Below are 72,089 nucleotides of genomic sequence, written 5' to 3' on the forward strand. Positions count from 1 at the left end.
AGTTTTTATAAATGCAGTTGCTATATAAAGCAACAGGCAAGCGACAAAAAAATATTAAAAAGCACCAAAAAAATTTTCTAAAATTTTTAGATCAAAAAAGTTTGTTTTTAGATCAATAAAAGTTGTAGACTTTTATTTGAATAGTTTTGGTTACAAATGGTACATACAATATTTTTATAAAAAGTGGCAAACAATTTTAACTGAAAAAGATTTTCAATAATTGTTAGTTAAAAAAAAAATGAGCATGTGATAATCATTTTTTTTGCCACTGTACGTAAGATTTGGTTGTTTTTCTAAAACAAGTTTCAAATATTAACTTCCGGCTCAGAGTATAAAGCAAAGGCTTGTTGAAAAGTGCTAAATTGCGATGTGGGATTTCTTTAAGAAAAGGTATAAATATTAAGATTGACCGAAAAATTGCTTAATAAAATTTAAAAAATAGAGAGAAAAGGTGTGAATTTTAAACGTTACTTTTTTCGCTCAGTCTACCGAACAATCACTTTGTACGCCAGAGTTCACTGGTTCAAATGCTAGCGACTCGATGCAGAAGTCTGACGGGGAGATGTGATGATCACTGACAGCCTGAAAGCTTATTCCTTAGGTGACACTAAGAAATATGTCACTGCTTCTTCTCTACAAAACTCCGAACCTATCGCGCTTTAAAGTTTAAACTAACGAAAGACACTATATTTTTTGAAATTGAATACTTACAGCGAATAGAAGGAAATACGCAAGCTAAGTTAATAATGTTTATTTTCTATATTTACAAATAAATTAAGTGACGCTTTGAAACCTGAAAAGAAGATACTTCAAGAAAATTACGTCAAAACAAATAATCGCAAAAACTAAATGCAAACGGCCGCGCCCACCAAAAACTATTACTGACTTCACTTTGTCCAGCGCCAAAACTCAAAAACGGCGTTTTACCGCCATACTTAGGCAAAGTCCGAACAAACATGAAGTGACGTCAGAAAACGGAGAAGTAGAAAATATCGAAACCTTAGGCACGTATGGTATGTGAATATATACATACGTACGAGTATGTATACCTGTAGTGCCCACTACTTATTGATTCTATTGAACATAGTTGAGTGATGAAGTAAAATCATTTGCAAAAAAATGTTGTCAGCTATGTGAAAAGATGCCGCCACTGTCGCTGCTCCTTCTCCTTGTCTATCAATGATGTGACAAAAGCGCTGATATTCCATTGAGATTTTTTGCTTCCGGTTGCCGGCGTTTAGCTTAGCTGAACAAAGCACTAGCAATCAGAACAATCAGCACGTAGATTCTCAATGTAGTTTGACCAAAATTGAGTAGCTCGTTTCAAACTAGAGCGTGCGGGTTTAATGTGCCTACAGTCGTACATATGTATGTATATAATCATTGATTATTTCTGAGCACATTTATAAATATTTACATAAGTGCGTAATAAAAGGTGAGATATTCTCATTGATATCAATATCAAGTCATAATTACATAATTACATATCGATGGCTGAGTGGAAGATCGACCTATCTCGGCTGCCAGTTCGAAAACGTTCTATCTCAAAAAACTTTTCAAGAACGCCCTATTTCAGGATTTTATTGAAAAACACCTTATCTCAAAATTCGGTTCAAAAACGCCCTATCGCACTTCAAAATGTATTGAAAATATGCTGATATAGGGCGTTTTTGAATCGGCAGCTGAGATAGGGCGTTTTTGAAACGAATTTTGAAATAGGACTTTCTTGAAAAGTTTTTTGAGATAGAATGTTTTCGAACTGGCTGCCGAGATAGGTCGATCTTCCACTCAGCCATCGATATGTAGTGCTCCCCGGTCGAAAAATTATTTGAATGGACGTGCATTTGATTTCTATAAAGTAATTAGGGAACGTACCCATACTACGTGACCCGTTCAGGGGGGGGAGGGGGATCTTCCAAATACCACACTTGGTCACAGTGGGGGGCGGGGGGGGCTTAGGTTTTTATCACGTAGTCAATATCCACTAAGAAAATCTAGCGTTTTTTTCGAGCTACATTCAAATATGGCGCGCAGTGTTTGTCGCTTTTTAAACCCACAGATGGCAACACTGACGAACAGACGTCAGCTGATTGAACAACCATCGAAAAAACGTGCATGGTGGTGCGGTGGATGACGTGTCTCGCGTGCGACCTCTGCGGGTTCTCTCTAGGAGACCACAGGAGGCCTTGTGTGTCATAAAGGAATGCGTGGAGTGGATAGATGTCGAGGCTGTCAATGAAGAGATAATAATTACGTCTGAGGAAACTCCCGATGTTACCGCCCCCGTGATCTACGATGTATCCGAGTGGATTGATGCTGGGAAGGTGTTTGTTGAAGATGATTGAGATGGAAAATAAAGGTTAATAAAAATAACGGGACATTTGTTTCTATAATTTAAGTACTGCTTAAGATATATTTTGACATTTTATCTTGATAATATTTTTTCCACTTGTAATTATAGGTATGAAAGCACTCCTGCCGTCACGCAGCAAGCGCCGTGTTAATAAAGACAATTATAAGCCAAATATATTTTTTTTTCAACTTTTTGTTAGCAAGAAATGATTCAAAACCATATTTATGAATTACTACGTGAAAACTGTAGGGGGAGGGGGGGGTCTTGGAATATACTACCCGCGGCCACCGAGGGGGGAGGGGGGGGTTAAAAATTGCAAAAAGTGGGTCACGTAGTATGGGTACGTTCCCTTACTTTAGCCCTTTAATAGCAGTCGCGTGTCTTTGAGTTTTCCAGTCCGAATCTGGATTTTCTTCAAATATACTTTCATATATTTTTTATATTTCAATAAACCCATTGACGCACATTGAGGGCTTAATAATAATAATAATAATAATAAAATCTTTTATTTTCTTTTGTTTTTGATGTTAGTCGGAAACTGGACTAGAGCCCACGTGCGCAATTCTAACCATAGCGGCTGCCGGCAGTAAGTGCTACTATAAAAAAATATGTAAAATAGAAGTGGTTTATTCCCAATTAGAATATGGGGAACCGATTTTTTACAAATTGCCATTTTTTTAATAACTCGCAAAACTATACGCCAAATCTTCGAAAAGACCCTAGCGACAAATAATTTTTACACAAAACAAACAACAGCCGCAGAACTGAACCGCTCACCGTGCAATTGTTGTTGTGCACAGCACGAAGTGAGAGCATTTTCGAACTCGAACAGCCAGCACGATTTGCTGCGTGAATCGAACAGCAAGCACGCCAATCTTTCAGGATCGCAGATCCTTAATTTCCCTTTTAATTTTTTAAAACTCGAAAGAACGGTGAAAATCTGATAACCTTCATAAAAAAATCTTCAAAATGCGAAAATGTTAGTAGAAAAGTACGCAAAGTAGACACGTAGCACTGAAATTATTTTTGTGAATTTTAATGAATTTGCAGGAAATGCGGCATAAAAACAGCAAAAGAGCTCAAAATTTATATAAAACTACTATGAGTTTTATGTAAACGGCGAATTTAAAAACATTTTTTGTTTTCATCAGTTAAATGTGCTCCATATATATGCATATACAAATATACATATTGTACAAAAAGTCTATAATTTTATTCATATGAAATCTATGCTTTTTCAAGTAAATTTGCAAAGAAGCAACACGGTGCCACTGCTAAAGGGGCGGTGCGAGAGAGACAACTATCAGTTTATCTAACCTTTAATTATTCAATCATGGTCACGGCCTTAGCATACAATTGCTGGTGTATTCCGATAACATTAACATCATCATTAAAAACAAGGTCTACATCGCGTCGTTCTGGTAGTAGACGACAGTGTTGCCACAGACACATTTTTTCCCCTACTAAAGCTAACCAAAACTTACCAAATTTTTTTTTTTAGTTTTTTATTTTTTTTTATTTCCATGTCAAGTTTATTAAAAATGTAGATAACATAACACTTAGTAAAAATAAAAGCTAGTACAGTGAAAACAAGTTAACTGCGCATAAGAACACATAAAACTGCAAAATACAAATGTTTGTATGCCTCTTCACAGATCAAGTCATATTATTATTATTATTTAATCTTATTATTATTACTCGCCCTGCCTTCTATGAAGATCTCTTTTGCTAAACCCTAATAACTCCAACCTAAGGCTATTGAAGAAATTAAGCGTTTTGCCATGTTCCAAATTTTGGATGGAGAAGACAATCGTTACCCAAGGTGCATCAGTCTGCTATTCATTATAAGTGAGCAGTCATAGAATATGCTTTGGGGGTTCCTCCACCTACAGTCCGTCTCTAGAGAAATCCCCATTTTATTTAAATGGTACCTTAACTTGCAGCGTTCTGTGAGGAGGCCAGTAAGAGTTCTAAGACTCTCCCGGCTAGGTTCAAGAAGTTTTTCGGAGTTGCTCCTGTAGGAACTTATGAATCTCTTTGATTGTCTCAAGCAATCTGAAATTCTTCCAAGCTTCTAAGTAGTTATGCAGTGTATCGTTTAGATGTACCACTGAAAGGCTCAGGACTATGCAAGCGCATCTGGGCCCCACGCTATGCGAGACATTCAAAGACTCTAAGGCCTTTAACGCTGCTTGACTTTGCGGCATAATCCAATTTGTCCTTCTATGAAAACATTCGCGAACACAGACTTCGATTTAGAAGACTTCCGCCTGGAATATGGTCCAAGTACGCCTGCCCTAGTACTCCCGTCGTCCATCTTCGATCCGTCGGTATGTCATACTTGGGACCTTTGTCAATCATAGTTATTACTGCTTCACAACAGTCCCTTTCAGAAATTCTGACTTTGTAGGGTTTGTAGAAGGATAACTCAAGATCATCCACGAATGACTTGAGATCCTTAAAATTACCCCGAAAATCTCTTATTTTCATGCTGATCGTATTGGATAGCTGCAGGGCGCTCCATCAGGACTTTTTCTCAATCGAACGGACAAATGAGGAATCCTGTAATGACACCAAGGGCATCCGTCGAACAGGTGCGCATAGCTCCTGTTATGGCCACGAGAAGCGGTCTGCACCCGCAGCGCCGCATATGTAACATTCGTTTTTACTACTTGACCAGTAAAGCCTTCTCTCGACGAGCGAAATTTACACTTGATCATGCTCGCCCTTATGTACAGCGCAGAATTGTGGAGGATGACATCAATTGATTAAGTGGTCCTTGAAGTGCCCGAGCAAAAAAATCTAGGTGGGAGAGACATATGACCCATTACTTACGCAGTAGATGGAACGATGAGTAAAATAAAGCTTTATCAAAGTACATACTATGGTTCCGCTGGCTAGTCCACGTCAAACGAATAAACACAAACCCTCCACCAGCTCGAAAAATATTCGTTGCGTTACATAGGAAGAGGCAGGCCGCCTCTACGCTAGAGAGCACTAGGGTGCTATGCCGCACTTAGCCCAAAATCGCTAAATATGTTATTGTGTCTATCAAGAAGAAGAAGAAAAACTTTAACACCCTCACAACACTAACAAATCTATATAATTATTTTCGCAGTTGATCTTTCAGTAATGGCGACGAGTAGCAACACTTTGCATAATGCAACGAATAAATATTATTTGTCAAATTATTATAATTATTACTTTCATTTTCATCTACACTGTTTTCCTTTGCATAGTTACTTTTTGCCACTGTGTTCGTTTTTTTTTTGTTTTAGTAGAATAAACAACCAGCGAACTTCATAAAGGAAATAATTTATGACATAAACCGGAAATGTTAGAAAACTTCCTTAACTTAAAAGAAATACGAGTATTTGTGTGAGATTATAAGTTTTCATAGCAAAAATCTGCATTTAAAAAAGAGAATTATATATATACACATATAAACTATAATGGGTATATATAAGTTTTAACTTGAACGAACCAGTTAATTCGTATGAGAATTATTAAACTGTACTATGGGTTTATATTTATTTTAGAAGCTTTTTATTGATATAAATTGCAACAGATTAAATACTTAATATTTAATTACGTTTCGTTTCCTGCGGAAGAAATTAAAGATATATGTTTACGCATATAAAAATTATATGGAAATAATTACATATTTTTAATATCCAGCATTTCAGCGTTCATATCAGCTATGTATAAATGAAATAAAAATTTCCAATTTTATTATATTCAAAGCCTCAGCTGTTCACTCTCATTAGATAAGCACCACTTAAGATAATGGCGAAAGGTTTTTTCCGATAAGTGATCGCCGCGACACTTTAGCATTTACCAATGAATAAATGCATGTGACTACCTTTTACCATTTTTTTGTTCTTGTCTTATTTGTTTATACTTATCAGCCTAATTTTTTGTTAGCTAAACTTCCCAGTAGGAAAAGTAGTGATGCATTCCATGCGTGATAAATAATCGAATGTATTTCTTATGAGTTTTACATCCAGTTACTGTTTAATATGTAATCAGCATTCTAATGTATTCAAAAAGTCCCAAAAATTGCATACTAAATCCCATTCATTTCTCGATACTAGGTAATGCAAAATTGAATGCTCCACTTTTCTGAGGACATCGTTCTGGAGAAAAAATGCATTTTCGAATTTGAAAAGGGTTGTTTTACTAATTATTTTTTCGATTACTGTAAATTACATTTTCCCACTGGGGGGTTTTATTTGTGGTCTGCCATTTTATTTGTGGATTTTTTTAATCTAAAACGTGATTGTATAATCTAGCGTTTGTCAAAAAATAATGAAAACACATATTAAATCTTATTACCTTAAACGAGCGATTCTTGTATATATATATACATATATATTAAATGTCTGCAAGAATCTATTCAAAACGAAAAATGAATCATTCATATTCTAATTGAATGAATGTGATTGGCTGTGAATTTTATTGATATTTACGAGTACATATCCTTGTCAGAGTGTTTTTCGTGTTTCATCGGAAGATGGTACTTACGTTCCGGATTAAATTTGGAACTTTCATTGCTGTTGCTAATTCCACTCACAGCTTTAATATTTGTTGTTCTGTATTCCCTTGTAAAACCTTGTGCGGTGTTTACATGCGGCGATTTCGCAGAGGCAAAATTTAGTTGAAATCAACAAGCGCCTGGTATGAACGGTCTTTCAACAAATCCTTTTTTCGACTGTTTTGGTTTTCGACAAGAATTTATGGTATGCACTTTAAATGTCTGCTTAGCAATCTAGAATTTTAACAAGTGCATGTGCATCATCATAAATAATATTTTTTTGTTTTTTGTTAAAAAGTCATGTAGTTATAAAGTTTTAGCCAATTTTAAAAATAAGTAATCAAGAAATTGATTTTTTAGCTAATAAATATAAAGATCTATGTATGTATGTTATTTATAATTAAAGCCACCCAGTAAATCCATGTCAAGACATATCACAAATACGTCCGATTAAACTGAGTTATTAGAATATACACACCGCTGATTATATATCGCCTGCGTCATAATCTTAATCCCGATCTCGACGCGTGAATACTTCTGGCTTGTCTCTGTTAACGAAAAAAGAAAAATTTTATACTGAAAATTTCTAACTTAACGATTAGCGTTCACATTAATGAGAAAAGTTTTTTTTTTTTAACAGTGGTCGCCCCTCTGTAGGCAATGGCAAACCTCCGAGTGTATTTCTGTCATGAAAAACTGCTCTCCTAGGTCCCTCCCGTTTGTGTGACAAGATCAAGGCGCACGCAAAAATCGGTGGAGAAGCTCGGCCAAACACTAACATATGTGTAAGCGCCAATCTATTAAAATTATTAGGTTCTATTTGAATGTATCACACTATACTCAGTATTCTTTAGTTCAGCATATATGTATGTATGGGTATGTATATATGTGATTTTCAATTCATAAAGTAAACTTATGTTTATTTGTTACTATAGAACTAGTTGCATGCTAAATACTACATAGTTATGTAATTACATTGCGTTTGCCAAGCATAAACATTAGTTTGTCTTATGAGGTATTTGAACTGCAACAAGGTCGTTCACGTGCTTCATATTCATCTCAATTGACCGACAAGTTTTTCTACTCCTCTAAAAATATAGTAGAATACTAGTAGTTATTTTAGAAGTGTGAAACCGGGTACATTTGAAACTAAACATTGCGCATAAATAAATAATGTATGTCCATATGTGTGTATTAGGGTGTTTTCGCCAGCAGTTATCTTAACCTAATCTGCTAATACTGAAACAAAAATTTGTGAATTTAAAACTCTTATATTTGCAGTTTTGACAAATTATTATATGCCACTTTTTCAGTCGGTTTGACTTTGTGGGCAGGTGCTTGGATTACAAAAACAAAACATGTTTGATTATTGAATGGAACTCGAATATATTCGGCATCTTCAATCATCGTACTGAGCTCAGCGCTAAATGTACACACATGCGCACAATGAGAGATACCGGTTAATAGATGATAAAGTATGCGATATATAAATACCAAAAAAAAATTCAAAATTTATTATGCTAAGAAACTTCCGTTTATGGCTATGTCAGTTGTAGAAGTGATTGGCTAATTAAAGGTCAAATAACTGCGCAGGTTAAGCGATTGTCGGAAGTTATATTCTTTATAGAATAAATTATTTTTAAAATGAATATTCTTCGCAAAGAAACAAAGTGTGGGCATATATGTAATGCACATGTGTACATTAGGATGCCTCACCAAAAAGAGTTACGGGTTTTCCACCAGATTTATACAATTTATTAAATGAGTATTTATTTAAACATTTTTATGCAGACCTTTTCAGCTTAAACTCTTCTATAATCTGAGGTAGTTTTTTGAAAAATTATTTTCAACAATAATTTTATTAATAAAAACCCGATTTTTGTAGGTATTTTCAAATCGCTCCAGCTCACGTAAATCTTAATATTTTGCATAAATGTTTTGGCGAAATTCGTCAAATATAATAAATTTTATAACTCCGTTGGAAAACAAGTACCGATTTTTATTTTGTATGGAGAGTGGTGCAGCCTAATAATACTTTAATAGATAATTATAATCAACGAACGGGCGAAGGCTGGTCAAAGCATTTTGATGGTGCAAAATTGATGATCAACTGAAAGTGCTTGAATGGACCGGATTGCGGAATTCCCCAAGAAGAATAATAAGTTTTCAAAAAATACATTATATTTAGAATTAATTTTCTGCCATTAACAAAAACGATGCTCATCCAACTAATTCGCAATTTATGCTTTTCAGCGAAACTACCGATAAAAAGAGACAAAACCAAAAAAAAAAAACAAGACAATGGGGATGAAGGTAAATGCTGACGTTCCAAAAATTAAATCTACAAATATTTTTATATATGCGGTTTTGTACTTTAAACGACGATATGTATATGCCTTCTTCTTCGTTTCCTTTGCCATTCCCTCATTCATGGGCCGTCTTTTCTTTACAAGCGGTAACTTATCGCAGAATGTTTGACTTTCACTTCGAATTGAGTGGACTTTGAGACCTTAATTAATAAGTTTTAAGGCAGCTGTTTATCTCTTTTCACTGCATTACGCGGCACTTTTGCCTTATTTGTTTTGATAAAACCATTATCTTGCACCTAAATGGAATGTGGACTTAAGTCCAACAAATTTTGTGAAAAGTGATAAAATGCTTGCAAGTTTAATGGAAAAAATTTTATAATTAACCAAAGTTATTAATTAAGTTAAAGCACGCCAATCGTTTCTCGTCTGTGCCAAGTCACGCCAATTTGAAATACCGAGGGAAGCCAAGTCCTTCTCCACTTGATCTTTCCTCCCTCTTCCTATGCTACAACCAGTGGGATCCGAGCTGAATATTTTCAGAGCTGGAGCGTCTGGGCTGCACAATGCCCATTTCATTTGCTGCTGCCTTCGGTAAAAAACTGACTGCATCAAATTGATAACGATAGATTGAAATCGATTTAAAATGTTACTTGTTTGCTAATAGTGGCAGGTTTAATTGCTATGCAGTTTTTAAAAACATGAAGGGACCCGTTTCAATTAAATTCTGTAGAGCGTGTAAAATAATGACGGTCGCACCTAGTTTTTTGAATTACTATGTGGTTAGCTCTATTTCGATTAATTCATGATTCATTCATAAAAATATAAGCTATTTACAACATATTTTAAGCATTAATTTCAATCCTCGTGCTCTTGATTTGCAGGACTTGCTTTAGACATTTGAGAAAAGTTTCGCAGGAGGTCGAGTTCGTTTGATTTTTCGTCCCATCCCATATAGCCCCAAACTCTCTAATCCGATGGGTTTAACTCTAGAGAAGATTGAAGCCATTTTTCCGCTGAGATAAAACCTTTGGAAAAAATTTATTTTCACCAACTTTTCGAATTTCTCGCTACCCTATAAATATTCAGACTCATTTTAGAGTCAGAAAAGTCACTGAATTCGGAGTTGTGACCTTCATTATGAGCTCAAGAAAGAGTCAGAAAAGAACATATTTTCCTTCTTAGAAGGGCACGCCAATATGAGTCCAAGTTAGGAGCCATATTAGAGTCTGAAACACACACATGACGCTTTCTAAGTCTTAAAAACAAAAACCTATTCTTTATAATTCTGATTATTAATAAACCTTTACTTCTATGTGAACGTTTTACTTTTGCTCAACTTGGAATTTATGAAACCAAAATAGTCCGGAATGAGTAAATAAGTCTTAATAACTGCGCTTGGAATCATATTTATGACGAAAGAAAGACACATTTTAGACTCATAAATTCTATGCACACAGAAAATTGTTTAAAGGATAGTAGCACTTTGCTTATTTCCTTTCTCTTTTTAAATTGCAACTTGTCAATACCACGAATTATTTTTTCTTATAAGCCTTTGGCTAAAGGTTTGACCGGAATATTTACTCCACGGACTGTTAACCAGTTTAAGGCTCTTACACAGTTTTTTTTTTTTATTGGAAGAAAGCAAATGTTTCTGAATATATTTACACACAGCATTTTTCGTCCTTTTTGTTGTGACTTGTTAAAGCCTTCCACCACGTTTTTCCTTATTTTCAGTCTTGCTACAGTACGCTGAATCAGCATTTTGTCTATGCTATCTTTTCTTAAGAAATTAAGGCGATCACAAGTTTTCTTGACTTACAAAAAGTAGTTCTTAAATAAATTGCTTTTCACGTCCATGGACATGGACGAAGTAACCCAAAAAATTAAATTATGCGGATATATGTTCCTTAAGAAATAGTTAAGGTTGTTTAGGTGCGACAGATATTATTGTACACACTGTATAATGGATAGAGAGGTTTACCTTTTTTGCATATTTGTCTGGCTTACAGTGGATGGCCGTTTTTACGAAAGCCAAACCCATAAGCCGAGTCAGTCTGTGCAGACTCTAACCCACTATACACTTTACCCTCATGCGCCGTCCTCCTGCAGATACTCCCGCCAAAAATTGCGTTGTGAAGGAGCATTTGACCACGAAGCTATATCGAGTTGCCGAGGTGCAGTCCGCTAGTAGGCTTGTGTCTAGCTCCGTATGTTGCCAACTGCCAACTGTTGTAGGGCATAGCCGTTCGTGATATATCGATGCTACTATCCTTTTATATATTTATACTGCAGCGATAACAGACAAAAGTCACGTAATTTTCGTCTTCATCAACTTGGCATTCTGGACAGAGTTGATAGTCTTCATGACTGAAGCAGTGCAGGTACTTTCTCCAGCAGCCATGCTCTCTTAGGAGCTGGGTTAAATTGAAATTGAGCACTCCCTGCGTTCTATTCAACCATATTTTTTATATTTGGAACTAAGGCTTATGTCCATCTCGGAAGAAGTGCGGCGTTTTTCTGGTTTATTATTACTTGCGTATCTTCTTCCAGTTTTTCTTTCCTCAGCCAATATGGCAGTCGGGGTCAATGTTGCCGCATCATCAGATATCGAACGGTGAGTACAGATCACTCCAATGCTTAGAATATTTATAATGCATACCTTGTTCTTTCGCAGTTGAAAATACTATGGGCCGTATGCATAAAAACCAAGCAATATATATATTTTTTTAATTTCATACCTTTCACTTAAATTTGTTTGAAGAAATCAAGTAAAAGGTTTAAAGTTTTAAGAAAAAGCATTTGCTTAGTTAGGATTTATGCATACGTCCCAATTTGTTGTATCATCTTTCGCTGGGTCATACTCTTTTCATCTCAAACCCAACTTTGTAGAGATGCGGTCTCCAATACCATTTTTTTAATTTTATAAGCTTTTATTTAACTTTCTTTGCATGTATGTATGTAAGTGTGTTTGTTTGGGATATATTTTGCAATTAATTCTTAACCAACTTCCCGATTAACTAGAAACTTGAAATTTTAAACCTAATGACTTCTGCGCCGGGGTCAAGATATTTATAAAGCCTGTATTTTGTACATAGAAAGGAATAACTCCAAACAATTTTAGCCGGCAAGTGACCCTGGGGTCGATATATTTGGAAAACGTGCATCTATTGTCGGATTCATGGCGCAATAAACAGGTTAAATAATAAGACAGCTTTCTCGCTCAATGTTCTGTCATTCGGTTGTTTTATAAAAAATTCTAAATTAATATTTTCAAAAAAGATAACATCAAATCAATAAAAAATCTTTTTCCTACCACTTATTACTTCACCCGGTTTACTTCTATCATCGGTCGGATTTAGTTTATAATATATTATTTGGATTATATATTACTTGCGTGAAAATGAATAGCTCCACCAAAAATTTTGCCGTTAGGTGGCACAGAAAACCCCGTGTTTGTGGCCCGATTTGGTTCATATTTAGAAAGCTTGTTTTAAAAATATTTCTTAATTTAAAATTTTTATATATTTCAAAGAACCATTTAAAAAGAAGTTATACGGTGTTTATTGAGTTTTTGAAAAGAATTTTTAATATTTTCAACAATAGAAAAATTTTCTTTACTGCTTTTCAATGCTGACCTAACCTTTTTTTTGCTATTTTGAGCCAATTGGATAGGATTTTTACTCCGCCGCTACTTCCTTTTCCCAACCGATATTTTTATAATGCAAAATAGGGTAATTTGGCAACTGCTCTGAGGAATACAGGCTTTCCCTCAACAAGTTCATATGCCTCACATAAATTCGAATTTTGGAATAAAATCTACAGTCTGATGGAAAAGGTGTTTAGGTGATGGAATGCAAAAAAAATCGACACTAAGTAACTTACGAATTGGCGGCGTGAGGCACAAAAACTCACTTCCAAAGAAGCAGCATATATGTATGTATCATCCAGCATTAGGACAACTTTTGCCATTCAAAATATAAAGCCAAATGCATTTTATATGGTTTCCATTGAAAATTTTATATATTTTCGTTTATTTAAATATGTATTTGTTTGTTTTAAATTTAGTTTTACATTATGTCATATGTCGTTTACATTTCATAGTTTTACCTCAGCACTTTTGTTTGTTTTATATACATAAATTTTTCTTTGAAAAATACAAAACATATATTTATTTGTATATAATGTATTCAGCCACATATGTATGTGTGTGTATTTAATATATATTTATATTATAAATGTAGTTAAAGCATACATACAGGTATAAACCAAGCAAGGTAAAAATATTCATATTTAGGTAAATATGTAAAAACATTATAACAAAACCATTCGATTTGAATATTTGTTTGGCCCACACAAAAATTACAATTTATATTACATTTTTAGTTTTTTTAAGTTTTACAATTTTTATATGCATTTTAAATTTACTTCAACGTTGCTTGAGAAAGTGAACAAGCAAAAAATAAAAACGAAATAGCAAAAAAAGCAACAACAAAAAGTGGCTGTTTAAATACTTAATATATATATTTTTTTAATATCTTCGACTGCTTCTGTCTTTTAACTAGAATTTCACACAATTCTTATTTTTTAACTTTATTCATTTTTTTAGCTTGTTACTTGCAAAAGTGTTTTTGTTGCTTCGGCTCACATTTTTATTTTATATATGTATTGCTAATTTTTTTTTTGTTGTTTAACCGTGCTAACAACACAAACAAAATAGTTGATTGCGAACAAAGTCTAACGGCACTTTTGAGTGACTTTCGTTACGTTACATATTTTTATTGCTATTTTAAGTTTTCTTATTCTTCTTTACATGTTTGTTGCAAGGGAGTAGGAAATAAAATTTCGTTGCTCCTTAACTAATTTGTGCAAATTATAGCAAATGCGACCACGTTTTATTTTAACTACTTTTTTATTGTATTTTATTTTCTGACTTTTTTCAATTTGAATACTTTACTAACAGCTGGGCTCCCGTTTTCGTTTGGTTTTGCCTTTTATTATTTCAAAAAGGTTTTACGCTTTCTTTCCACCAGCTCCACAGCAACTTATATGTTTAAACATTTTTTATTTTACGAATTCAGGTGCATAAAAAATTTTGCTTTAAAAATTAAATGACTACATTTTTACTATAAAGAAAACGGGAGCCCGCCTGTATGTATAACTACTATTTTTTATTTGTTATTTTCATAAAAATGGTGGTATAGACAGATTCTGCTTGCACTTATTACAAGCTTCCTTTACTCATTCAGCTTTTTGAATTTTTACTATCACTCCCAAACCACTTCTGCAATTATTTTCGCACATTTTCTACCAACCTTCAATGCTTTTTTACATTCCCATTTATTTTTTAATATTTCTCAACCGCAGTTGCGCATTCAAAACATTATTGCATATTGCCTTTTCACTTGAGCTCAGGTTCGTGACTTAAGTCTTTCGTATGGCAGCTTGCTCTCATTAAACAAAATACGCTCACAAGCTTAGTTTGAATTGCTTTCTATGTACATCGGCAGACCGAATGTGCATTTCGTAAGTCGCGAAGCTCTTTCATTAGATGGTGATTTTATCGGTTGTTGTTGTTGTAGCGTAGTTGCTACTGAAGAGGTAAAAGGTATGAATTTTATGCTAAAAAGGACTACTAAAAAATGAAATTGCAGAATGTTTTCAATAGTTTTGCGCTCAGTTTGTGTTGCGGTTTAAAATTTTTCAGTTTTTGGTTTTTATCACTCGACTCTCTTTTTGAAAATACACTACGTACATACATATGTACATACATATTGGCACATTCTATCCCAATTCGGACACCCACACCGTTTTGCATAAATTTTCATGTTGTAGTGCCAATTGAAAGGCCTCCCTGATATTTTTGTAACTTTTTTGTCCAGCCGTTTTCAGATATCAATTTAAAAAAAAAAAAATCCTTTTTATAAATAGTCTGATTGGTATTATTTTTTTCGTTAAAATTTTTCATCTTTAAAATACTTTCGGAACATGAATTCGAACAAATTTCCAAAAAAAAAAAATTCTATAAAATTCATAAAAAATGTTCAAATTTTGATTTTCTTAAATTTTTTTAGCTTTCATCCATTTTGAAACGTTAAAGCTTAGTCCGATAACGAGATAAAAGTGGAATAAATTTTTCGACTTTTGAAAGCTATTAAAAACTATCAAATTTTGTCTCCAACTCAATAATAACAACTTTTTTTGCATTGATCAAAAAGCTAAAAACAATGCATTGCAGAGGGAGGAATGCTCAACATAATTCGCTGTAAACACTTTAACATAAAAAAATAAAAAAAAAAATTCAAGATGTAAAAGTCAAATGGTGTCCGAATTTAGCTGGAGTTCCCCATGTACTTGTATTTGGTAGGTACTGAAATTTTTCAATTTCGGAGAGGATTTTTTAACATTTATTTTTCCAGTCTGTTTTGCTGAGAAATGAAGTGAATCAAAATAGGCTGTCCGAGCGGTCAATATTTCTAAGAGAAATTCTGAAAAGTTTTGAGTTTTTTTTTGAGTTGAAGTGATTCACTCAGGTGACTATTTGTTATAAGATTGTTTTCTTTTTGATACAAAAAATATGTTTGGTTTACAAATAATCAAGCGCCTTTTCATATTTGCGTGAGAAAGGCAAAGTAGTTGCACAGTGAGTAAACTTTTATTTTACAATTTTCGCCTTGAGGATAGAATTTTGCAATCGTAAGGACCGTGGCTTCTAATGCATCGTTTGTTTGGCTTTCAATGCATTGTTTATTGGCATCGCATGCTTTTTAGTGGAGCCTTACTTATCACATGGTTTTTGAATATTCGATTGGTAGTCGATTTTCTACCGAACCAGCGGAGGCAGCCGCACGGAGATTAATCTGACTTAGATTCACACATTCGCGTAGAAATTTCTACGATTGCCATCCATATCCCAGAACTTTTTGCAGCTTCCTATACCCATTGCTCTTCGTCGATAAATAAAATAATGCTCACGACAGCGGTTTAATAATTTTGGCTTCCTAGTTGTGCTTTTAATTGCTTCATAGCTAACCAAGTGCATGTAATTAATATACATACATACATACATCTTATATTTGTGTGCGTCTTAGAGATAAACATAGAAATTTATATACGCAGAACCTTTTCATTTCGTTAATTTAACCATTTTTACGCGCACATTTCCGGCTTCATCGTAAAGCCTTTGATTGAATTGACCTCGCAACAAAAAAAAAACCGGTCAGACGTATGTGGGATGGTTAGGAACGCACAGCGCCTGAAGGTACACATCCATTGTATTAACAAGGAAAATATTTATTTTTGTTTTGTAGACAAAATTCAAAAGTTTTGCCGGCAATTATGTTTTAACTGCTATTTTTCGCACATTATTTTGCTTCAACTTTGCCTTTCTTTCGCGCTGCCTTCATTGCTTGATTGTTCATTTGCTCTACTTTGCAGTTATGGCTCTTGAAATATCTATAGTTTACATACATACATATATGACTTTACTTTTGCTTGCAACCATTTTTTTTGGACTCCCCGGGCATCATGCATAAAAATTAGGCTTAAGCTCCGACTCGATTTTCAATACAATTTCTTGAGTTTGCGCTCCTTAATCAGTGCAAAAACTATTTCATGCATGAAGCCCCTCGAATTACAATATTGATTTGCTTTTGAGTTTCCGTAGTATTTTTTGCATTTATTTTTCAAATATTCTTTCCTTTACACTAAATATTTATAGACTACCTACTTCGCTTATACCCTACACACACAAACTGTGAAAATATTTTGCATACAAACATTTTGACAGGAAAGCTTTACGTCATAAACTCACGCAAGGGCGCATACATAATCAGCCGCACAGCATTGACTTTAATTATCACATCACATTTGCCATTAAGAATTGCTGATATTTAGAAAAAATATTGTTTTTCGAAATTGTACATACATATATAACTACACGCAAACAATAGGCACCATTTCGTGCGTAACCTCCTGCGAGAAGTTATTAAAAAAGTATTTGAATCAAAATTGCTTTTGTTAATATCACACAAATATGTATGCTTATACATAGGTATTTGTTTTCAAAATCAGCAATCCTCTTTCAGCACGCTTTTGTGTGAGCGTTGACGCAAACGCTTTTAGCCTGTCATCCCAATGTCCTAACCCTAAAACCGTAAAAAGTTACAGAAAATTATTAAATTATTACATAAAACCCACTTATGCGATGAACCCCAACCCCCCCAAAAGACTGACTATTGACTATATCTCCCCCCCAGAACACACGGCACGCCATTCATTGCACTCGCCCACACAAATCCCTCGGACTTCTGTCGCTGCCAGCTTGCTTCAGTTCGTGCCCCGCTCCATCCCAGAGCAACTCGTAATGAGCGCGCACGCGCCCCCCTCCGCAGTTCATCCCTAAACGGGACCAATATCACTTTGGTATCTGACGGTCAAATAGTGTGCCGCCTCTGTCATTTGTTCCAAACATTGGTAGAGTCCATTCAAATGTCGCCGGCAACGTTTCGCCAATTCGGTAGCTTTATCGGCATTGGCGATTGAGTTGGCGACGGCTGCGGCACGGGAGTCTGTATCATCACTACCACTAACAGATGCAGTGCTGCTGGGCTTATGACCCTCTGACTCCATACCCGAATCGTTTTCATTGGAAATTTCACTTTCCGAATCGCTTAGATTGCATACCGATGTGGCGGAGACAATCGAGGCCACCGAGGCGGTGGAGGGGCAACGATTGTGACCTTTGGCGCTGCTGTTGGTGGTTGTGGTGATTGTGGTGGCGGTAGCGGCGTTGTTGGCTGTGTTGGGCGCTGTCGATGGACTGCTACTGCTCGTCACACTGACCGCATCCGATTTGTTGGAATCGCAACGCGTATAGAGTATATTGTCTCCATCGGTATGGCGTAGTTGCTCATCGCCTGTGCTGTCCGCATCATCTTCCGAATCATCCTTGCCCGTCCAGAGCAGATCAGTCTTGAGCGCATTCAGCATGCTGTAAAGGTTGAAGAGCTCCGACGAGTTAAGGAATTCGTGTACGTTCTTGGAGTGTTTAGCACTGCGTTTACCATGTGCGCCAGCATGTTCAAGCATATGCTGATTGGATGTGGAATTCTTGCCAGGTGCTGGTATAATATCTGTGCTATCACCGACCTGAAAGAGAGGGAAAGAGACACAGTGTTAGATGCAAGGTTTGGTTATTGAATTTTTCGTATATATGTATGTACATATGTATATGTACTATATGCTTAAACATAAGGCTTTATTGACAGTATGGTAATTTTCCTGGCAAATAGTCTTTGAAGAAACCCCTTTTAATATTGAATTTGATCCAGGCACAAAAATAAGCGATTTACTCGTCGCACCCGTTTAAGTTAAGGCCATGAATATGGTTTCCAATACCAAATTATTGCCGATAGTTTAGCTGTTGTGTTTTGCGTGATTTTTCACGTTTTTTAATTGTTGCTATTATTATTATTATTATCGTCGTCTAGTGTAATTCTTTTTTCAATTTCCCTGGCCGAGGCCCCCATATACACTGCTTGAGGCACATTTAGTCCAGAGCCATACGTCAACAGCTCATCTTCTATCTCCTTTAGGTATATGCCCCTATAGTTCTCCAACATTTGCGAACTAACCAAGGAGGAAGAGAGAATCTGAATTGCCGACTGTCTATCTAAGAAAATGTTTCCTCCAAGAAAACGCTTGCCTTTTTCGTTAATCTAAAGGCTAGCTCCACGTTAAGTTGCTCTGTAAAGATATCCTCTAAGAATTGGGTCCCAGGCTTTACTTTTAAGCAAATGAGGGTCTATGTACCCAGTACGAACTGTACCTGATCGGCCTTTATTTTCAATACCATAAAGCATGAATAAAAACTGATTTAGCTGGTAGTAGCTGAAAGTTTGATACAATAAAAAAGTTGAACGGTAATAAATCGTTCATAGCCTTTGTTGCTGGCCTCTGAATTTTGGAATAGACGTGTACATTTAGTGTACAATCGCTGTTGCTTTGGCTGCATATTTGGCTACCGAGGTCTTCTTTGCTCGCTTCTTAACCTTACGAATATAATTAAGTTTGGGTTCTGAAAAACTTTAAGATTTTACACCCAATATGAGAGATTCAGTCATAACTTTGAAATTAATAAAATTGCTTAATTTTTTTTTAAGGTCAAAAGGCCAGTTTTTTCCCACATTCACACAAACAGGTCAATTCTGCACGTTACCGAAGATTTTGTAACCGGAAACTTTTATTACGAAAAAATGTTATCAGTTCTTGTCAACGCGATTCTGGGTACGTTGGTAACGCAGTTAAAGCTATGAAGAATTGTGGAAATTCTGGCATTGCATATTTCACGGGGCAATACTTTGTTACCAGCTTATGTTACCGATTACAAGAGTACACAGAATGCAAAAAGGGTTTAAAAACTTACCGGAACTTTATTTACCGGTTACAAAATGTTTAGCGCAGAATAGACCTGTAAGCGAACAATCGGTGGCCATATTACTAATCGTACTCATTATCTCATTCGCACTCATTCGCGTATGTATAAATATTCGTAAATTTATCGAAGTAGTATTCGCATTTGTATTCATATTCGAATTTGTACTCGGCTTCATATTCATGTTCCAATTAAAATTTGTACTCGTATTTATATTCATATCCGTATCCATATTCATATTCATATTCATATTCAGTTCATATTCATATTTATACTCATATTCATATTCATATTCATATTCATATTCATATTCATATTCATATTCATATCCATATCCATATTCATATTCATATTTATACTCATATTTACTTTCATATTCATATTCATGTTCATATTTGTATTTATATTCATATCTACATTCATATTCATATTAATATGCCCATTCATATTTGTACTCGCATTCATATTCATATTCGAACTCGCATTTCTGTTCGAAATCGTATTCGTTCGTAGTTGCTTTGCAAAAAGGTTAAAGTTTAAATCCAATAGCAAAGTTGTATCCTTCTAATGCCAGAAATATTTCAAATAATAATTAAAAAAAATTTTATTTGCACCAACCTGTCGATCCATAAGCAAACATGGTACGAGTATGGTATCATCCATCACTTTCACAGATTTCACAAATCTCTCCATTACATTAACGATGCTGTCCTTCGAGAATTGTGGTTCATCATGACGCGCAATGCGACGTAGGCAGTTTCTGGAAATAAAAGAAAGGAAAGAACAATTAGAAAAAATTTAACTAAATACATACTTAAATTATTTGGCTTAGCTATTTTTGTTAGTAACCAAGAGACATAAATGGATGCTTTACTATTTATCTAAATTAAATATTACTACATAGGTACATATTTACATACATACATTTGTAGGTAGTATTTAGTACTCTTTACTATCTTTATAATTTCAGTCTGCTGGTTACACCCCAAATTGGGCCAAATGTTGGGCAATAGCACAAAATCGAACACAGATAATAAAGGATTTACTTATCAGCAAAAGCCTACTCAACAAATAAATAAATAATTTTAGTCGCATTAATTTTTTTGATGTTGTTTAATGAAGGTTGTGCGCTGTCGCCGGCGCGTCTGGTAATGTTACATAAAAAAGGTTTTTTTCTTTTCCGCATTCGCTTGCCGTTAAATGCTGCTTATGAGACGATTATATTAATTGGCGATTTCAGATATTGTTTTATTTTTGGTTTTTTGACATAAGGAAGGCAAATCCCTTTTAACTTTTTTATAAGCGCTAAACGAAAGCCGCTAGTTTTCAGCACTGTTATATAAAATGAATAAAACCCTGTTTGTGTGGCGCGCGTTTTTTTGAAAGTTTAAATGGGAATATTTTGTTTGTGCTTTTGGTAATATCTAGCCTTGTGCGTTTATCGTCTGCTCGGGCAGGTGTTGTTCAACCGACAAACCAGTTGTGATCTATGCAAATTCGACACTTAAATAAAACCATGAATAAAATATGCGATGACTAGCAAAAAAACCGAAGACAAATAATCATATCTAACAACGCGTTACAGATTTTTTTTTTTATGTCGAAACTAAAGACAAAACAACTCATGGGTAAAACCACCACAATTAGACTACGTCCATTGTAATATATTCTGATATTCCAACAGTTTCTGACGGCTGGTTTGCAACTTCTGGTGACCGAGGTTTGCACGGCAGCTATTAGCCTATTATCCCAGCCACTGTTTCTGAGCTTTAATGCCCGTATTGTTTATTCCACAAGTTTTTTGTGCTAGGAGGTCTATGAGTTGTGTGCCACTTATCAGTAAATTCGGACTCTCTTTAATTTTGGAGGGTATTCTCCCAGGTACGGCTGTTTTGTTATTTTTCAATTCTCGAGCGGGGGATTTAAGTTCATAAACATATTTTTGTTATGGAATTTAATTTCATGTGAACTCTAAGCCATTTATTCTCATTAACTTGGCAGCATTTACTGATAGTACCCCAACAACTATACATACATACAAATCGTCAACTTGTTAATTGTTGGCTCAGAAGAAACTAGCGCATAACATTGAAAAATTGTTGTTTTTATTGAAATATGAATGTAGTCAGTTGGCACCAACAACCACCAGTGTACTGGTAGAAACTAGCCCTGAGGCTAGCACGAAAGCAGTGGAACAGCCACCAGTTGCTGTTCTGCAAATCCCATTCGTTTTGTATACTAATTCAAATCTGATTTTTTTTTTATAATTTTAATTTAATTCAATTTAACATTTCTAAATTTGGACGACAGCTTTCAAATGTTTCGGTATTCATAGGCAACGCGCGCGATGGCAGGTAGACACAGAACGCGTGTCGTTTTATTTGAAATATGTTTTGCTCATCAATTCCGTATGTATAGTATAGCTTTTTTATGCATAAATATTTATTTAATGTACATTTATATCAAGTCGCTTCCTTTCATACGGAATTAGTTGAACTAGGTGTGTATGCATGGAAAAAAGTTCATCTATTTGTATACCATAAACGCGGTTCACATCGCATGCATTCACTCATATATACATACATACATACGTACATAAATATGTAGGAGTTAGTGATGAGCAAAATTACTACATAAATGCAAAGAACTAAGTACAAAAGTATTTAGGTATTTATGTTGTAATAAATAATCAAGTACTATGTTATTCAGTATCTTGGATGTTATTAGTTTCCTCTCCTAACCAGCCGTATAAAGAAGTGTAATGCATGTATGTATGTATGTGTACTAGGGTGAATCACTTTCATCAGAAGATGGAAAAGTTTAAGCTTAAAACGCAATAAAATGATTACAAATTTTATAAATGGATTTGGAATAATAAAATGTCCATATCGCTCCAGCTCAAGTAAGTCTTAATACTTTTCCGAAATATTTTAAGGGAAGTCTATAAATTGTATAATTCCAGTGGAAGAACCACACCTTTTTTTTGTGGGGGGGGGGGGGGGGGGGGGGGGGGGCACCCTAATATATATATATGTAAAAAAATACTAACAAGTATGTACATGTGTACATACAGTTAAACTCATTGTACATACATATTCATGTACACTCAAAAAATTGCATGTAAAACTACTACTACTGAAAAGTGTTTATTTTTCAACCAAAATCTATGTAAATATGCACACAAGGTGTCAAGATTTGATTTTGAACATCCCTGCAAACCAAAGTTCTCGAAATCTTAAGGAAATCGTTAGGAGTATCTCATTTCTGTAACGATTTTTTTACGAATTTTCAAAGAAAATTATATGAAGTGGTTGACACGAACTCGTAAAGAAATTTCTGTACGAAAAATAAAGAAAATTCTGTAAAAATTCTGAAAGACATTCTTCACATAGCACCATTATTTTCGCTGCTTCACAGATTTTCTTCCGAAATTTCGTAAAAGAATGGAAGTGTGCGTAATTTATTTCATTTTAGAAAATTCGGCAAAAAATCGAGTTAAATCTTAACGAATTCTTTAAAATATCTTTACAATGCAGAATACTCTGAAAAAATGGTTTGCAGGGATGATATGTTTAAAATATACACATAAATATATACATTAAATTTTTAAAATTGCAAAAATTCTTTAAAGTAAAAATACATCTTTTACTAATAATAACCATTAAGTGCTCATATTTACTCGATTTTAAACTTTTTGTGTGTAATTTTGCTCTACGCGACAAATTTGGCATGTAAAAGTAAACAGCCAAAGCCAGGGCAAATTTAGACAAACATTTTTTAGAGTGTACGTAAGTGTATACACATACATTCGTATATGTGGGTGGTAATCGACGCGCCCCTGAACAACGGCAACGGATGGCAAATGCTCACGCCGCATTTCGAACTACAGCAGCAAGTGCAAAAATATATACACACATACAATAAAATGCGCCTTAATATACATACATACAAATAATTATAGGTATGGATAGTATATATTCAAAAACCTAAGTTGTCATGAAGCTCGAGTCGCATCAAGTATTCATTTAGAATATTGATGAACCTGTGCAACTTGTAAAAGTTGCGCTTCAGCCAAGTTGACCGATTCAACTGACCGATTCACCTGAACGTTTTAGATAGTCACCTACAAACGTATTTGCTATTCTACAAACGTACCAAGCTGCATCGTCGACCACCACTTGTTGAGGGCCTAACTGAGGGCCAAAGTGCCGTATCAGCCAAATTTATGTCGAGGAAGGCGTTTCGAAGAATAACTGCTGTCGTTCACTTTAGTGACAGTGAAGAATTTGGTGTTTATGTTTTGGGGTTTTTTTAGATTACTTTTTGATATTTAAGTACATACATACATATGTTCATATTTACAAGTACATTAAGAGCCACGTGACGTCAATTGGAAGCCATAAATAAAGCCAAATACTGATATGAAAATTGCATCGCGCTCAACTGTCTGAAAAAAGTGCTAACCTAAGCTAATATTAAAATTTAAAGCTGCAGTCTGATTAAGTTTGGCTATTATTAATCTACACTTTTCATTTTCTTGCAGCTTGCTGATTTATGACCAACAAAAATTATTTATGTTTTATAAAATTTTATTTAAAAAAAACATAATTGTTATCGCCTTGCATTCCATTTGACGTTATTGCTAAAGAGTTGATATATTTATGACGACCAATAAATGGCTAATCGGCGGATATTCAATGTGAACGCACCTAATACTTGGTAGCCATTATAAAGCTACATAGGCTTGTCTTTTTGCTGATGTCAGAACCATTGACAGCTAGTCAAGTGCAATAATTTCGATTTATTATTTTATATTAGCCCATTAAGTAGTTAAGATTGTATTAGTTAGTTGTATAGCAAGTTGCCTTCGATGATCGTTAATTTGGTGGTGAGCCAGTACTGAGCTGACTGCGTGATATTTTTATGGTTTCCTTGAGCTCATTTAATTTGCAAATTCAAGAAAGAAAAAAAAAATCAACGCATAAACTTTAATTTGTTGCCGTGGTTTGCGATTAAATATTTTGCTATGTAGAAGTATTAGCTTTGAATGAACCTTTCAATAATTTAATATGCACGTAAAAAATAAAATAGAAATTTTATTGTCGTTTGCTCTAAGCTTAACCAGCATTTCACCTGCGCGACTTTTATCTCTTTAGAAAGTCTTATTCCAGTTATTGAATTTCAACGATAGTGATAAAGCACATATCGTCACCTGAAATGCAAAAAGTCATAACTAATAAAAAAATGCAAAATTCACTTTTTGATTTATATGATGGATTTCATCGAATAACAACTCCCCACATCAATTTAGGAGCGTTCCTTATCTCCCAGAAATAGTCAGAAAAAGTCCGAAGTAGTCAGATTTAGTCCAAAAAGCGTTCCTTAACTCGGAAATGACAGCAAAAATGAGAGAGCAACACTCAGTGAGAAGTCGTCAGTCCGAAGTCGTCAGATTTAGTCAGAAGAATTTTTCCTGGCAAAATCCTGAAAAGTGTCAAACTCAACTAAATTTAAATTAACGGAAATTAAAGAATACGCAAAAAGTGAGAATAATCTAAAAAGTAAAAAAAGTGAATTGAAATTGGAAGGAGGCAAAAAATAATTGATATAGTAAGTGTTTATTGTGCTTGTGCTTGTGTGAATGTGTTTTGTACATACATTTCCATTCTTATTTGACGTTAGTTTTGTTGTTGCCATTCTTCGGACTAAAAATGTGTTTTTTTGCGTTCCTTTACTTTTCCTGTTATTCTCTTTTAGTGAGCGCATTTTGCTTACGCTCTGTCATTTTGACACTTTTCAGATTTTAGTCCAAAAAGATAAGGAATGAACCTTTTATAGAAAAAATAAACGTTATTAAGTATTTTTGCATTTCAGGTGACGATATGTATCTAAATACATACGTTTATCATTTTTTAATTTTCCACTCACAAAAAGCTTTGGGATGACACACTTAATTTATTTAAAAATATTGTGGAATTCAAGTAACACAATTTTTTTACAATCCTTTTAAATGAATTTTACGTCCGCAGATCCTTCCCTTTCATAGCTAAAAAAACTTACTGAATACATACTTAGTTAAAAGTCACAGTTAGCCAGACCTGAGTAGTGCAGGGAAAAATTTGTGGTAAGTATGGGAATTTTAGTCAAAAAGCTGCCACAATATTGAGTCGAACATTCGGGCAACAAGCACGTTGGCATAAAAGCTTCAAAATATCAATATATTTCTATGCACAGTGACATGAATTCTTCGTGGACAATGTCTTTTGAACAATACCCACACAGCAGCTTTCTGAATTCTCCGAAGGAAATTATATTGAGTTAGACTGTTTTGTCAACCAATTGATTTAAATAAACCGTTATATTTTAAAGTGGATGACAATACACTTGTATAAAGGCTCCCAAAAATAATGTATACGTACGTTCAATTGATAATAACTTTTGTGTTAAAACTTCCTGTAAAAGCAACACTTGATCTTTTTAATATCCATAAATGAATTATAAAGTATTCTTGTGCTAAGGCAAAGTCCAATCAATAGAAACTGTACACACATACATACGCGTACTGATAATAAAATACATTGAATACCAGAACTAATCCACAATTGTTGAAAGCTTTGCATAATAATGCAAAGAACAAGTTGTATTCTATTTCTGCTGTGTCATAGTTTTTTTTTTGTGCAAACATTAATATTTATTAATCAAAAAGCAATAAAAAAACAAAAACAATAAGGAAGAGCTTGTGCCGCCAACCAGTCTGGCCTGCTACTTAATTTTATCGCATAATTCTCAGACGCCACTCTGTAAAGCGTTACATGCTGCTCGCCATGCTTTTTCCGCTGCCTATTTACATACATACATACATATGTGTGTGGGAGACATCCAAAGTTCGGAGGGAACTTTCCAAAGTTTTGAGCATGTGGCAGCCGAGTGCCACCACGATAAGCAACGCTGCATAGGGTCACAAATAGGGATGTTAATTTTTCTGCTTTTTACGATACCGGGATTTTCGAGATGTGGTTACCAAAATTTAAATATTCATTACTTTTCAACAACTTAAATCTAAAAAAATTGCTTCTTCTTACCTACCATAAAATAAATAAAAAGTAGATGGGTTTGAAACCTTTTTTATACCTTTCATGAGCATGAAATGGTATTATAACTTTGGTCCGATGTTTGTAAGTACCAGAACAAAAAGACATAGACCCATTAAAATGTATACTTATATGATCAGAACGTCGAGCTGAGTTGATTTATCCATGTCCGTCTGTCCGTCTGTCTGTCTGTCCGTCTGTTTGTATGCAATCTAGTCTCTCAGTTTTCGAGATATCCGGATCAAATTTGGTAGGTGGGTGTATTTTTATAATGTATTAATCATTTGTCGGAACCGGAAGAATCGGACCACTATAACATATAGCTCCCATACAACTGATTGTTCAGATATGAGATTTTTCGTTATAATTCATCCATTTATGTAGCTAGGACCATGAAATTTCGCGCTGTTTTCACTCATTATCAACAGAAGACTTACAGCGAAAATAACAAAGATCGGGTCACTATAACCTGCAGCCCCCATACAACTGATTGTTCAGATATGAGGTCTTTTATCATAACTCCTCCATTTATGCAGCTAGGAACATGAAATTTCGCACCATTTTCACTCATTATTAACAGAATACTTACAGTGAAAATAACAAGGATCGGATGACTACAACATATATCTTCCATACATCTGATTGTTCAGATATGGGATTTTACTGTAAAACTCCTTTATTTGAACAGCTAAAACCGATAAATTTCGTAAGATATTTTATAAATAATAATACAAAGTCTACTGAGAAAATCGTCAAAATCTATGCTGTATAAGCTTTATCTCCTATAGCACTGATTGTTCAGATACCAGTTTTTGCGATATATCTCCTTTATGTAGGAAACTAAACCCAATAAATTGTGTTACCGGTTTACATACCGATCACATAGCAGTGAAAATCACTTAGATTGGTGCCATATAAAGTATATCCTCCATACCTCTGATTTTTTAGAGGCGATTTTTTATATAAGTATGTAACTCCTCTATCGATGTATGCAGATGTATTCAAAATCAGTAATCTGTCAAACTAAAATTTGCAGATGTTCATGAAGACAGTGCTGCTCTTACTTGTTTTTATTTTCTCTCTGGCGTCAGGATTTATTTTAAAGGACTTTGTAATTTCAAAGATATGATTAATCTCAAAAATTATTTCGAAAATTCAATGCAATGTAGAATAAAAATATGGGTACCAGATGAAAGACGAAATTCCAGTAGAATTTAAAAAATTACAATTTTTTGGATTCATAAGGATGAATAGGTAATTTTTTAAGCTGATAAAGTTGGAAGGACGAAATTCGAGGATATTATCGACTTTATATAAGTCCTTAATATATAATTTTTTCAAAAGCACATATTACGAAGTTTCAAGCATACAATTTTAAAAGGACATTTTCAATACTTACTAGTCCTTATGTACCGAAAAGGTGAATCTGACTACATTCTACAGAATTTCTTTTTTAGTGTGATGCCCGTACTTCCTCTCTAAGCACACTTCACTGAATTTTTTAAATTATTTTTGGATTACTGACGTCAGTGTGAAAAACTAAAAACCCAACTTTACTATATTTGGCACATGGTTTCGCGGATATATTGTTTTTTGTGTGTAAAATTTCCTATCTATGTGGCCAATACTGGTCAAGAAAAGGAGTTTTTATTATTGCCATCAGTGCAAGTTATGAATCCGAAAATCCCGGGATTATTTGCCAAGAATCCCGGGGTTTTTGGGACCTTGAAAAGGCCGGGATCCCGCGATAAACATTCCTAGTCACAACATAAAGCATCACAATTAGAAGTGCATTGGCCAATCAACAACTCTACCAACCGCGTCGCCAGAGAGCGGCGCAATCAGCTAGACATAGTAAATACATTGTACATACATACATACGCATAGTCTGCCAGTTAGTTTGTCAATCAGCTGTTGGGCGTATACTTATGGTAGTAATGATTATGCTCGTACGCATGCACGCGGTAATCATGCGTTTAAGACGTGACTTGTAAGGCAATGTACCTACTGCGTGCAGCATACCCGCATGTAATCACATACAAACATATTTGTATATGTAGTTGTATTCATTAAAAATGCTCCCACTCACTTTCTTCTGTGAGAATTATGGAATTAAAATGGAAGTGTTTTCTGAAGAGAACAGAAAAAGGCAAAACAGGCATCATAAAATCGGCGTCCATGACTACACATGCTACATCCATTCACAGATGTAGGTAAGTGTGTAAATTTAAAATTTTTGTTGTTGTCTTTTTAATGAAGAACCTAGTGCCTAGAATTAGGTATCATACAATTATTCCCAAAACATTTGTATCTGTCCAACTATCTACACGCATTTATTGTCCCTGGTCACGCAGTGAGTGCGTGCACACTCCAGACAACAGGCAGCCAGTGAAGGAAATTTACCAACCCGCCTGCTTAAGAAATGCGCATGGAATAACTATGTACATATGTATGTAGTGTGAGTGTCAAGATACCACCAAACGTTGAGCCTCTCTAATCAATTGTACACATGTGTAATCTAACAAACATACATACATATGTATGTACATATGTACATACAGTGTTTATTGAATACGCGTGTGCGCTATTTACAGAATTATGTAGTGGAATTTGAACGTCTGGGAGACCGGCAAATGATTGCTGCTCTTGGAAACAGAGGCAAAGATTTATGAAAGAACTATTTAACTTGTGTGGCTTTAGAAGTTTTGATTCGAGACGAAAATAAAATGTTTTTTCAATTTCAATGTTTCAAACTTTTATTAAAATGACATCCTAAACTATAATAGCTAGTAGTACATACTAGCTGAGTGCCCAATGCTTTTGTGCTTTGGAGCAAAAATTTACGAAATAGAGCCAAGCTGTTTTTTAAAGTTGCTCAAATATGAATGTATGCATGTATGTATAGACCAGTGCTGCCAGATTTTTTTTCAAAAAAAAGCGGTGAATTCTGAAGGAAAACTGTATTTTTAGCAAAAAAAAAAGCTGTAGCCTTTAAGAACGAAGGCATTTTTTTGAATGTTTTTTCACCGTATAATTGAAATGCAGCTGAGCCATTTTTATTCAAAAGAAGATACGCTGCACCTCCATCGCCCGTCTTTTACTTAAAAATTTACTTCCAAATCTGTAATTTTAACAAAACTGTAATGAAATATAAAAAAATTTCAGTTTGTCTAAAAATCTGCGATTTACAGTTAAAACTGTGAATATCGCAATGTTGGTATAGACCTACATATATATATAAAAGAAAGTTCGTAAAGGTCTCAAACAATTATGATTAATATTTTTTGGGTTGACTCACGTTGCACCCAGTATGCCAATATGTTCATAATATTTAGTTCAATCACTCATTTACTAAGCCTTTTACTTACTGATTTTACGATAGCGATTGTAAAAAGAAGGCACTTGTCTGGCGACGTTACTGAACACTTGTAATATCAATTAAGTAACTAAAGTAATTATTAAAACTACTCACACGACGGGTAAAGTAGGCAATAGCACTGGTAAAATGTAGCAGTTTTGCAGCTAGCAGTTAACACTTCAAATGACCCACTAAGTATGCAATGATCAAATGAGTTTAAAAGTTGCTTTTATCTCTTCATTGTTGCCATAATTTATAGCAATTTATATCAATCAACATCAAATAAACTACCACCAAATTGGTTTGACATGGAGTGGCGTGATCTCGATTCACGGTATATGTGTATAATAGCAATGAAAGCAGCGTGGCGGCAGCGCAATGACATAAAACGTTTCAACGTTTGTCGTTCGATCTCAAAATTCAAAATTAAATTCGAAGAATTAAATGTGGTACAATTTTGGCACCTTCTAAACACAGGGTTAAAATTGGCCCAAGTATACCATATTTTTTGCATAACTCATTTGATTGCAAATACTATATAATTCTAACGTTTTTAAACCAAGAAAAAGTTGTGAAAATACGTAATTTTGTTTGTTCAAAGGTACTGTTATCATCCGATATACGATTATTTCTAAATATTTCGAAATGAAGTTAAGCTAATATTTATTTTACAGAAAATAGTCGTTAGTTGTTGATGTTTTCTCTGAATTCAACAATATATTCAACAATTCTCAGATTTTTTTTTACGCCATTTTCTTAGTGCGGTTTTTCCAACTAACCTCAAGATTTATCTGCCCTTCAAACATTTTTTTTTTTTCAGTACAAAATTTGTGTTTTAAGGCAGATAAATTTTAAAATTCTTGATTTTTACTTTTTTTAATAAAAAAATAATCCTTAAATCTTGAATTTTATTTTTCGGTCAAATTTAATGGTTATTTAGTGATTTTAAATTTTTCGATCAAAAGTAACCGATATTTGGATTTATTTTTTAGATGTTATAATCGAACCTGCGGTTTAAGGACCATATTAAATCTTTTATGATTCAAAATTTAATGACAAAATAACGATTGAATTTGACAGAAAAAATAAAAATCCGAACTTAACGCTTTTCGAAGTGTATATTTTTTGATGCCACAGACTTTTATCGCAAATCCAGGAAAATGGCAGTTATAAACCCTTCGATGGTTGATTCTTCCGAGTCAATGGTTAAAAGGAATTTTTATAACATTTTTTTCGCAATTTTTTTTGATGTAGAAATGCATCTAAATACGCTAGTAATATTTCTGCACCAACAAGAAAATTTTGAAAAAAAATATTTGCTTACGTTATTTTGGCGGTTAAGGCCAGTAGAGTATTGTGGACATCGACATTTTTTGTTTGCCAAAAAGTGTGACACTACGAAAACAACATATTTACAATCGGTGGTGAAATAAAATACCAAAAATTACTATTTTTCAAGGCAGGGGAAGTTTCGATTATATCAAAACTTGTTTATGCCCGCCATTCTAAGAAAAAATGAGGTAAATATTACTAACTAACAGACAACATACACAATAGACTAAGTAAGCAAATCGAATGTATCTATTTATAAACTTAAATGTACAGACGTATCTTATCTTCAAGGAATGCAACGCCAATCAGCTCATAAGATTACAACTGAAATGATACAAATTGCATCAACATTTGCGGGCGATGGCAACTTTTGCATTGTACTTAAAACTGTGAATGTATCTGTGAGCGTGTTGCAATTTTGCCCAAACAAAGCACAATATCTGTGTCCTTCGTTCTGCACTTTTCCACCCACACCTCGCATAAGGTGCGCGCGCATCAGGTGATAATCAGGCCATCTGCGCTGTATTTTATGTCATACATAAGCACAGATCCATATAAATAAACAAATACAGATATAAGTATGTATGTTTGTAACTGCATACAAATATTTATTGGCATAAAAGTGCTGTTGTTAGCGCCAAAATAAAAATAAAATTAAAGTAGTAATTTAAAAAAAAAAAGTGATCATTACAAGCAAAAGTGAGCGTCTACTTGGCATCTGGCCAATATCAAACCAAATGCTTGTGCTGGGAACACCCTCCGACGCATTAGATCTATTTGATTGCGAGAATGATGTTGTCAAGTGAAAACAAAGTATTGACGAGAGTCATTGGGAAATGCGCAAAATACGTTTACAATACATAATTATTACGTACATACGAATATCATCTTAATTAGATGATTGAATGATGCGTTTAGAATTGTGATGAAATTGCAAGTACTAGAAATTTGCACGGCATTTATTTTCCTTTTTCCTACTTTCACATTCCATCAGATTATTTTTTACATACACAATACTTATGCTTAAAATCCATACTAAAGTTTAATTTTCTGTACTTTAGAGGCAGACACATTTAGACCGTTATTGGTTCGTTGTTATACCGTTGTAAATGTTTACTATATTCTTCATTTCCCTGAAAGTGAAACCAATTCGACACTCTGATGTAAGCCAAAGGATAAAGTCCCAGTCATTCCAGCTGTAGGTACTCAGTTCAGCCAGACAACCAATGGTACGAAAGTCGGAAGAGTTGACCCACTAATTAAGGCGAGATGTATTGTAATTATTACCCTACTTTTGGGTTCAGCAGACCATCTTCTATTCGCCTGTTCTATAAAGTTATTCTTAAGCCAGTGTTTGAAAGATGGAGATAATTCTTGTGTAGAAATAATTCCTCAGAGCAAAGGGAGGTACTGTATAGTCTGGGCATCTAAAGTCCAACGATAAAAAGATAAGCAAGGTCTCTTTGGATCTTTTTAGTGCGAAAATGATATTTTAAATAAATCCTCATTAGAATTTTCTATTCCGAGTCATAAATGAAAATTGCGCATAAAATAATAAAAATATAATAGGAAATATAATTTGTTTAATTTAATATAAAGTTTAATGGCATAATTATAATTGCAATTGAATATTAAATACATATATTTAAGATAGCATATTTGAAGCTGTGCCTGTGATGTTAGCGAGGTACAAAACATATTACTTAATTCTTTCGTCGTTTAAAGATTTTTTATCGAACTCAATTACGCGACGCATTAAATAGTTGTAAAACGTGTTTTAAACCATAAATTATGAACAATGTATGAATAGGTGTAGTGTACCTTTAAAAGTACGTACGTACGTTTTGTGCGTTTCGCTGGAAGAGTGTCGTATAAAATAAACAAGTACGAATTGAATTAAGTGTGCAACAAGTTACAGCCTTTCTTCAATATTGCGGAATGCAAGGAATTTTTCTTTCTAGTAATTCTACGCTCTGCTATGTTACCAGACATTGAAATATCGGAGGCAACGAAATAGCTGCACAAGGTTCGGAAATCGAATTAGCGAGCTGTAATAGATGGCCGAGGCTTAACGCAAGACGATCTGAAGAAATTTTTGAAGTTAAATATATTCGTGCAATAATTCTTACCAGCATCGTCACAGAACGCTGTGGTATTGCTACAGTACTAAAAAATAGCATATATCGTTACTAGGGTATTCGATTATTCGCCTTTTTACCAAAACCGGGGTTCGAGTTATTCTAAAAATTGCAATTTAAGAAAAACCGGTTACCGATTTCGAAATTAAGGAAAACCGGGTTTATTTTGAATAATTTTTATACAGTGAAAATATTTATCTTGGTATGAAGTCGTGACCAAAAAATACAATAAAACTATAAGTAAAAACATTAAAGATATTTAGTAAGAGAAAAGCAAAATAAATCAAAGTTATCAAAATTGAAATAAATAAAAACCTGTGAAAAATTCACGTTTGGATTTCTTTTAATACTTTATTGCATTTTTTCTGACTTTTTTCGGTTTTGAGTAGTGCGCTTGCCACCGTTGCCGAGTGCAGAGAGGTGCCTCAGGAGATTCCTGGTTCAATTTCTGGATCCAGCAACGTCAACAAAAGTTTTTTTCAAAATTGTTCGCCCCTCGGCAGACAATGGCAAGCCTCCGAGTGTACTTCTGCAATAAAAAAGCAGAACACGGATGCTTCGCATTCGGAAAAACAAGAAGAAAGTATTCGTTTATTCGGTTCAAATATGATGTACTGTTCATTACCAAATAATCTAGAATCTAATTATGTAATTATTTAGGGCCTTCCTTTGCACTACAAACCTTCGAAAAACCTAAGTTTTATTCAGAGGTCAAGATTTGAATTAAATGAAAATAAACCGGTTTATTCGAACAAAAAATCCGGTTTATTCAATATTCGAAAAATCAAGATTTCCAAAAAAACGGTGAAAACCGGTTTGGAAAAACCGAGTAAATCACCCTAATCGTTACCTTAATATAGAAAGGCAATAACTCAATTTCTTTTCAAATCCGGTATTGTACAAAAGTCTGCCGATAACTCACGAAACACCTACTGGATTTTAAAAATATCTACTACAACATAAAATTAGTTACATTCTTAAATAAAAACAGCCTTTAAGAGAAATTCGCAGAAAAAAAGTACTTCATTTTCTATAGAGTTTTTTCAACGCTCCGTTAAAATGTTTAAATGAAACTTTTCCCTTCCTTTTAAGAATGTTTCATTTAATTTGAATAGAGTTTCATTGAATCTGAAAAATGTTTAATTTAAATTGAAAATGCTATATATTAAGGTAACGATATGTATGTATGTACCAACCAGTTTCTTTATGTAGAAGTTGTCGAAATGAAGAAGAGCAGAAATCGGTTCACCATTTCCTATGTCAATATTCAGCTCGCCGAACAAAGTGACCCAAGCATTGCTTTTTTATTGGTCACACTTGAACTCTAGGCAATACGTAACTATGCACTTACATACTTACATACATATGTATATAGGTACATATATGTAATATCGATTAGAGGCGTACAGACGCGCTAAAGTTCACTTGACTTACTTTAAGTAACAGCTGTAATTATTCACTGGATGTTATAACACTTCACCTTAATTGTTATGATATATAAATATACATAAATATGTGTCTACGTAACTTATAAGCGGCATGTGTTAATAATTAAATACCCATTTTACTACCAGCTGACATTAAACTCGACCATTTAATCTTATTGATTTAATTGAAACAAATCAATTCTTGTATTCTTTATTTTTATTTTATATGTATGTAGTATTTTTATGTGCCCCTGTATAATCTAAAATTTGTTATTACAAATTCTGCTTAGCACTTATTTATTACGTCAAAGTTATTTATCTTATAAATAATATTTATAAAATTATTAATCGAAATTTATGTACATATTTCTGGAAAATTCTACTATAGTTATTTTCCATTCTATAGGTGATGGGTGATGGTGGCGTGTGTCGAGAAGAGCAGAGAAGCAGCGAGCTACCGCTACAGACATACGACTTCTTCCAGATAAATCACCTGATATGAAAATCAATTGGCAAAACAACGGGTGGTACGCGCTAGTCAACATACAAGTATCTCGTGAATTAGTGACGCAAGCGAATAGTTAGAAAGCTCAAAAGCCGGTAGTCGTTTAACTACTTAGTAAGGAGGCGATCAGAACCATTTGAATGAGCATACGTACTCGTATGTATTTACATATGTATGAATTAAGGTGTATGCTTACAAACGGGAATTGTATGTAATCTAGAGTGAGTTAGGGCAATAAAAAAAGTATCTAGAAAGATACATATAAATACATGTACCTATATACACATTCATCAACATTCGTGGAAACAAATTTATCATCAAAAAGACTGGTGATTTATTTCTAGAAGCTCTCGGATTTAAAGCATTACAATCAGGGACAGGGGAGAGGTAGAGAGTGAGCAAGAGGTCGCGCGATCCGCTTAATTGAATGATTTACTGCCATTTATAGCGCTTTCATGCACTTTTTTTTTACCGCAATTCAAATTCATGACATTTTTTAGTGCATTGCGATTAGGGTAAATTTATTTATTGAGTGACTTTTTCTAGAAGCACAAATCATGCCAAAAATTCTTCTCAGGCTAATTTCACACTCTGCATAAATATTTAGTTGCAAGCTTATATGTATGTATGTATGTAGTAAATGTCAAATGGCATTCTTTGTCGAAATTTAGCCTGTAAAGAGCGATGGCGCTAGAAGAAGCGAATATGTATGAATGTATGAATGTGCCCAATATGTCCCTAAATGACTTTGATGATTAGAAAGGTGTTGGTTGACCCTTAGGCACTGAACCACATGTGATTGCAATGGATTTGGCTTTAGGAGTTCGAAAATATGTACATATGTATGTATGTACATAATACTTACATATGTAGGTTTCTCCGAAAAATTTTTCTAGCTGTTTATCATTTAATCAGCAGCATTAAATATTTTTAAAAATTTAAGTCAAATAATAAAAAATATTTCTAATGAAACTAGTGTTATTGGAATTTATGTTATTTTTTATATTTTTTATGAATTTGATTCAATTTTTTTATTTAATTAAACTTTAGTTAAGCTATTATAAAATTTGATTTTATTACAACTTTATAAGTTCTAATTTTTTTATAAAATTTTATCTACATTTATTTTCTTGCATTTTGTTTTATTTTAATTTATTTCATTTTATTCTACTTTAGTTAATTTGTTTTAATATAGAGTTTACATACATAGTATGTGGATACTCATTTTTTATAAAATGTATTTCAATATTATTTTAAAAATAAAAATTTAAAATTTAAAATTATAGTTTTATATAAGTTCAGCTTTTACAAAACTTAATATCATATTTGTATGTATAAAAATTAATATAATTTTAGGTTTTTTATTTAGTTTACATATGTTTTCCTTCATATTATTTAGTTTTTTATTATTTATGTGCATATGTAAATATGTTTTTTCAAGATCGCCCTACTTAGCCATCGTTTTTTTATAAAATTTAATTCAAAGTATTTTAAAACAATTAATTATTTTTAAATTTTAAAAGTTTTTTTATTAAACCTATTTTAGTTTAGGGGTTTTCATTTCATTTTATTTTAAATTTTTACATATTGTATTTTTTCAAATATTATATAACTAACTATTTATTATACTGGAACTGAAGTGGCTATAAAACTGTATACGCAAAGCTTTTCCAAAAATTACTTAAAAAAAGTGTACAATTTTGGTGAAAATTCGCTGAATTTTTATAATTTCTGCAAAAAGTTTGAAATGTGGATTTGTATGATATTTATTATAGAATGAACTATATTTTTGTAAGAAACTAAAATTAAATTAAATACTATAAAAGTAAATAGTCAAAACTGGTTCATATGTGGCGGTATTATAATTATGCAACGCATTGTACCTTCTTATTTGCCATGCCTTACCGGCTTTTCATTTTCAATGCCAACCGAACGTCGAGTGACGCATTCCCGCACCTCGCTGCATCTCACTCCTATCTCTTGCAAAAGCTTAAGATGCATGCATACATACATATCTAGATAAGTACGTACGTCATTCACAAAACGCCCGCAACGGCTGCTTCGCCGCTACCCTTTCCCCTATCAACAACTTTCACAGTTATCTTGCAACCTGCACATATACTCATAGCATAAGAACTGCGAACCACGCCACATTTTCAGCCAATCGGAACAGACAAATTTAGTCGCTTACCCCGACCGCGGCGGGCAATGAGCTACGAAATGTCTTCGTTTCCAATGTCTGCAACGAAGTTGTTTGTAACTAGCCGACATTTAATGAACATTAAGCTCAGTTGTTGTTTTTATTTTCTTCGTGGAATGAATCGAGAAGCTTTTTGTTTTTTTTTTTTTTCTTAGCAAAAGTTGGAAAATATATACGCCATGTTACACAACAATTACGATGAATGCAAGATGTGCAGTATGAAGAAAGAGGTTAATATGTATGAGTAGTCGAGTAGCAATCAAAAAATTATGAGCGCGCACAATTTTGTTAAATAAACCGGTAACTTTACCACCAATTCACCTCAAACAGTGTAAACTAAAAGTGCGCTGACTTTCTTCCCTTCTGCGCTTTTGCAACGACTTGTCATTACAGCGAGTACTACTAAATATCATCTACCGGCATACATATCGTTACTTATACTACGTATGTTTATCTTCCCGGCTTTTTCGGCGCCTTTATCTGCCCTCATATGTCAGTCATGCGCAATACGATTTTAGAATACCACAATAAAATCGCCTGATTTTCCATATGGCCTGACACAATACCAACATTTGAGGAAGCTACTAGAACATTTTCTGGGGAAGCACTGAAATTGGAAGCGGGGTTTGACACGAATCCCTACTAAGTAATTCCAGTTGTCATTGGCACACACGTAGAAACTGTATAGCTATTTACAGTGTAGAGGGGCGAAACAGGTTTTGTGGTCTTTAGAATTGACATATTTTTTTTTTTTTTTGTTTTTCGCTCTCCCACTTAGCACTTTACTCAGCTGACTTGTTGGGTTGGGCTGCCGGTTTATCATTTGCTGCCAATTGTCATGCAAAAGTGTAAGTTTAAGAGAGTGAAAAAATTGCGAAGAAGAGCGTGTATTGAGTTAGGGAGCTTGCGTGTATTGAGTTAGGGAGCTTGCGTGTATTTGTATTATAAGAGTATTTGTCGTGGTATTTGTTTGATAAAATACTAGTACTTATAAAAAAAGTACTTGATTTGTGATAGGTTATGTGGGTTACTACATGCAGATGTACATATGTATGTACATATGTATATGCTAACATACTCTAATACCTATGTCATTTTAGTGGGTTGAGATTTTTTGTACTATAATAAAAAAAATATGCCATTAAGGCCACTAAAAATAGAAGCAAGGCATAATTTGAAGATCAATCGATTTGTGCTGGGGTGTTTCGCTTTGTGGCTTTAAGATTTCATTTATGTATGTAAACTCGAACTTTCCAATAACTTTTATTATGAATTTCGATATTTAATAATCTACTTTCTTGCGATTAGTCTCTGCCTTGTGGAAGGTTGCCTTCTGTGCTTCTAATTTGAATACAATTTCAAAGTCTTCTTTCCAAACAAAATTAAATAATTGGGAAGAGGAATGAACTTTGCTTCAGCAGGAAAGTCATATCTAGTATGCCTATGGTCCCAATACTATTTAGGGCGTCATAGGAGGGGTATCTGATTAACACATCTGAAAGTTCCTCTCTTCCCACCAGTGTAGGGAAACGCAAGTCCGTTTGGAAATTATCCAACCTTGACCCGGCCTTGAAGTTACCACGAAACTGGTGGAGAACTAGCTGAGTGCCGTCTACTAACAACCATCGCATTTGATTGTTAAATACGTTTGTCTCATTTGGGTTCATGGACAGGGTGAATAAATGAGAAATGGAATGGAAAATATTTTTTTCCAGGAAAGGGACACTTCAGGTATTTAGAAGCCTAGTACTCTTCCTAGGACTGAATCCGTGAAGTGGAACTCATAGAACTGTATGAGAATAAGGCTAAGCCATACTGAACGAACTCAAGTGGTAACAAAACATAATAATCTAAGAATTATAAGCTAGAAGATTAGCAACATTGCTTAAACTCCTTAGAATAGTCAAAAATTCTGTCACAAATCATTACTTGCTAAGCGTGGGTGAAGCCCACTTTGGTCAGTCCGAGTTATGGGCCGGAGAGAGTGGGAAAAAATTATGAAAAAGTCATGTTCGAACACTCTCTGTGTCCATATAACTTTATATATACATACATACATACATGTATGTACTTAGACCAAAAGAAAATAAGCAGCTTACAAGTCTACAGCTGCGGAGAGCGAATATTGGGTCACACAGTACACAAAGTTAAAATAAAGTTCGTCAGTGTGAATATTTGCAATGTTAAGCAATTTTCCAAAAAACCAAAAACAAAAAAAAAACAGGTATACAAACATCCCAACAACCACAACATTTGCTGTTGTAATTTTAGCGCTTTTATTATGGGCTGAGTCAGGTTTTTAAATATATGAACTTATTTTCAGATTTTATTTTGACTATTCAGTTTTTTTTTTCACGCACTAGGAAAACGGTCAAAGCAAAGGTAAGTAAGGTATTCATACTTACATATGAACATACACACATATGCATTTATTTATTTAGTATAAATATTAAACGCATATGATTGTATGTAGTATAGGCATATGCGTCTTGTAGGTATAAGTTAATATTTGACCTTCAATTTATTCAGTTAGTAAATTTAGGAATTGTAATTTTGTTAGTCACATATTTAGATAGGTTGAAAAGTATACAAATATGTAGGTACATATGTATATAGTACTCGTAGCTTTTAGATCTACATAGTGAACTAGTTTTTCAGTTGTAAATGATTCACGCACATACATATTTATGTACATAACACGAAATGCCTAAACCACTTGAAATGAGTAATGTGCCGACTAAAGATTTTTATCATGTATTAACTGATAATAATGGGTAAATCACATGTGAATATCGATTAGATACGTGAAAAATTAGCGAGTCCAAAAGCTTACTCACGGGCGTAGACATTTTATGAAAACTATTATCACTTGATGTATTGGTTAGGTTAGGTTGATGTGGCAGTCGGTTCAAGTTACCAACTCACTTAGATCTTTTGAAGGTCCATTGTGGTACCACTGTGCAGAATACGGGAACTTCGGTGATTATTCTTCAGAGAACCAATTTGAGGCTCTTATAAAGCGTAGAATCGGTTTTATTCCTACTCGTGATAATTCCGTAAGAGAGCTAAAGAAGAGCCTACCTAAAAAGCCTGCACTCCTCTTGGCCAGAGCTGGGCAACTACAGAAGAAGTGATTCCTTCATTCCTTTCATTCACCAAAATTAAAAGTCGAGATATTTTTAAAACAGGTGTGTATGCTCTGATTTGTTTCAAACTTGGTATATTTAGTTGAAACATAAGAAGACATACATACATACACACATTCATATGTAGATTTGTAAAAATAGAACCGATAGTTGGTGCTGAAGTCAAAAGAAAATTATATCGTGTATAATACGATCTTATGCAGTTTGATGAAAGAATGCTGACTCAAAATAATTTTTAAACCTCTAAAAGATGTAGCGTTTTCGGTGGAAGAGGGCGGAGATCGAGTTATAATGACGCCGTTAAACTTGTAACAGTACCATCTTTTGATGTGCGCTTTTTTTCTGGTACGGTCTAATATATCCACATGTAATCATGAGTTGCACACACATAGCTACATACACCTGAAATTAAGAAATTTTAATTGCCATACGAAATTGTTTATATTCGCTACCTCTTGCACATACATACATATAGTAGCTTAGGATTTTTCGAAATTCCAGCATTCACCCAGGCAAAATGCCTCATTAAGGGCCGTTTTCTCATCTAACCTTTAGTTTACCGGCCACTTTATCGTCTCGATATACGACTTTTCGTTTTCTCATCAGCGCATTAATTTCTCGAATCGATAAACTGTTGCTCACCCGATGCAACCTTTAAAATTTGTACCCAACTTTAAATTTTGGTTTGGTTTTGGTTCATGAGTCAGATATATTAGATATTTCAACCAAGGTTTTGGTTTTTGCTAACAGTTCCTCTTGCTCTATATTTGCTTATGTTGCATAGCCAACCTTTAAAATTTTATGACGAATGTAGTGAAGTTTCACTCCCGGAAATGTAGTGAAGTTTCACTATACGGAATAACAAATTAATTTTTACCGGCAAGGTAAGAAAACGAAAACACTTTAAAGTGAGGAACAATTTATCTGTCCTGTTAGTAAAGGCAACTTTACTGCTTACATTAGAAAACGGCCCTAACTGTTGCAAATAAAAATTAAAAGCCATCTGAAACTCTCACGCTTCAAAAAAAAATAAATAAAAAATAAGTATTTCCTCTACAGACAAACGCAACTTATCTATGCGAAAAGTGATTTCAAATCTCTGCCATACGCAATGGGCGCGTCAAAGCTTGCAGAATATCAGCTGTTGCTTCTTCTTGCTGCTAAGTGCCCATATACGTTTTATGACTCTTGGGGCATTTCCTTTTTTTATCTTTTTTCCTCCCATACTTACATACATATGTACATATTAAGCTTATGGGAGCAGTTGCTATTAAACGCAGACGAATTTTGCGCTTATAAATATACATTTGTATCTATGTATGTAAAGGCAGTTTCACATGATTGGTACTTTTGTACAGATTTGTACATTTTTATATTGAGCTATTGGTACCATATACCAGTAGTCATACGATTGGTACAATACAGCAAACTTCTATTAAAAAAATTTAACAAGTTTTTCGCTTAAGTTTCAATTAAATTTTTTCGCAATTTTTGTTCAGACGAATTTTATTGTTTAAAAGTAAAAAGCAGTTATGGAAAAATGCCAAAAAAATAAAAATGTATTAGATTGGCGAATAAATAGGAATATCTTTCAAATACATAAAAATTGCATTCAACAAAATTTCAGTGGCATCAGAAATCATTTGGTATAGTGTTTTGAACTACAGGTAGAGAAAAATTCGAGTTTTTTATGGAAGAAAATGCGCAACACCGCCAGCAAAAAAATTGCCAGAAATCAACGGTAAGTCCTAGCTACTTCAAACTTGCATATTGTTGTACTGAAATTGAATGGACTACAAAACTGCATATTCAAAATTTTTCTTGGAAATTTAATTAAAAAGCTTGAAACTTTTGCCAAAGTTTGTTTATTTGTCTTTAAAGTATTGCAAAGTGTTAAACCCTAATTGACAGTTTTTTTTTTTTAAGAATAAACTATATATTTATTAAATTTTGTCAGTTTGTGGTGAAGTTATTGTCACTAGACACAAATAAAGGCGCGGTAGTATTTTCACGGCGAAAAAAGGAGGCATAAAAAAAATTTTACGAAAAAAGACGCTTAAGAAATACTTCGTCGAACGCGTTACCTAGTTTAAGTTGCTAAGGGCATAGAACATTTTTTACAGTTCAATTACTTATTTGAAACTTTCTAGATTTTCAGACCTTTCTTAGTTCATAGAAATGCCGATGTTTAAAAATTTTTTGATAAAAATATTATCTACTGATGAGATAAACTTATCGAGTCGTGAGCTACACTGCTTCTTATCAGCAGAAAGTGTGCCACAAGCGGTAGAACTAAAAGTCCTATGTTCCGTAATTTATCTACTAAGTCTACTACAAATTTTACTAAAAAATTCTCTCAAGTCAAATTTTTTTACTTACATAAAAGTAATAAATATACACTCTGGCCAAGTATGTGTTGGGAGATTCCATTTCTGCAAACAATACATACAAACAAGCAACTACACCCATAAATACTAAATAAAATACTCTTCGCCTTTTGTCAGTTCCATTGCCGCACCACACCGTATCGTACGATAAATTTTCGCTACCAGATACGTCACTGTGTGCTGTGGTTTTTGGCATACCAACTAACTACGAGTATTTGTATGAGCGTGAGTGTATGTTTAGGCAACACTGATCGGGTCTGGTGACGGCAAGACGCACCAAAATCATATTCATTCAGCATTAATTAATTTATATTTTATTGTTTGCAGAGTTTGCCTGCTAACCATTTTTATTAAAGAGATTTTCTCGCGCAAAGAGCGTAAAATCAAACGAGCGCACACACATACACACATATTTGTACATGAAAATTATTAAAAAAGAATATTGGTGAACGCATAAAATTTGCAAAGCGAAATAAGTGCCATCCCTAAATTGGTGCGTCAAGCGCCAAGCCGCTGTCAAAAATCCTCATGCCCATACAGTTTGTATGAAGCATCCCACAATAACGCGGCGCTAACGCCGAGCAAATGGAATTTGCATTTTTGACAGGGCGTTGCGTATTGAAGCTGGATGCAAAAGACGGAAAGAAAGGGAAAGGACAAAAAAGTGAAAGAGGAAATGGGAATAAAAACGAAAGGAAATGAGAAAACGTCAAAAATTACGACGCGTTGATTTGGGGATAGCGCGCGCCGACACTCGTTGACAAGGGAAAACGCAACGCTTTGCGCTCCAATTTAGGGACGGCAGTAAATCACAAGACGGTGGATGCAGTTATGAGCATAGAACAGAAATCTGTATTACCCTTACACACACCTGCTTTTCGATGCTCCCAGCGCCGCTTTCGTTTTCATTGACCACAAGCAATGCAAGGTTTTATTAATAATTTTTTGCCATCATTTATGCAATTGCTGCTAGTAACAGAACTTTTCTTTGAAGTCGCTTGCATCACACGTCAGCGCTGCATACACAATTTTGCACCACAAGGGAAATGTTGCTGGTCGCTAAATGTGACAAGGGTCTGGTGAGTTACATATGCGGTATTTACTTGAGGCTATTCGTTGAATCAAAAGTTGGCTGCCCACCAACTTCATTGGAAGCGTTTAATTGAAAGTCCGTTCACACCAAGCGATTGTTGCTTTCAACTAAAAGTTGTCTGTAAAATCGCGTCATGTAAACACCCCGTTAGGCAGTGAGTCAGTCAGTTGGTCAGTTGGTGGGTGGGTGTTGCTATATTATAACTAATATTTTTATATATTTACATACAAATATACAAATATATGTATGTGGTATGTATGTATGTATGAACTATCCATGCATATGCCACCTATGTAAATAATTCTAACACCTACCGACTGTTCTCCAGTTTTGACATCTCTCTGTATCCGCTCATATTGCTGTTGTAATTGTTGTTGTTATGGTTTCTTAATAACATAAAAGAAGGATTACACTCGCTTTAGGTGCTCACTTCGGCTGCTACGCTCGGTTTGATTGATTTTAAATATTTATATTATTTTAATTGAGTTTCACTGCGAAAGACTTTTTTGGCTTTCGATTTTTTGCTTTTAGATTTTAGATTTGGAAAATTTGTTTTATAAAGTTTCCTTGTTTTCTAGCAAAACCTCAACAAAACCACGTCACCGATTCTTTTGCTTCGACTTGCTGCTTTTATTATACAATTTTTTGTATTTTTCTTTTGTTTCTTGTGTCAGTCTACAAAAATCCAATTCAACTCACTTGACACTTTCACTTGGCCTTCTACGCCAATTTTCAGTAAATTTAACAACAAAAAAATTAAATTATAATACTCGAACGAACAACCGATTTTTTAAGGCAACCGAATAAACGAGCGATTTGTACGAAGAGAAAAAAATGGAATCTCAAATGCAGCAATTTCAAATTTTTTGTACTTTTTTATGAGTGTCTTTTTTGAGTTTCGTAGTTTCGTAAAAAAATTCTGTGTTTGGATGTCGGTAGGTTACTGCTGTATGTATGTATTTTTTGGCTGATGTTTAAGTAAAAACAAAAATTTTCAGCTGACCACTGCCAATTTCCCGGTTTCTGACACGCTTTTTGCTCTTTTTTTCAGCGGTATATTACCAATATCAACTTTTGTGCGGATTACGAAATATTAGCGTAAAATTTTCGTATGCAATTTTTTGACCAATTGAAAATCTTGATTAAAGTCACTTTTCGTTTTTATAGTGCCTTAATGTTTACTTGTTTTGAACGACTCTTCGACGTTGCAGGAAGTTGTACGCGTTTTGTTTTCTTTCGTTTTTGAAAATCACTTGCGAAATATTTCAAAATACATATATGCTCCTTTATTTGTGAAAACCTCGAAAAATTCTCCAAGTTAAAACTTTTCTAAAAGAACACCGTATATATATAGACAATTATCTCGCAGATACACGCAACCACGACGACCGAGCGCTACTTTACAAATGACAGCCCACCAAACGTGAGTGTACTTTTTGTATACACTGCTGAGAGCGCTCTGCCGAGCCGTGAGCATTCTGTGACGGCGCTGACTTGTTCGTGGCTAAAGCGGCGGCGGCTATGCGAGTATGGCAACATGGAATTGCAAAGTGAAAGAACGTCAGAGATACATATGTACTGTATATTTAATTATTTAGTTGAATGCGCAATTTAAATGAGTTCGGAAAATTTTTGAGATTCTTAATGGAAATATCGGCAGAGCAATATATGCACGCGGTTCTTAGAGGTATACGTCAATCCAAGGTTCTCCCGTATTTGTGGGAAAGGTTCAACTGTAGGTATGCCGATTAATTTGCGATTTTACTAATTACGCCGAAGATTTTGTGGTCCAATAAAAACTTCTGATATTTCACCACATTCCAATGTTTTTACTTTTGGACTAATATTTCAAGATTAACAAAATTATTTTTTTCCGAAAATCATGATTTGTATTTATTAACTTAGAATTTAGAATAAAATAGTCAGTTGGAAGTAGTAGAAATTAAAAAGTTTCAAGAATTCGAGTTTGATAAAAAAAAACTAATAACATTGACGATATTTGCTAAGTGCTTGACCGAGCTTCTCTTCCTATTTTGGTGTGTGCTTTGACAAATGCTGAAACCCATAGCTTTACTTCACCCCAGAACGGAAGATGGTTTGCATTTCATGCATTTTAAGCATTCGAAGAACCGTTCGCCATTCAATATACTGTTTTTTGAAATTGGTCGGGTCACTGAACGATACACTCAGAGGTTTGCCATTGCCTGCCAAGAGGCAATCACTATTAAAAAAAAACTTTATTTTCTTTTTTAATGTTAGTCGGAAACTGGGCTGGATCCCAGGCCCACCGATGCTGCGGATTCTAACCACTATATCACAACAGCAGTCAACATATAAACATCACTACTAAGTACGTAAAACGTATTCACATGGCACGCTTTAATTTAGAACAGTTTTTGACACTTTCGATACCAGAATCAACAACAAAATATCTGTTTGATATTCCTTGATATACATTTTGTTTTAAAATTTCTACCTTCAAATGGAAGAATGTGAATGAATGAACGAAAAACATTCAAATCATTCAAACTCATTTCGGTAAATGTTTTTTTCTAAAAATAAGTTTGTTTGTATTGTAATCGCAACAAAATGTATTAAACAATGTGTGATTGAATTTCACATTGCTCTCAGAAGAATCATCCTATAAAGTCAAATTGAATTTTGAATCGCTTGTTTATATTTTTTGGCATAACAGTACCTTAAAAGAGAGCTTACCTGAGTTCTCAATTACCCCTGGAGGGCGGCAATACATAGTATTTTTCTTGTATTCTGTTTTATATTTAGTTTAAGAAATAAATCACTGAAAGCTCGCTAAAAAATTATGCTCAAAATATATTTTGTTATAATTTAAAAAATATTTTTTTTTTTAATATTTTTTTTAAGAAAAACACCACCCTTTTAATTTCTTCAAAGAATATGATAGCTTCAATTTAAAAGAAAATGTCAAAAGCACACTTATCGTCAAATGGGAGCGCTGCCGAATAAAAATAAGAAGTGAAACTACCTTTTAAAATTTGTATCATAGTCGACACATATGTATGTATATCGGAATAGGTATTTACTGAAATTCGAAAAAATTTGAAGCCAAAATCATTAATTCGTTTTGCATATGAATAATTCATATGCCGTTTTGAATGAATTCATGCAACCCTCTAGTATGTATGTATGTATGTATATACCTCATTCGAAAACACCCTGTTAAATATTCTCACAGTCCATTTTCCCTTATAAATATGTATGTAAAATGGCCAAGAGGTAGTTCTTACCTCCAACCACTAGACCATGGCGGTTGCGAGTTTGATAAATCCTCAATAATGATATTTTATTTGAAAAGCAGGTGGATGCGGCATTATATACCTCCCGGAGAAAGCCATTTTTTCGGCTGGCTTTGATAGTATCTATTGGACACATAACTTCTACCGCGGCGTTTCGTTTCCACTGCTATCCACGGCATAAAACATATGTATCTGCTTTGGCATCTGGCGTTGGTATCTGGAGAGCGAATCTGTTATCACATTTTTTATACCTTTCCGATATTATTACGATGAAATGGTAACCTTCCAGGCGAGGTCTCATCTTGAGGATACCCCATAAAAAGGCTAGATATTCATGTTTGTTGACAAAAATATCCCAAGCTCTGCTGGTAAACGCTACGACTTTTTCGACGCCAAGGGCTTCTCTGCAGGTGTCGGTTTTAAGAATGAACTGACAGTTCAAGTCAGGTCAGAAAAGTAAGGGGGTTGAATCGGTATTTTAGGGTTTGAAAAGCATCTGTTTGTTCGTCTCATATCCAGCTTTAGTACTTCTCTACCAATTAGTTAAGCGGCGAGGCGAGCATTGAGAGTTATGCGAAGAAAGGGTGGTACCAGGAGGCGAGACCGATAATCGCATGAAAGTACTTCTGTCGATATAAGTCTGCATATTTTCTCGGCGGTAGTATCTCCTAGTACTGCGTGAACTACGGAGCTTGGTAATTTTGACAGAAAACGTAAAATTTAGCTTCAAACTTTTTCGAAACATTGTTATTACTGCTCTCGCAAGATTAGCCCTTGATATAGAAAAAAATTTGAGCTACTAAACAACGACCGCACTGAGAGCGATTACTCAAATCAGTTATAGCGTCAGCCTCAATGCAGTTTTTCGTATATCTATTTAGTCCTGAGTTAACCTCCGTAATTGAAAATGTTAAATAATGTACATTAAATTTGGGCAAATAAGTAACGCTAATAAACATTAAACAGGATGACGTTAAGTGAGCAGAAAAAGCACACTGCTGGGCGGACATAAGGTTAAAAAACTCAGTTTAAATAGAAAATAAAATTAGTACAGCAGAGCTTTAATTACCATAAAATGTTTACAATTTTTTTTTATAAAACATAATTTTTAATTGCAAAAATACATACATTTCCACTCTAGATATTGAGTATTTTCACCTTTCACCACAACTTTCCTTTCACAAGTCAACAAAGCAATTTTTTTTTAATTATCTACTGTCGAACTCTGTAAACGCATCTCCAAAAACAACAAAATAAAACTGCAGCAATTAATGCTTCATTGCTTTTAAAGTGCCATAATTCCTGACTTATAACCTTGAAACAAATGCAAATTCCCAGCTTAAGTGAGCGAAAATCTTTTCATTGCACTTCATCGGCGCAGTAGTCCAAATTCTGGCTGTTATTTATGTACATATGTATTCGCGTGTGTCCGCCAGCCCGTCACAGACAACGTCAGCCAGTACAGTAATGCTCAATTATATCACGCTCTCTCACCTGATCTTCTTCTTCACTTGCATATATACATATGTGTGTGTGCATGTGGTTGCCTGCTTAGCAGTGATGGAAAATGAGTGTGCATTGTGCAATTTTCGGCCCTTTCGGAACCAGCCGGCACCTTAAGCACAGTCGATTGATTTTAGGCACTATTCTTGCGTAGCACAATGCAGCTAATATATACATACTTATTTCTTCGGATCCGCAATTAAAAATATTTTGTTTACTTTTTATCGCAATTAATGGCTTAATCTAATAAATGATATAAACATAGAAAATGAAAACATAAGAAGCTCGCATCCACATTCTGCATTTGAGCAAATCTCACGAGTTGTTTTTTTAGTGTCACTTCACTCTCGCCAGAAAGCTAAATCATTCTTCTTGTATATATTTCAATCAATAGAGTTCCAGGGAAAATTGCAATAATAAATAAATCAAGTATTTGAACAATTTTAGCATTAAAATGTTTGTTTACGTGAAAAAGTACCGAAATTACTAATTTTTTCATCGTCACTCGAAAAAATCATATATGTATTTTTTTTAAAATAACTTTGGGAAGTTTTCAAATATAATTTTCATATTTGCGGCAATGGACGTTGGCATCAAATACAATATATCCGCGAAGTTTCAAGAGTTTACTACGAAATTAAAAGGATAAATGACAGCATGCAGAATATCTGTCGAACCTATTTTGTGACTTTTGATATTTTCTTCTTCTTGCCAAAACGAACGATCCTAGTGTAACAAAACTAGTGTGTCACCAAATGAAAAAAAAATTACGTTTGGTAAAAGACAGTTTAACAGTTCATTTATCAAAACAATACATTTATCACTTTATCAAGTTTATCACTTTTGATGTGGACCCCTACTGTGTAAAATCTCCCACGCCAATATTTAATTACTTTTAAATAATATCATTTTTAAGTTAAGGCGTGTTAAATGACTGCGTATGGTGCTAAGGGGCGTATACGTTACATACGCAATTACGAGTATATGTGCATGAGTGGTTATTTTTACCTTCCTTTTATTAGCTCGGGATGTAACTATGTAATATTGATGCGCCTAAAAGATGCAGCGATTTCTATTCTCAAGTTACATACCTGATGACAGTACGAATGGAAATTATAATAGGGAGGTTTTAATTTTTTAAACTATAATTTTATTACTCTCTACGACAAGGGCACGACCTTCATCCATCTGTTTAATGGATGAAATCTACTTTGTATGAAATTTAAAAAAACAAATCCTGGCCAGGAGATTTTTAATTAAATATTCAAAAATGTTATTTTTTTTAACTCTGCGCTCATTTGTTTAATGAACAAATTACACATAAACAAATTGAAATCATAAGACCTATAGAATGTGTTAAACAGATGAGTTAAAATTACTAGTATTACTTACCTCTTACCTGTTCGTACTTGCCAATCCGATAGATAGGCCAGGAAAAAAACAGACAACCCAAAATTTTCACATTCTATAGGCTTAACACTTCCGATTGGTATATAATTTGTTCATTAAACAAATGAGTATAAAATTTAAAAACACAATAATTTTTGAATATTTAATTAAAAATGTTCTGGCCAGGATTTTTGCCGCAAACCCACTCGCGTAACATTTATTAACACGTTAAATTTCATACAAAATCCATTAAACAGATGGGTGAAGTTCATGCCCTTGTAGTACAAGGCCATTTAATTTCTAGACCACAGCACATGGAAGTGCCCAATATTCGCAACCACGCCTGAATTCTAGTTACAAGCATCTAAGGTTGCGCAAGCTGGAGCTCTTTAGTCTGCAAATATTTTAGGAATAAAAGTGGCTGATGCTTTCCATTTTTACATTTTCGCAATGTAAGGTTAATGATTGAGTGCGAATTTTTGTTCATATGTTAATTTTTTTAACTACAAAAGTAAGTACTATCGGGTATGCAGCTTTATAGCCCATTCTTCAATTTTAGTATAATAAAAAAATTAAAGTTGATTTTTGAGAACCTTTTTCGTAGAAGGTATTGCACTTTGTTTCACATAAAGCATATTAAATTTTTTGGCACATACATTTACAATATTTATAAAGAAAATGCAAAAGAATATTAAAAGTCAACGCGAATCCTTAGTCAGTTTAAACTGGCACATTATTTTACTATAACTGAATGAACTATAAAACTGTATACCCGAAAATTTTCTAAAAATTCTGACAATAAAGTTTTAAATTTTAATGAAACTTTTTTGCAGAAAGTTTGAAAGTTTGATTTTTATTTTTAATATTGTTATTGGGCTTTGTATCACGATTGTTTTATTGGGAAAAATGTGTAAGGGTATATAAAAAAGGATCTTTATATTCAGCGTAAACTTCATAAAAGAAAGGATGCATATAATAAAGGTTTTCCGTGAGATTTATTTTTTTCTGATATATAAAAAGGAAATGGTACCTATCAACGATTTCTAATTTATGGGCATCTGCATTTAGGCCCATTTTTTCGGGAAAATTCGGCACAAATTTAAATTTTGATTTTCCATCACTGCTGCTTAGTAGGGCACCTACCTTAAAATGCACTTAACTAGGAGTGTTACTCTTACATTTAGTCAGCTGTTTTCTCTTTAAAACGTTAATTATTGCAATCATTATGCTGTTTCCATTTTCAATGCCCTTCGTTGTACAACAATTGATGGACATACAAATATACATACATGCAACTTCAGTATAAAGGTTCATCTATACACTCTCACTAATGAGGGTGGGTTTATCCCCGTTCTATAGAGAATTCGTTAAATTTCGAACTCTTTGAGGGTTATCACGTGAAATGTTATCGTTTTCACGTGAACAAATTCGACGAAATGCAGGCATGCCTGCATATCTCAATATGTATGTTTTATCGTACGTAGATATGGATGTATTTATGTAAGTATGCACGTATGTAAGTATGTGTTTTATTGAAAGCGAAAAAATTACTTTGTATTTGTTAATTAGTTAGAGCTCAGAGACATATTTTGCTTTAATTCAAGTGGTTAACTATCAACCGTCACTCTCGCTCTCCGCTCTCTCTGTATTGATTCTGCGCTATTCATTTGGTAGCAGCTCATTGCCTGACATTTGGCAATGGTGCTTCTCTAACGGCAAAAAGGGGAAACTGAATTAAATATTAAATGTAAAAATTAGTTCTTATCTACTTATTGAAAGTATAGTATAAAATTGTCGTTTATAAAAATATTTAATATAAAAAAAAAATAAACAAAACTTTTAAAAATTCAACTTAAATAAACTATTTCAAAAAAAAGACGAAAATAAAAAAAAGAAAATTAATTAAAAGACAAGAAGTAAAGAGATGAAATAAAGAGCAAAGCGAAAAGGTAAAGTAAAAAAGAAGAGAAATAATGGATAAAAGAAAATAAAATAAATAAAAACAAGTATAATAAGAAAGGAATAATAACAAAGAGAAAAAAAAACAGAAAAGAAAAGGAAGGTGGGTAATAGAAGGAGGGGAAAAAATAAAGAAAAAATAATAAAAATTAAGGGAAAAGGGAAGTGATTTAAAAAGAGAAAAAAGGTAAAAATATAGAATAAAATAAAATAATATGAAACAAATAAAAGAAAGGACGGAAAAGAAAAAAAGATATAAAAAAGGAGTCGGATAATTCGCAAACTCATTAAAATTAAGTTCAGTAGCGGCTAGTATTGGCACCATTTATGGCGGAGTCTTGTATTTTTACGGAAATATTTAATACAAGTTCCATTTTGCTTAGGGTACGTGTGGATTTCCGAATACGAAATTTCAAGGTTGTCAGCCTATGCAATGACTTCCTCCCTCATGCCTCTAAGAAGCTGGTTTACTTCCAAAATCTATAGAAGACAAACACTTACCCACTTATTATAACGGAGACATCGTCAGCATAGGATGTAAGCTCAGCTCCATTTTCTTGAATATCTTGTTCCCCACCAGCGACTAGAGTAGTGATGACTGTACGACCTCCTACAGGGTTGCTCTGCTGAACACAGACACTGCTGCAATTCAGCATGTTGCTTATCCAGTTTGAAAGGGGGTACCCTCTATGTGTCGCCGGCTTGTCATTCTCTGCCACGTAGCTTTGGATGTAAACTTCCTGTCATTATCGCCTCTGTATCGCTTATTCGCTTGTATGTGTTCCATGCACTAGGAATCCGTGAAGCTAATCGTTCTTGTAGAACCATCGCCAGCCCGCCTGCACAACTTTCCTGGTCCAGGCCCTCTCTGCCTCCACTTGCAGTTCTTGTTCTCTATTTGCCCACATCCAGAGCCTGGTAGGGAGCAACGAGAATGATCCTGAAGCGACATCGATGGCAACTTAACGCGACAAGGTGCCTCACCTCGTGGTGACACCACCATAACTCAAGGACTTTCGAAACCGGCGATATCATCACCTAACCTGGATTTTTTTTTCTGAAAGGTGCGTAGGATGCAAAATATGATTGTCGTTGTTATTAAGGCAAAGTCAAATATCCGACCTATATTTGACATGAAAATGTTTCTCATGGAATCACGTCTATTGTTTAGAAATATATATATGTATGTACACACCTACTTATGTGTGACTACCACCAAAACATACAACCAGAAATTGGAGGGGAGGCAGTTCCACACAAAATAAAGGATTTTGACATGTTTTTAGAATGCGCTAAGACTACGTTCAAAAAGGCCAATTAGCTGAGGCAATTAAGCTTTAAATTGCGGCATTGAGTTTGGTGTTCACACACACGTCAGCTGCGCAATTAGCGATAGGAAATCAGCTGCTGGACTACCTACAGTGATGTAAAAGTTGCCACAATCGTACCTTTATTTAGTTTGATAGTACTTTCGGTACAAACACACTAGGGGTATTCTCTGAGTCTTGCAAAGCCCTTGCATGGTGCACAGATTGCACGGATTGCACGGTAAAACCCGGGTTTCGTATGGGACAGCTTTGCAAACCGTGCAATCCCTGGACCGGGCTTTGCAAGACTCAGAGAATACCCCTACTATTTTAGGTACATTTGGAACGTAGCCAAATAACTTCTCAGGAAATCAGTTCTTATTTTCATTGACATTTCAATGCATTTTCTGGTGCGGGAAACTGGTCAAAGTAACGCAACTGTAGTTAATTTCGCCAAATAGACGGAAATTATTTCTTTTTAAAACGTCAGATCGAAGAACTGGGAGGAAAGTGATTCACCTTTTCTACAACATAGTTTTGTCTCGCGCTGCTCGAAGAGATTCTTTTCATACCCAAAATTGGTCTAATGTGAATACAGAAGTTCATATGATATCGATGGGATTTTCTTTATAAAGAAATACGTATTTACTTTTTAGGTACATCCATGTACTATTAGGTAAAGTTTTCCGTAAATTAGATACAATTTTATAATTAAATTTTCCATCCTTGATGGAATATCAGCATTAAAGGAGGACCAGAACCAAACAGCTGATTCCTCTTTGTTTAATAAACATAGCACCAAGTCAAAATTAAACATGCCTAGCAGGGTTGCATAGAGAATCTGACACGAATTATTAATAATTAATTGGAAATTAGTAATTTAAATTTTTGTATGATAAATTGGGTTACAATTAAGGCTTTAATTGGTGAAAAGGTTCTTAAGTGCCAATTAGGTGCCTGTTTGAACATAGCCTAAGACGTATGTACATATATGAAATTTAATACACTAGAATAATCACAAGGTTGAAATGACATTCTGACTTGAAGCTGGTGCAAATAATTGTTCTAAAATACTTGCAAAATTTCGTTCGTACTTATACCACAAAGTTCATCATCCATCTAATACATACATATTATTTATTATATGTAAATGTGAAAGTTTGTGAATCAGTTGATTTTTTGCTTTTTCACGCTTAAAATGAAATTTCAGAACAATGTGTTTGTCAAAAGAAAAGGTTTCAAAAAGGATTTACATATTTCAAAAATATTCTTTTAGAGAGTTGCCACCTGCTAAAGAAGTTAAAGTCAATTTAAATAACGGAGCTGTGTACAAAAGCGAGTATATATTTTTATATGTATATGAAATAACAACTACATTTGTTCATATATTTTTAAATTTTTAATAAATTTATTTCGATTTATGCAGTTTGAGGGAAAGCGTAACAAATTGTGGAAAAAATTACTTATTTTATAATTTTTAGTTATTTAATTATAATGTTTGCTTAATTAGGTATGTTTCATTTTGCAGTTTACTGAAAATGTGCATACATACACATGTATTTGTCAACATTCATATGTATGTAAGTAAGTTTGTATCGTACGCACGGCATAGTATAGATGCATTTCAGAGTGAATTTTGCCAGTTTCTTTGTAGTTTTTGTTGCAACTGCAATGCATAACGAACCAACACACAAATGTTTATTTCCAGTTGTTATGTATGTATGAATGTGTGTACATTTCTATTGCACGAGTTTAGCTGCAAATCGCTTAGTTTTGCTTAGCTAGTATCATAAATTTTGCAAAGAATTTATGTAAATTGTTTGTTGTTTTTATTCTTATTGCTGCTTTGTTGTTTTTGCTTTTGTCTGCATTTCGTTTATGTGTAGTGCGTTTGTGTGTGTGTTTATCTGTGTATTTTATAAATTTCTTATTTAATTGCTTTCAGTTTATTAGCTTTTTTGCTGCTTTTAGCTTAGCTTCTTCTTTTGCATTATTAAATTTATTTTATAGTATATATGTATGTAAAATACATACATTTTATACTTATTTTGCAGTATTTTGGAAAAATGTTTAACTAATGCACACTTTTAAGTATGTATGTATGTATGTGCGTCTGTAAACACTTGCATACATATCGTTTTCCTTTTTTTTTTTTTGCATAAAAATAAATGCCTTTTCGAAAAGAGAACTAACGCACTTGAAACCATTTCACAACGTAAACATCCGAGCATCTGTGAATTGCATATTGTTGCCATATATGTGTTATTATTGTTGTTGTGTTATCTTAAATTTTCTACCCTCGCCTGCAATCTATTGCTAAGCATTGTTATTATTTGGTCGCTAATTGTTGTTGTTTTTTTTTTGCGGGAAAATACTAGTTTAATTTTTAATAATAATTTCATAGTTTTGATTAAAAATTTTATCATTTCGCGCTTGCGCTTGAGTATGTATGGTGAACTCTCTGCTGTTGTACATTTCAAAAATACTATAAATTTAATATTTATTCATTGAAGTTGGTTGTTTATCTACATACTTTAAACGTTAGGGGATGTAGCGACGCAGCGGTCGAATCGAGTGTTGCCGCATTAAAAATATTTTTTTAATCAAAATGCCCTCACAATATCATCTACCAGAGTTCTACAAAAGTTCAATGTCACTCCAATCGATTTTCGAAAACAATCACCACATTTTGATATTCTGTGTGCTTCAAGAAAAGAAAGGTTAAAAAAAAAAATTATTTGGTTGGATCCATCGCAATGAAAATCGGATCACATTTGCTCGAAAATTTCTGGTCCAAGAAAAAGCAAGCTTCAAAGACGGTGGGAAAATAAAGCCTAAATCTGAACCATGCCGAAAGATTTCCCTCCGCGGATTTAGATTCGCCCGAGAGTAAAAGCTCAAAGAGAAAATTCTGTGGAACTGGAAAAGACTAACGTTTTTTGGGCACAAGGACGACAAGGTATTGAATATATCCTCTCAAAATTGTATCCTTGAATATCCTTGAAAATTTCACATATATATTTTTTTAATTGTACGTTAAGAACCAATATATACACGACCACATCCTCGAATTTCGCCATTATAGTTTTTTTTTTTGGTTCGGATTAATTAAAAGCCGATTTTAAATAACAATTCGTCCTTGTGCATCAAACAAATTTAACTTTTTTAATTCTACAGAGTTTTATTAAATCTCACCCCTAGTTTCGTGAGTATATTGATTGCTTCGCGTGTTTTGAATATGTATGAGAATAATTTGAAATGACGAAAAATGTGTGCCATTTAAAAAATGCCATTTGGAAACAAATTTATGACCACTTTTCTTTACGTACTGGTTGTTCGTAATGCCCAGTTTCGTCATTTAAATTTGTGTCATTTAATGCCTAGTGGAAATGCGGCATAAGGATAAGAGTAAAAAAATAATTTTGTTAAAAGCAATCAACAAGTATGTAGTGAGATCCTTGCAAATTTGTTTAAGAATACCTTTTTTATGGGGGGGTGGGGATAATTAGTGCCGGTCCCAGATTTTTTTTTGCGGCTCGGGTTTTGTCTCTTCGAGTTCTTTTAAAACTCAATCAGTCAACAGATCTGCGAATATTTGGGATGGATGCCCTCGGAAAAAAAAACTAACTGTCAGTGGGTGCTTTTATAAGCTGTTAACCTGAATTGCAACAGCCAAAACAGCCAAAAGTGTTAAAAGTTCAAAATTTCTTAACTTCAAAATTTCAATTACAATAACAATAGAATTACAATTTCATTAAATTAAAAAAAAAGAGTTGCTTAGCCAAATATGTTGAATGCAATTGCTGTTGATGTGAGTTTTATATTCACACATTAATTAATTTTCTTTTATTATTGGCTTACTGGCGACACCTTGCCTTTTAGAGTAAGAGCTTTTAATATTATTATTGTTGCTATTACCTTTTACATTAGCATTGTATTTGTCCCGCCAATGCTTAGTTTTTTGAAAATCTCTTCTTCGTATGAATTAATATGTTTATGTGGTTATGTACATATGTATGTATGAATGGTTTTATGTTTTAATGCATGTAAGCTTTTTGTTTTTGAAATTGCGTTTTTGTTTGCATTGCAATTGCCTTCATTTATTTGCCCTTTTTAACTTTGCTTGCTATTCGATACTAAATTAATTGTTTTGCTTCATTGTTTTTGTTCTTGTTTTATTGTATACGTATTTAGTTTTTATTTATAAAATATTCGCCTAACTACATTTCTCTGATCTTTGCTTCTTTTTGTATTTATTTACTTGTTTAAATTTATTTTTTTATAATGATTTTATTTTTTTGATTATATCAGTTTTTATTTGCCAATTTTCTTAGTTACTATGTATGCATTTGGTTAGGGTATCCTTGAAATAAATTTATTTTGTATATTGTATTTTTAATTAAATTTAAGTACATACTTTTTTAATTTAAAGTGGAAAAGTATTTAAAGCAAATTTGGGTCTCCTCTTTGTGTGTTTTTTTTTAGATTTATTTTGTTTTTTACTTATTGAGGTTATTTAATTGTGTTTACAAGTAATTTAAATGGAACTAAATTTACAAATGGTTCAAAGTTTAACAAGGCATTGGAATTAAAATATTTTTCCATACGTATTTTTCAATGCGGATACACAATTTAGCATTTTTGTGGAGTGCAAGTGTATAATCGGAACTGTATAATTTAGTTTGCCTAGCTGCTTTGACCTTAGCATATGTACTATGTGCATACTTTAAGAAAATTTCCATTTTACAAAAACAAAATTTTCCATTGCTTCTCAAGCGCACGGTTTCGAATTACAATTTTTTTTTTTTAGTATGAGATAGATTTTGTGGGAAAAATTTTTTATTAAAAAAGGAAATAATATTCGTTCTTTTATTTATAATAAAGGCATTGAAATGCCAAAAAATTTCGAGGCATTTAAAAATGCCATGCGGAAATGAATTTAATGCAATGACAAGATTTTTTTTATACCCAACTTTGTCAATACAATTTTTGTCATTTAACGCCAAGTAGAAATTCAGCATTAGTTATATTGACTCAAAATAAATTACATTTATAACCAATAACCCCCTCACCATACCTTAAATTAAACGATTTCATCCTGAAAGCTCATTTAGTCTAGGCTTAACTTAGTTTGCCATAAGAATTTGCCACTGATTGCTCAACAGGTCGACTTAGGCCAGAAGCGATAATTTTTTATTAATTTTGTATCTTCGGTTTCAGCTGTTTAACAGTTCGCCGTCTATAATGCGAAAATCTGGCAAGCCTGATTCTCTCACCGCTCTCATTTTCTGTAAGGCCGTAACTTAAGAATTTAAAATCTACACTTCTTAAGTTTCTTACGATAAGTTAAGTTCGCCGTATTTCTCATAGAACCGGTTGCACAAAATATTAAGTTAAGTCTAGACTAACTTAGCTTTAAGAACTAAAAACTACCTGGATCTAAAAGCTATTAGCTATTAAGTATTTGTATGTATATCCTCGGAACGTTCTGCGGAGCTTTTTTTATAAAAGTTAGAAAACAATTTCTCCTAATATATACATACATACATCAGTAATGGGCAGGGAGAGCTTTTACCCTATCCGCGTTTAAAAATCGTACCGGCAATAAGTTAAGTTCGGCCTATTTCTCATAAAACAGGTTGCCAAGTGAAAAGCTCTAGCAATCACTCGAGTGTTCTGGCTTTATCCAAGAGCTATGTATGTATATAATTATCTGCTGGTAATAAAGTGAAGTAAGGAAAAGCGCTGGGTGCTCAAAATTAAGTTCCGCAAGCAGCAGACATCCACTTCAGATAGCTTCCAGGCAGTGCTGATGAAATACGAAACGAGGTGTTTAAACGTTAATCGTCCTCTAAATAGCTGCGGAAACAGAGGTCGCTGGCGACATAAGGAATCGAGAGTTTGCGCCACTTTATATATCAGGGTTTCCATCTATTGCTCGTTGAGCCGCAGGTAACTTCTTTTGCCCTCCCTGTCCAGAGAGGTGATCTAAAGGCTATCCTGACTATCCTAATTATTAAACAGCCATCTAATTTTCTGCTATGCCGCTATGTCCTAGGGCCCCACTCAACTTGATTTAAAAGTAATCCCTGTGGATCGATAGAGAAAAACACTTTAGCTCGTACCATGATTCAGAAGCACTGATCGTCGCTTAACTATCAGCTAATCATTAACGAAAGCTTAAAAATAAGTCCCTACCCCGAGCCATTTCTTTAAATTTAGTAAGCAGAAATAATCGCTTGGGGCTCAATCCGGAGAATTGTGGATAAATCTCCGAATAATTTGCCATAATATTATCCGCTGATTTATTCGCCCTTTTCAAGATATTCGAACCGAGCCCGCCGGGCCGCTGCCAAAGCCCGACCCATTCTCATTTCTACCACCACGAAATGATTGATCCATCAGCGTAAATAGATCTATGTAGTGCATAACAGAGAACATAAAGGAGAAGAGGTAGGACAACAAAAAAAAATATACACAAGAAAAATTCTTGAAATTATCTAATACCTAGCCGTCCACAGCTGTTCTACAAATTTGGTAACTATTTTTAGTAGTTTTAATTTTTTTTGTTTTTGTTTTTGAGCTGCATTTGTTCGGTCTATATCGTTCATTAGCTCTATTAACTGCTTGAGGTGAATATGTTTTATATAAGAGTGATATTCACGCTGTTTTATTTATAGCTAAGGAAATGTGATAGTTTTTAAAAATGCGAAACTAGTTTTAGATTTGAGATAGAATTTAGATTGAATTGCTTAATTTGTAATGCCGTTCAGTTGAAGATTTTGACGTGAATGCCATTGTGGATGTACGAGTATGCGAGTAGGAGCTATGTGTGTACATACATATGTGGCGCGAAAAAGGCTATACGACAAATGCCAACGAGAAGATATAGTTTTTTTTTCCCTTCATATTTTTTATGTATATTTATAAACATTTGCATTAACTATATTATCTAGGCATATGCATGTATGTATGTATATTTATAGCTGCTGTCACTTGAGTTTAAATTGAAGTCATAACTTTACTTAACCGCTTAAAATACGAATAGTAAAGATATTTTATTTTTAGTTTTTATTCATATATATTTTTTAGCATGTATACAATATATATATATATATGTATATGTATATGTTTGTTTATTAAAAATTAAGGTTTAACTTTAAGACTTGCACAGTGAAAATGTTTTGGTTTATTTTCTTGTGTGTTTTTTTTCTTTTTGCATTAGTTTAATAAACACACATGTGATTCAAACAAACATACATATGTACATGCATACATACTTGTTTATATACATGCATACCTACTTATTCGTATATTAAATACTTTCCTCTAGTACCGCGCACTAGTGAATTCACTCGCCATCGGTAACCGCCACTGCCTACCGGCCAGATTACCAGTAATGCAATTAACTCATAAATTTAATATGGGGATGCCATTAACAGTAATCAATTTGCACCTACTAGATTACCATGCATTCGCTTTCTCTCTAGAAATTGTATAATCAGGGTGCGAGAACCAAAGGTATATTCAAAACAAAACTGTCGAGAACGTTCTCAACGGTACTTATATAAGAGCAAAACCCGGGGAACGTTCCCAAAGTGCAGGAAATGCGAATAATGCAGGGCCTGAATGCAGCATTCTTTATTGAATGATCACTCGTTACGAATCGAGTGGAATAAAATGGCCACTGTTTTTTAAACCAATACAATTTAAATTGGCGAAGCGCACTCGCTATCGATTGCGGTGATATCAAACAAAAATTTCGATACGAGTTACGTTCGATTCGGGCTCAGAATAGGAATAAAAGACTCAGGATTGATTTGGCAAAGTGCGAACGAAAACAAAAGTCTAAGAAACTTTCTGTCGAAGAACCATTTGGGGAATTGAAGTCTCAGGGACGTTCTGACAGAGAACGAAATGGGAACAAATCTTCTTTGAACTATCTGCGAAGGATCGAAGCGAGAACCGAATTTTTCTCATAGCGCTGTGTTAGTTTTAAATATTGAAATACTAAAATAAATAAAAACAGATCTGAAAAAAACACCAGCACACAAAACAAAAAGAGGTCTGCGCTTTTAACCAAACCCACACACAATTCACAATTTACTCGAAATGTTGAGGGTTTACGAGTCAAAAGGACCTCAGATTCTGATTCAGCGGGTCGAAATACATGTCGGTAGGTGGGTCTGGTTAAATGCATAGATCTCTTTCTTGTTGTGTGCCGGTTTAATTATGCAAATTAAGTCAACGAAAGACTTAAGACACGAACTTCTCTTGCATAGAAAATGAACATTTTTTTCCATAGATGAAAATATCACCCTAATAATAAACCATTTTGAAGCTGAAATGATCCAGCTTTCCTCTAGGTAAGAATTAGCAATCATGGTTCTCACTGAAACGAGTTTTCATTCTAACCGCTGAAACACAATGCCGGCGAACGGCGAATTTCGCCCAACAAAGCGATGTCGACGTCTAACTTTTGCCCAGCTAATTCGCTTAATGGAAACACATATAGAGCGGTATTCAATTGAGAAAGCTGTCAACTGATAAGGTGATGATATTTCACGAAATAAGCTTTTACAACGAATAGGGAACAGCAAAATATAGAAACAGTAGTAAAATATAACTACCTATTATTTAAATTACGCTTTACGAAATTAGTCTCGGAAAGAAAAATATGTGTTTTATTTTATTTTTTAATAAAAATTACAAGAACTCTTAAGGTATGGTCACCATGGTATTTTTTCGCGGTTGCCGCTGACAGCGGCGATAGAAATCTATGAATCGTCGCGAAAAGTCATCGAGCAAACTTCGCCGTTTGCTTTGGTTGTGTGCGTTCGCATATACATGAGCGTGTTTTAATTTTTACAGCGAACATTCGCGGCGAAAAATTCGCCATTCGCCGGCATTGGGTTTCAACGGCTACACGCATAAACGAACGAATAAGATCACCCATGACGGCGTGCGAGAAAAAAGTATTTTTTTTGCAATGACGTCATTTTTTCGCCGCCATGTGAATGAAAAGGAACGACACCATGTGCGTGAATGAAACAACCGATTCAAAAGTGACGTCATCGATTATTAATTTTTTTCTCAAATGCAATTACAAATACACGGTTGCCGTGCTGGATGATCTGTTTAGTTGGTTCATGGGCTACACGCAGACTTCCCTCTCATTTTTAACGTTAAGTTCTCAAAACTTTTGTTCTTGCTTTGTTCTTATCTGATCCCCCTTGAAAGCGTTCTAGATGCTTTAGTTTTAATTTTGTTCTAATTGAAAACGTTCCTGAATGTTTCGTCTTCATTCTTTTCTTCTCGAGAACGTTCGCCCGAGTCTTCTGTTTGTTGTTTACGGAAACACTACCGAGTCTTCTGTTCTCAATTTGTTCCCGTTAAAATTCTTCTTAATACTCTTGTTCCCGTTTGGTTCTTTTTCGGAAACATTCTTGACTAAACGAAACCAAAACCAAAACTCGTTCTCGGCCCCTGGTAATAAATAATACGGCTGTTGACTAGGCAACGCAACGAATGTTCAAAACGACGCACCTGCGAGGAACTTGTGAATTTAACAGACCTTCCAGATTATGAGTAATGCCGTTCATCACCCTTCGCGAGGCTCTATAATACATTGGCCTAGCCCTACTAAAATGGATTATGCTACCGACTGTACTAGAGGCTTATTATATAGTATGTATGTATGTACATATGCACGTCTATATATATAACTAATATTTATAAATATCAGCAATTTATTTTTATATTTCTTGTCTTTTTTTGTGACATATTCATATTCATTAAAAGATCGCTTACAATTACATAGTTGCAATAAAATGCACTTCGTCATTGTATTGCATTCATAAAAATAGTACAATAAATAGTAGTCGTAGTTCATATGTATATATGTACATATACAATGTAGTAATTAGTAGTAGAAATAATGTTAACTTTTATTTTTGGGCCTATCTCTTTTTGAAAAAGAAGAAATTAATAATATTTCCATCACTTTGGCAACTTTGCTTTTTCCAAGAGTTTTATACTAAGGATATTCATGGGGCTACTTTAAAAAATTTAAAATATCGAACAAATAAAATTAAAAAGTTCAAGTCAGACATACGGTTTATATATTACACTAGCATTTTATACTACATGTCTGTCTGTGTAAACCACAATTTTAAAGCCTAGTACAAAATCTTCACGCAACCCTTCCTGGACATAAATAATCGATTATCTAAAATTCAGCCAGCGGATGTTCTTTGGAATAAGTTTTATAGAAATGCAGTAGATACGAGTATATGCAGATTAGAAGATTATTAACAACACTTGCGATCGGTTATCCACTTTTGTAGGAAGAGTTTGACTTCAGATCTATGGAAATTGCTCGTCTTTAAATTAAAGTATGTAGATTGTAGATTACAAGAAGCAGTTCTAACTACATTATTACCCAGCCATTGTTGTTCCCTGGAGAATCGAAAAAGGGCATCACTGGTAGAGAACTTCAGAAGTAAACTAGTTATAACTTTGTCAGTGTGTTGCATTCAAGTGCTAGATGTCTTAATCATCCCTTGAACTTTAGTAGCCCAACGTCCATAGTTCTCTCAAAAGCGATTTTGTTGAAAAGTCGGGAATTAAATATAATAATCTCTTCGTGATTAAATTTTCAAAACTGCGTAGTACATTGGAATGGAACAATTTATAATGGCTGCATATTAGCTAGAAAGATCAATACACTGCCCGAGTGGAACTCAATTAAATTTACGCCTGGGAAGGAGTGTGCCACTAGAGATATTGGATGAAAGAAACGGGAAACAATAATAATATTTAAAACAGATCAGTCTTTTTGTAATGCGCAGCGGAGAATTAAAAGCATTTTATGTTTGAAAGTAAGGTGGAGCGATATTGAAAGGAAGCACTAAATAGAGCATATCAGATATCAGATAATAATATGTATGTACTTATATAAGTATTTGTTGTTTTTTTATTGTACTAAGTACACACATACCTATTAGGTAGATAAAGGTAGTTGGAAGAAACATGGACAGTTAAGTAGAAAATAGTTTTTAAGTTAAGGAAGAGCAATTAATTAATTGATATCTTTGGACTTGTTCAATTGTTTCAAATTGTTCAATGCTTGTTCAATTACTAATACAAAAAAAAAAAGATTTTGTAAATATGTATTTATAAACAATTTAATTTGCAGGAAAAATTTCGATTACTAAGCCTTTTTCTATTTAGTTAATGGGTTTTACATATACATACATATTCGGACAAATTTAATAATCTGTGCAGTAGAGAAGTAATTTATTTAATTAACTGGTATTTTTTAATTAAGTAATATTAAATACGTTTTTATAAAAGAGTCCCTATATTGGTATACGGTTAACTGGATTCTTAAGTAATTTTAAAACATATGTATATGTAACATTTTTACAAATATTCGAGTTATAGAGGAATAGTATACAAAAAATTTAGATGTTTAACATTTTCTTAAAAATATTGTATTACGATTTACATATTTTTAATATGCTGTTAATTGATTTGTGAAATATTTCTGTTATTTAACTAAGTTATATGCATCTAAAATTTTCATTGAATCTTAAATTAATGATGTAATTGCAAAACTTAATTACTAAAGTATTTATCATATTAACACAATATGTTTTCTTACAGCGCCTTGCAGTTTTTAGAATTAGGTTTTCAATAAAAGTTTTTGTTTCTACTTTGATTTCAAGGCATAAAACACTACGGCTTACTAAGAAAGGAAAATAATATGTATAATCTGCGAGCGACATAGCGACTAAAATCACTCCTCATAAAAAATTTCAAATTACACTTTTTTTTTAATATACAGAAACCAAAACAACTATTTAAGTATAAATCGATTTTTACGGACCATAGTAATCCAAAAAGTAATAATTTTGTTGTTTTACCTGTCCCGTTTTCTAATATAAATAGTACTCAAAAACCTATAGACATACATATCGCACGTTTAATACTTAATATAGACACGTAACTGAAAATTTACTTTTTTGGAGATTTCATCATACATGCAGGTAATAAGCTTGATAAGGAAAATATGTTCAGCCTAACAGATGACTAAACTTCCCAGAAATGACTAAGATATGCGTTTTCCAACTGTTGTTAACATACTTACTTAATGAATTGATCAAACTTTGATTTCGTTTTCCCACAAAATTGAAATTTTGAAATAATTCTATATATAATCGCTACTATGTCAAACTATCGAATGCGCAAAAATGCCTTGCGCATGCGTTTAGAATGATACGCAAGTTAGCAAATCGTCCAATTTCGAGTCTTCTTAGAAGCAGAGGATACTGGCTTTAACAAAGTGTCGAGTTCCACAACTTTTCCTAATAACAACAACACTTTTTTACAAAAGTTTTTTCGCTCTCCTGAAATGTTTCCATTTTCACATTCGATAGTTTGACATGGTAGCGACGATATTATTAAAATGTTAGCCCTTTTCGTTGTTCGGACTTGGTTCAAAAACTACTGGATAGATTTCAGCCAAGTTATTCCTTGCATAACTGGTCCATTTTAGTCTACTAGAAAACTTGCTAGATGGCGCTGGAGTAGTGATGTTTAGAAAACTTGTCTTTATAGACCGATTTAGCTCAAACTTAGTGCGCATATTACCCGTACGATAAGAACAATTTTTGTAAAAACTAAGTGGCGCTGGAATCGAGTTATTTTGAAACCCGTATTTGGGGTCCGATCAGGTTATTTTCATGATAGAATATACTTTTACAAAAAAATCGTATTAAGAATCAGGTTTGAATTCATAAAGATAAAAGATGTTTCTGCAAAAATTTACCCACTAGATGGTGCTGGAATTGAGATATTTGGAAACCCTTCTAGGAATTTACTTCTTAGATGGCTAAATCAAAGATACGCCTCTTTTTCTCACGCCCGCGTAGATTCTAAATGAGATATTGCATCAATCTCATTAATTCATTTCAATTCTCTCCATTCAGATATCGTAGACACAACAACGGGCATGACTCAATAATAAAAGTTTTGCATAAGAGTCCGATATGACTCATATTGGGGCTCATTTGATGTACGAATTTAAGCCCATATATGTAAGTCGACCCTCGGAGGAAGGGAAGCACCCTCTTGTCGGATTCTTAAGTGAGCTCATTATGAGCGTAAAGGCTCCGAAATAGGACTTCTTAAAGACTCGTTTATAACCAGGGTTCGGAAATTCTCATTTATGATTATTCGTTTTCATTCTTTTACGAGATTTATCGCGATCGATAATATTCCAAGTCTATTTTTGCATTCTTTTATAAATTATAACTCCAAATGTTTGCTGGGATATAACACCGTGCGACAGTAAATTCTACACACACAAAAAAACAATATATTCGTGAAATTATGGGTCAATATAGTAAAACTGCTTTTGTAGTGTTTATCTCCTATTTCATGATTTTTTTTTATAACTTTGAAATTTCATATTCATATTTAAACAATTCAGTGTGGAATAGCAATACAAGTATCAAAATAAAGAGAAAATTCTTTAGGACAAAACTTTTTTGAAAATTGAAAATGTCCCTTAAAGATTTTATCACGGAATGTCTTTGAAAATTTCCAATATTTACTTTTGAAACAATTATATGTTAAGGGCTTACACATACTCGACTAAATCCACGAATTTCGCCCTCTAACTTTAATAGGGATGTGCAGAATTGTCGGTACCCAATACTCGGTACCCAGTACTTCGGAAATATTTCGGTACCCAGTACTTCCTCTTAGGTACCGAATACCGATAATTTGACATAATTTTCAACAGAATATCCTTTAAAAAAGCTGCATCGACTTTATTTCGACTATGAATATACTACTTCACATAGAGTACCAATAAGCCGATGCTTTCTCAAAAATTGAACAATTTGTACTAAACAATGTGGAAACCACACATTAAAAGTATTGCTATCGCAAAACAACACTCTCATCGCTTTCCTGAGTTTATTGCAACAGCAAAATATAATTTTAGCAGTTTCTACCTTTGTAGATAAAAAATTCCAGAAAAATGCTTTGACGCATGAAAAAGTCATTCAGGCCTACAAAGATAGCATCGTCCGATTCATCTACAAAAAAAATTTAAATAAGGAAGGGGCTTTGTGCATTTTGGCGATGGAAAATGTATATATGTATACGTACATTTTTTTCATTTGAATCAGGTTTAAAACCTCTATTAGCCCCTAAATTTTGATTCTGATAAATAGGCTGGGGCTCCCCTGAACCGCTTTTATTTTTGGTCTATATGCGTTCTTTTTGGAAGCCTAAACGTTTCAGAACCGAGTGTCGAAAGTATTGGATACTTTTTAAATCGGTACCGAGGATCGATCAATACTTAAAAGTATCGACTCAGCCCATCACTAAACTTTGTTAGCTTAAAAAAATTAAAAAATAAATGTAATTTAAAGAGCTTTTTGAATCAGGCTTATCCTGAGTTTCGAGCTCGAAAAAGAATTCACCCCAAAATTTTTCATCCGCTTAACTCAAAGTGAAAACTGAACCGGTTCGGGGAAAATGAAACTCATGATAAGGCTGAATACATTTTCATTCTTGTGAATCAAAAAGCTTCTTTTTTTAATTGTACTTTTTTATTTGTACCCAAGTGGTAATTATACATACATTGCACTGAATTTTTTTAAATAATTTTTAGAATTAATCATAACTTTGAGTTTTCAAAGTCCTTTTAAAAGAAATCCTAAGAGAGAAAAACTAAAAACACAGTTTTACATTATTTCAGATTGCCTCCTGTGTTTTGATTTGTTGTGTGTTTTTTCGCACAGCGTAATAATTCAAAGCAAAAAAAATATACGGAAACCCCAAATTTATTTTTACCGATGAGCCTGGCATGTCTGTTGTTACCGAGAGAAAACTATGTTTTAAGAGTTGAGTGGTGTCCCACAATAACAATTTACAACTCAAGTATCTTTAAAGTTGTGAATCATAATAGGGAAATCACTTTAGAGGTGGAGGTGCATAGTGTCCGTTAAAAAAAAAATAATAATAATGCTACTGTCATAACAACTAAAACATAGTCGGTTGTTTGCCCCAACAGCGAAAACCAAATCGAAATCGATTTGAGAAAAAATCTATATTTCGTATTTTCAATGACTAAAAGCCGGTTTCACCAGCAATCCAAATGGAAAATGATTTTTTATTTTCTGTCAATTTCCATACAAACTTCAAAAAGTTAAAAAATCATTTTTCACTTAAATTGCTTTCGTGAAACTGGCCCTAAAAGTATTATTTTGTGAATAAAAATTGCTGCAACAAGAACTAAATGAAAAGTTAAATGCCTTGCGATATTCAAATTTTCCAAATTACTTATGTACATACAGTTTTAATCCAATGTTTACAGATTATTATTAGAAAATTTAGAAATTTACATACGTTAACGGTGTCTTATATTTAACTGAGTTTTCTTCCAGTACCTTACATTTAATTTCATTAAAAAACATTGGATTAAGTTCGAATAAATGGGAGTAAAATATAAGCCGCACGTTTGGTTTTGCTTGCGTTTAAAAAAAAAAAAAACAGAATTTTGGTGCTTTTTGATTTTGTTTTCCATAACCTCAGATAACACTTAATGCTGAGTTATAAATATTAGTGAGTTTTTTGTTCGATTAATTATATATTTTTCTTCAGTTAATTACAATTGCCTTATCGATTTGCTGCCATTTCAAGCAAGTTGTTTTTAAATACAAAAATACGTTTATCATTATTACATATTATTAGTTATTACAGTATTTTAATGTCTTTTTGTGTGTGTGTGTGTTTTTATAAGCAACTGTTAATTGTTATTGTAATAGTTAATTAATTACTAACTATAGTTTAGATATAAATTGTTTGCGCCTCATAACTGTTTTCTGTTTTCTGTTTTCTGTTTTCTGATTTAAGATTTTTATTTTGTTTTGTATTTAATATTTAATAGTTTTTATGTTTAGTTATCTTTGATTACGAAGTGTCTTCCGTTGCAACGTTGAATAGTTTTCACATGCCTTAACTTCTTGCAGCGCTGCCTTAGATACATACATAAATATTTTAATTCCAGAACGTATTTTCTTTCCGCTTTTGTGCTGTGACCAAAATATTACCAGATGCAAATAGAAGAAACTAAATACATAAATATGTATAAGAAATTCCATCGTACGCTCAGCTGCTGTTCTCTTCCTTTAACGGTCATCAATCTGTCACTGCCGCTGCCTCTGCTATTCAATCAAGCGAAAAGCCATCAGTCGAAGTCATTAAGTCCGATGAATTCATCAATTTTTCCTTCATACATACATATATGCCAGCGGTAAGCGGCTGCAGCGCTCCAATGACATCAATGACGTTACAAAATATTACCAACAAACAATTACAACAAAAACATTGGTATGCATGAAAGTTGAAAATATGCCTTGCCACATAGCACTAGCACATACATACTTAGAAAATATTTATTACGGAATGTAAAAGAAAGCATTAGCGCTGTAAAGTGGCGGGCGGCAGGCGGCGAGTAGCTCAACTTGTGTGAATATCTCGGAAGCATCGACGAATCAGAATGAATCAAAAAGCCAAGTGATGTGCTGTGCCTGTGATCTAAGCGCGTCGTAGGGGAGAAGGACGTAGGGTGCGGGACTCTGCAGTGGCAAAAGTTTTGCAGCTGCGCCAAGTTCGGGCTCAGACCCTGGATAATTTTGTGTTGTATGCAAATCAGGTGACATTCGCATCAGCACACTGCAACTGGCCGGTTAATTGCTGTTGCAGGTGGCGCCACTGACCGCCTACAGCCGGCATTGATTGACCGAGTGCAAACGAGCGATTTGTGTGCGAACTTGAAGGAAATTGCCGCCGCTGACGTTAATGTCGTTACGTTGATTTTTAGCTGCGGTGGCTGTAATGTTTGCTATTAAATAATGTTGACCCTATTTCTCTATTCCTCTCTATGCATTATTTTTGTTGCTGCTCTGATATTTGTTTTTGCTAATGTTCTTTTTTTTGTTGTTCTTGTTGCTATTTATGTGACCTTTGAGTTGACATTGAGTGCACCTTAATACTGCTAGCGAAATCCCAGCTCATCCACCCAATCCTTTCGCTCCGTTCTTATCCCTACGCCGAGCAGCTGCATCAGCTAACTTTTTATGTGTTTATAAACATACATACAAATATATGTTTGTAAATACGTGCGAACGTTTACATCTGGTTCTGGTGCCAACTCTTTCGTTTACTATTCGTACTTCCGGTGCACAATATGCGGTGCTTTAACGCGACTCTACTCTACTCTACTCTGCTCTACTATGCTCGTTAACTTGACTGGCACTTCAATTGATAGCTGCTCAGCTTTGTTGGTATTATTTGTTGTTCTGTTGCGCCACCACATTCGGCGCCTTGTAGAAGGTTTGCACAAATTCTGAGAGGCTATAAACGGTGCCGGGTCCCTTGCCCGCATTCATGCAGATAAAATCGCCCAAGCTATGCGCATTGCCTACAGAGGAAGATAAGAAAGAAAAAAAAATGTGTGAGAATGTACAATATTAAGTGAATTGCTTGATACTCGTCTTAAATAAAAAGCATTAAAATTCAATAAAAGCTTAATCGAATGCCAATGTTCAAAGGAATGAATATGCCTGAATGCGTATGCCTTACTGCTTGACTGTATGGGCGGGTATGATGGCGGTGGCTTTATCCAACTGCCATCGGGCCTTCGCATGTGTCGACGGTCTGATGAGAATTCACTTAGATATGTTTCTGCGGGTATGACTCTGAAGTATCTGTAAAGAAATCAAATAATTAGGTAAGTGGAAGCATGAAAACATATAAAAATAAATATAAAAATAAATCAATTAAAGAGAGATTCGAGTGTTTTCCATAAGTTAATGCCGGAGGGTATCATTTTACTGACACCTGTATATGAGGAGATATGTAAGCTCAAATTCACTAAGTTATGCAGTACAAAAATCAGAAAGAAACATTTTTAATTGAAACGGAGGGCCAAGCTTGTTAATTATGTGCTCTGGATGCCCTTGGCATCTGTGTTAAAACATTCAAATTTTTACTATTTGAAAAAATTTATACAAATTGCCAATTAAAGATGGCAAATCGATCCAACCAGCTATATTGACAAACCACTCTGGCCAGCTAGAAATACTCAAACGCACTATGTTCCGTTTTCTCAAGTAGGTTTTAAAATTTATCTGGCCTTCAAACACATTTTTTTAGAACAAAATTTGTGGTATAACTTTAAAGGACAGATAAATTTGAAAACCTACTTGAGAAAACGGTCCTAAGTCTTTACTTAATCTAAGCAGGCAGAAAATTCGCATAGTAATTGGA

General features: G+C 33.9%; 2 protein-coding genes across 5 annotated transcripts in view; both read right to left on the minus strand.

Moving 5' to 3' along the window:
• Nucleotides 1-13,579: 13,579 nt before the first annotated feature.
• LOC108373194 (uncharacterized protein YGR130C) lies at nucleotides 13,580-45,728 on the minus strand. 2 transcript variants are annotated; one of them, XM_017629065.1, is made up of 3 exons: nucleotides 45,488-45,728; nucleotides 20,247-20,388; nucleotides 13,580-18,343 (listed from the first exon to the last, which is right to left on the minus strand). In XM_017629065.1, exons 2-3 carry the CDS (start codon nucleotides 20,319-20,321, stop codon nucleotides 17,594-17,596), a joined length of 825 nt encoding a protein of 274 aa, XP_017484554.1. In that variant the 5' UTR covers nucleotides 20,322-20,388; nucleotides 45,488-45,728; the 3' UTR covers nucleotides 13,580-17,593. The 2 variants fall into 2 exon arrangements, with proteins under 2 accessions (XP_017484554.1, XP_017484546.1); XM_017629057.1 differs by having other exon boundaries at nucleotides 44,620-45,728.
• A 24,325-nt stretch (nucleotides 45,729-70,053) lies between these two features.
• tun (N-terminal glutamine amidase tungus) overlaps nucleotides 70,054-72,089 on the minus strand; it is a 57,899-nt gene continuing 55,863 nt past the window's right edge. For 2 of the 3 annotated variants that reach the window (XM_017629091.1, XM_017629076.1), the window contains exon 4: nucleotides 71,150-71,527. In XM_017629091.1, the coding sequence (XP_017484580.1) occupies nucleotides 71,242-71,527 (286 nt within the window). In that variant the 3' untranslated portion in view covers nucleotides 71,150-71,241. Of the gene's footprint in view, nucleotides 71,528-72,089 lie in introns of all 3 variants that reach the window. The other variant, XM_017629083.1, reaches the window with a different exon arrangement.

This window comes from Rhagoletis zephyria, unplaced genomic scaffold, assembly GCF_001687245.7.
Source record: "Rhagoletis zephyria isolate East Lansing unplaced genomic scaffold, Rhagoletis_zephyria_1.1 Rzeph_scaffold_00078, whole genome shotgun sequence".
NCBI classification, from domain to species: Eukaryota; Metazoa; Arthropoda; class Insecta; order Diptera; family Tephritidae; genus Rhagoletis; species Rhagoletis zephyria.

What these genes read in the sequence shown, in the direction of transcription:
- LOC108373194 (XM_017629057.1), bottom strand. Translation starts at nt 44,702, where the DNA reads ATGTTATTAAGAAACCATAACAACAACAATTACAACAGCAATATGAGC. An exon ending in TCAAAACTGGAGAACAGTCG is followed by an intron (nt 20,389 to 44,619) that starts GTAGGTGTTAGA and finishes TTTTATTTCCAG; the next exon opens with AAACTGCCTACGTCGCATTG. An exon ending in GTTTGCTTATGGATCGACAG is followed by an intron (nt 18,344 to 20,246) that starts GTTGGTGCAAAT and finishes CCTCTCTTTCAG; the next exon opens with GTCGGTGATAGCACAGATAT.